Genomic DNA, 68534 nt, shown 5'->3' with positions numbered 1-68534 from the left:
AAAAAAAAAATACTTTCTTTGAGTTTCATCCTCTAAATTTCAAAGCTATTACGATTCCGACCCCACATCCTAAGACAATTACATTTTACGCCTTTATATTATCATTTCTTCTAAATTTAGCTCCTCCACTGAGAAAACTGGTCGGAGGGAAGCCTACGAGTTAGACTCTTCACTGGAACGGATCATTCTCTTCAGCCATAACACTCTCTCTAATTCTCTGAATCATCTTAATCACTTGCCTCATCGTTGGCCTTTACTCTGGCGATGTCACGCGGCAAAGACAAGCTGTTCCAGTCATCATACCAAGCCTACTATCCTCATGCACCTTCCTCTTCTTCTCTCATTGCTCTAACCCATGCAAGCATATCCTTCGGCGCCATAAACGGATGCATAGATTCGCTCTTACCAGTCAAAAGCTCAAAGATCAAGAACACCAAAGGAGTAGACATCGCATTTGGAAGTGGGTCTACGAGATGATTTTCTGATCTCAGGGGCTTTGTAAGAGGAAGTGTCAGCATCATCAGGTGAAACTGAAGAAGAAGAAGAGTCTATCAGGACGCTGAGGCAGTAACCTGTTAAACAAGCTTCGAAGTCATGTCCGAGGAGGATGTTCGTTGATTTAAGGTTTCCATGGACTAATGCTGATGATGTTTGGTGAATGTAGTACAAGCCTTGAGCTACATCTTCTGCAATCTTCAAACATGATGTCCAATGTAAAGGCTTTGCTCTTGAGGATCTTGAACCTGAAAAACACTGAGATTAGTTAGTCTCATTTGGTGATAATGATATACATGGGTCCAACTATATTGGACCAAGAAGCATATAAAACATAAATGGGTTATCAACAGGAATAACTCATTATGAAGCACTAGCGCAAGGTAATGGCTATGGCAAAAGACGAGATTTCACGTGCAAACACAGCACATAGTTCCAATTCTGTCTTATTCCACTAGTGGCAAGTAATTCAATGAAAATTCCAGAAAATAAGGAGCAAAAAGACAAAAAAAAACAATTTTTTAAGGGTTTAACCTGAACTATTTTTAAATGGGAAGAAAAATCCCCAACTAAAATTTTATGTTTTTAAACCCTCAACTAAGATTCCGTTAGTGTAATGCATGAGTTCGAGCAAAACAACGCCAAACTCAGAGGATGATCTTCAAAAAAAAAAAAATCAACATTTTAATGTCTTCCAAACTATTTATGTATTTTGAACTGATGTTGGTATTTCGACAAACTTACAAAACACAATTTTATGGCAGTTTAGAAAGAAGCCAAAATAAAGTTGCATGCAAAATTTAAACAACCAAAATTCGAGCATGTCATCCCTCTTCTTGTACTATATATTTGACATTAAAGAGTTTGAAAAATTTAAAGATCAATTATCCATGCGTAGCGCGAAAAACGATCTATTATATTTAAAAAAAAAGTTAGGAGTATACGTGAGACCAATATAAATTCTCATATGTCAACTTTTCTTACGATTTTTCGTGGAAATTTCAGTTTTGCAATATATGTTGGAACTAGTCGTATATATTCTGAAATGTCGTATTTAATCCCAAAGTTTGACAATTAAAAGTTTCCCAAAAAAAAGTTTGACAATTAGAAAAATGTTGTGTCAAATCAAATACGTCTCAACTTTTGGCTCAGATTTTTGATTATTTAAAACATAAAACAAAAAGTTTAGGGGATCAAATTAACACAAATCTCAAAGAAGAAACTCTGTCCCCGTTCTCAGCACAACTCAAACAACCCAAGCAGAACAATAACATTAAGCAATTATTTGACTGTTACAGTGCAATTTTTCATCAGAAAAGCTATTGTAACTACATTTTTCCTTTTTAAAATAAAAAAAACCATGATATTTTTGTGTTGACATGCGTGTGCGTGGAAGTGATTCAACCCCATGAGTAATTTTCTCTTCTTCCACAAGCTCATCATATTCTTGAAATTATGTATAGCAGGGCCTAAAAGTTAGATATTGAATCATAAGCTTATAATCTAGTAACCTCTAACAAGTGCCAAAAATCGATCTGGAATCATCAGCTTCGTTCTTGGTCCTAATCTGTTGAGCAGATTCAGATGCATCAAACTAGGCATGGCTTCTTCTTCTATCCACAATGAATCTAATCTTACTCTGAACAATGCAAGCTTCCTCAGCCGAGCAAAACCTTGTGCACTGATAGGAGGAGATAGACCTTAAAGTCTGGAAGTTAACCACATCTCCTATTAGTAATTCTCCAATGAATCTTCCCATGAGGTGCCTTGGTGATGTGAGCTTACGTAGATCAGTCATTCCCTCAAACCGGTTGCCTGATGCATCTAGTGTCTGTAGAAACTGTAAGTTGGAGATCAGAGATGGTAAATGTCTAAGACCAGTATCAGCTACACCAAGATACCTCAAGTGTATTAACTCGCATATCACATCTGGTAAACTCATAAAGGGGATGTATCCTTCACAGTCAAACAGAAGCCCTCTGAGATTAAGCACTCTAAGTAGCTTCAGTTTCAAGTTTGTGGTCTTAACATAACTTCCCAGCATTACCTTGTGCTCTCCGAAGAACAAGAAGGACCACATCCGTTTGTTCACACGTCTGTCACACAAGTAGTTGTTGTCCATAAGATGGTGGACGCTCCCATCCCTCAAGTTGTAGAGCTTCCTAGCAAGAGCAGTCTTCCCGAGACCTCCCATGCCAAATATCGAGATGATATATCGCTCACCCTCATCATCAAGAAGCTTTGCCAAAAGAAACTTAACATCATCTTCAAAACCAACTACTAGCTCTTCATGATCAACAGGTCGAGCACATCGAAGCTGCCTCACCCTCCAACTTGTTACCTCTTTGAATCTTCTTCCTATGCCGTAAGCATGACGCTTGCGAGTGATATCAAGAAGTCTTCTCTTGAGGGATCTGATATCGTCATCAAACCTTTCCTCTGTGATCTTTCTTTGAATTTTAGAAAATAAGTGTCCAAAACATCTTCTACATCATAAGCTATATCTAAAACCATTTTAGTCCACTCTTTTGAGACCTCATCTTCTCTTTCTCGTGCTTTCAACATCCCTGAGATAACAGTGGATGCAAGTCAACTCCGTCTTCAGCTCTTCAAGATCATCCCTGACTGTCATCAGCATCGACGCTTGTTTGATGAGATAGTCACCCATCTTTCCGACAACGTACCCCGTGATCGCATCAACCATCTCAAATCGAATTGAAAGATCTCAAAATAAGATATGTTTTGTTTCCTTGGTCGTGTCAACCTTACTAGCTATGAAGACGACTTTGTGGATGTTTGCAGCCATTGGCACTTGATCAAATTTTATTGCCTCCTAATATTCTATGACCCACTATCTCCTGCTGGTAATTTTATAAGATAGCGCACCAAGCCGACATGATATAGTACCAATATTATAGATTCTCATTTGTCAACTACTAGAAAGGTAAAGCGCGGATTATACTTTAATCAAATATTATAAAATTTTCTTCTCAAAAATTAATACCACTAAGTATTAAGAAGCTCAACGTTGTCCCTCACTTGCACTTAAAACTTTAAACAATGGAGTTAAAAGGATGAAGAAAATTATCAGCATAACTCAACAACACAATCAAAACATTTAACATTAAACAATTATTTGAAAGAACAAATCCTTGAAGATAAAAATGGCAAAGCCTAAAGTGAGTTGCACGAACTTACTTCTCATTAACCTTAATACTCAGCTCTTACCAAAACCTAACTTCACTCCTACACCGTATGATGAACCTTGTCCCATTCTCCTATACACTGCGGTTGGGTTCCCTTTCACGTCCTTGGAGCTTCTCAATTCGTTCCCATGCTCAGCAAATGCATACACATGCGTGTTCTTCACAGGTACTCTAATCTCAGCACCAAGCTGCAATCCATGTAACAAAAAAAAAAAGGAAATCAGACTTATGTAAGCTTGCCAAAATATACCTGAGGATTCAAGAAGTTGCTAGTGGTGACTGAACCCATGAGAGACCTGTTAAGACCCACCTGGCTGGAATGAAGCCTGATGCATATATAAACAACAGCAAAGCAAAATCAATTACAATTGTTATTAAAACCAATCAAATTCGTAATTATTCCAGTAAGGAACCAGAGTGGGAGCTCCTCCAGGTCCAGGAACTACACTCCATGACTTGTGTTCGAGCTCTTTCAGTTTGATCTCAACAATAATGGCCCCTTCGTTTTTCTCATTTTAGCGTGGATTCACCTCAATGATGGAGAACAACCCTCCTGAGTTGATATTCCTCAGAGCTTTTTCTCCCAGCTTCAATCAATTAAATTTCACCCAAAAAACATATGTACTTGGAGGTACTTTTCACTTAAAAACCACTAAAACATAGTTTTTTTTTAAACAACTATTCTTTTAATGAACTTAGCAAATGATAAATCATACAAAATATCTTTATAACTTAAAAGTAGTGACAGTTTTACTTCAAAAAGTATTTAGACATATTGATACAACATAAAAATCCCAATAAATCAATAACGTATAAATTAAACTCTCTAAACCCTTTATGGAGACTGTGGAGTATCTATCTTCCTTTTCTTGTAGAGTGGAACTCGTCCCCCAAGCTCTTTAAGCTGATCCACAAGACCGTACAGAAACTCAAACGTCAATATGTTTTGAGCATTAAACTCCTCCCTAACCTGTGGGTGCACCCTAAACCAATCTCCCAGCATCTTATGCACGTGAGACCGAATCATCCTCCATGGAACCGGATGCTTCTCACATAACTTCAAATACTCAACAACTAAATCTCCCTGATCTAATCCTCCATCCACGTATCCCTCTTCTTTAGCCCACTCAGCTGTTCTAAACCCAGCAAAGGCCGCAGGGTTCTCAAGAAGCGTCTCAGCGGAAAGAACGCCTTCAACACCCGTCTCTCTGATGCACTCATCCACATCTTCAACGCATCTCACATTCCCATTCGCTAAAACAGGGATCCTCAGAGCTTCTCTCACCTCCTTGATGGCTCCCCAATCAGCTCTAAACTTCTTCCCGTCTTTCTCATCTCTCGTCCGGCCGTGAACCGCTAGTAATGAGCAGCCGGCTTCTTCTAGCATCTTGGCGTAGTTGAGTGTATCTTGAAGGTTAGGGAAAATACGGATCTTGCAGGAGACGGGAACAGTTAGGTTCTGAGCTAACTTCTTAACGAGTGACTTCACCAAAGGAAGGTTATCCATCAGGAATGCACCATAGTTCCCTCGCTTCGCAATCCGTTGAGGACACCTAAAATCAAAAAGGTCTTACTCAGTAGCCCAAAGTTCAAACTACTCAAATGAACATTCACTTCATTATCAAAGTACTAACAAAACTTAATAAAAATCCCATCTTTATTGAACATTGTGGCACCCAAATCACTGAACTAAAGTACTAACACCTCACTAAACTCTTTATCTTTTACAGAATCTCCAAACCCAAATCATTGAATATAACTTAATTATCAGAACTAAGTACTAACAGTAGTGATGCTATCAGAACTAACAAAACTTAATAAAAATCCCATCTTTATTGAACATTGTGGCACCCAAATCACTGAACTAAACTACTAACACTCACTCAACTCTTTATCTTTTCCAGAATCTCCGAACCCAAATCATTGAATATAACTTAATTATCAGAACTAAGTCACTAATGCATAAAAATCGTATCTTTATTGAAGAATTAGAGACTTGTGGTTACCCTAAGTTGATATCAACATAATCGCAGTAAGGTTGGACTCTCTTTGCAGCTTCCAAGAGCGTATCAGGATCATTAGCACAGAACTGAACAAACAATGGCCTGTCCTCCTACACACAACAACGAATTAAAAAAAAACTGATATATTTTTTAAAAAAATTGAATCATTATTATACCTTGCAAGTGGTGAACTCTTGGTTACGATACTTCTCAGTCTCGGTGAAGACTCTGGAATGAAGCATCGGTGTGTAAGCAGCTTGAGCTCCGTATTTCTGGCAGAGCAATCGGAACGGAAGCTCCGAGTTATCCACCATTGGAGCAACGATGTACTTGGGTTTACCTAGCTTCTTCCAGTGTGCCCATGCTTGCTCCACCCTCGTATCGATGCTCAAGCTCTCCGGCTGCTGCTGCTGCTGCTCCGAGGAGAGGAGATCGTCTTGCGATGGATCAGGGTTCGGATCCGGATTCTGGGTCATTGTTCGATTTTAGGGTGCGAAAAGAAAGGAGAGAGTAGAGATTGGATAGATTAGGGTTTCGTGAGCTGACGAGTCACGACGGGAGACGAAAACATCGCCGCCGCCATATACTAGGTGTCGAAGCGAATCGCTTAAAACTTGTGGTTTTATTTTATTTTACTAAAAAACGTATTTTTTTTTTCTGCCACTTTTTGGGCCGTATTGGGCTTTTATTGGCATTTGGATTTATAATTAATCCATCTATATTCATGACATGTCCTACGAATGATAAATGTTTTATTATTACATGGCCATGGTGTCATGGTTGTAAGAAGACAGTAAACTCGAAATAATCAATTTGTAAGGCCATGATTAACCTGGTTCTTAGGATGCAGTTTTTAGTTTCGACTAAGAACCGTTTTGTAGTTTGAACTATCTCTTAGATAAAAAATATAAGAGTCAGTGTTAAAAAAAATCAAATTAAAAGTCTGGATTAATACTGCTCTAAAAAGAAACCCCAATAGCGGTCTTATTTGGATTTGTTTTTCAGCTTAGTCCGACTGTCTTTTCCGGTAGTGGATTTTGTTATCTTTCGTCTTTACTCGTTAATTAAGTGATTCGATCTTAGTGAAGTGCCAATTCCTGAATGTGTTTTGGGTTGATCTTTTTCTTTGTTCAGTTATCCATATTAATTCTTTGATGTCCTACGCTGAGCAAAGCTTATTGGTTATGATTGGAAATTAAAAAGAGAATATTTTGACTATTCTGATTTTAGGGTAAGTAGAATTGTAATTTCTATCTATGAAATGTTCTGATGAATGTCTTGGTTAATAATGAGTTGGCGTTAATCTTAACGCTGCAATTATCTGGTGGAGGAAAGTCCATTTCTCAAACTATCCGAAGACCTAGCAACGGCGACTAATAGTGATACCCAACATGTCTTGATGGAGTTTCAGTGTTGTAGTAACACGTATTGCTACGTGTAACTCTTTTTATGTTCTTTATACATGTGTTAGACTATAATATCATGCAAAAACTGTATCACTGTCGACAAAAAAAAAACAATCTAAAAGAAGAAACAGTAAATTAAATAACTTTTTATTATTATATAGTCGTCTTCCTCATCTTCTCCACTTCCATCACCAATCTATACACCACCAAAGGCGCAAACCAGCTTCTCCAGCTGAAGCCTAGCTCTGTAAAACAACTAACACCATTGGCAACGAAAAACTCCCGATAGATGAGTTATCATCAGTTTTGATGATGAATCAACAAGTGAGGCAAAAAGGCGAAGCTTTGACTTCAATGCCTATCTAAGGTCCTAGTTTTATGCCAAGAAGATTGACTGCACCGCAATGAAAAGCCAAAGTAACTGCTTTTTAAGAGTTTTTTTATTATTTTTCAACAGCTCTACTTTCATGTCACTAGCTGAAGAATTACTGATAGTATACCATAATAATTTTGATATAGGAGTACGTTCAGTTAGGTAAGTTAGTTTGAGCTTGATTCCTCTGAATCCAAGTAAGTTATTCGGATAAAAGGTACCAAACTTATTTGAATGTCACTTGGTACCCGATAAACCATGGAAGACATACTAGTGTAGGAGGCTAATAGAAATAAGCTCGGTACTATCCTAAAAGGCTAAGAAGAATAACGTCGGTATCTTTTATCCGAATAGTTTACTTGGAATCAGTGAATCTATCTCAAATTTACTGAATTTGCTCTTACATCAAAGTCATACTGTTACTACCGGTGTAGAATTCTCTGCAACTAGTGACATGAAAGCCGAGCTGCAGGAAAAAAATAACTATATTCATAAAAAGTTAGTTTTTGCTTTTCATTGTGGTCCTGAACTTAAGTTTCGACATAAAAATATGTGGATGGTAAACCAACATGGGGGTTAAACAGAGCATCAAATTGTTGGATGAGAATGATAGTCCATTGTCTCTGGTCAAGGTTCCTTCTATGGTGGAACCACTTAGAACCTGTGGCCACCGTGTCTTTGCTTTGGTGCCTCCAGGTTGAAGCCAGAGCTTAGCAAGTTCTCACCTGGGTAAGTTCGACTTGCAATTTTATTTTACTTGTATGCAAGCTGGATAATAATTAATAAATTCGCCCTTGGAAATCATAGTGACATCAAAGAGGACACCGTGGCCAGACTTCCTCAGAGCTCCGAGTGGTGAACAAAGAAGCCAAAAGGCTCTCTGGTTAGCCTAGAGGATCACACAGCTTTTGATGGTACAGCACCTCGTTGAAGAAAGATACAAAACGATCACTAAAAGCAAACAATTAATTGTAATCAGTGTACAAATGTATTGTTTCTCCCTTCTTGTGAGGGAGAAGAACTGAAAGTAATTACCATTTTAAGTAACCTCTTAAATAGTAGATCATTTTAATCTGTTCGTTGCAATCTTATAAATACAAACGTCACATAATATGCCCACAAATCAATAGTTAATAAAAGAAAGAAACAAATAAATGTTCTTACATGGAATGACTTTTCTAATCGACAAGGCTTCTTCTTACACACAGTGTGAAACACATCATGAAAGGAGGATTACAAAAGAAGAAGAAAGAAAGCATTTTGACAGTTATCATTATCAAATATCAAGTAGAACTAGTACCATTATCATTATGAGACCATCTCCCGAATGTGCAAGTTATCAAGTTCCTTCCACCAAGAAACCCAAACTTTGATCTAATCATCGCTAATCTACTTCCTCCACCATTACCTGATCCAACCTCCGCCGCACCACCAGCTTGACCCACTCTTGGCTCCCCCACAACAGTCTCAACCTCGCCCTCCGGCGCAACCGTTGCTTCACTCCCATCACCATCCATACACACCACAAGCGTCCTCCTTCGCTCTCTTAGCCATTCTCCAATCTCTCCAGTCACCACTTTACACTTCTTCACCTTCAACTTCACCAGGTTAGGACAACCAACAGCGAGCGCCTCGATCCCAAGATCCGACACCGCACATCCTTTAATACAGAACTTCCTCAACGCACCGCACTTCTTAGCAATACAAGCGATCTCCGTATCCCCTATAGTTCCACTTCCACAAAGCGCTAATCTTTCCAGCTTCTCACAGTTTGAAGCAATGGCTGCTAAACTCATATGCGTCGCATTAACGCCAATCAGCACAAGCTCCTGTAAGTTCAAGCAGTTTTTCGCTACCGCCATCAGACCTTCATCACCGATCCTATTAGTCCTCCAACCATCAATGTGAAGCTTCCTCAGCAGCTTACATCTCTCCGCAACATCAATCAACCCATAGTTAGAGCACTCCGGCGTCTTCACTATATGCAAAGTCTCCACCTTTGAGCATTTAGATACCGCGGAAAGCCCAAAGTCACTAACTTGCAGCCTCTCCAGATGAATCTCACTCAACGAGCTGTCTCCTTCTCCGATCGTTTTAAGAACTTTATCCCAATCGCCAAGACAACGAATAATCTTCAAAGTTTTCAACGTTCTAGTATTAGCAACCAACGGTTCGAACACCTGACCATTCACAAGCTCCTTCAAGCAGACGGATCTAAGAGAAGACGATGAACCAACCAACTCAGGAGCTTCGTGAATCCCTCTGAGTCTCTTCACCGACAACTCCTCAAGAGCCTTGCAATTCTCAAGCATCGCGTTAACTCCTTCCGCTCCAAAGTTACAAGATCCAACGGAGAGCTTCTTCAGATTCCCACAGTTCTTCGCGAACTCCACCATCCCCAGATCCGTGATCTCGCGGCAGCCGCGAAGCTTCACGCGAGTCAGATTCGAGCAACGCACCGAGATCATCACCAGAGCCTCGTCGCTCAAGCTTAAAGACTTCCGATCGCACCGGAGAGCGAGCTTCGTAACCGAATCGAACCGGTCGAACATAGACGGGAGGAACGAGAGGATCTCGTCTCTAGCGTCGAGAGATAACCGGTGGCGGTTCTGACCGTCGACGAATAGCCACCGTTTGCAGACGAGAGAGCATCGCTTGCGATCTCCGGCTCCGAGGTACTGGAACACGTGAGCTAAACATTCACCCGGTAGATCTTCGGTGTAATCACGATCTGTAACCGCACCGCTGTTTTCTAAATCCATCGATTCTCCTCTACCGGAAACAATCACCGGAGAGGTTAGCCTAAGATCTATCTCTCTGGCGGTTGATTCCGCCGTAGACGACGGCGCTTGTCCCATTTTTTTATTTTTTTAATTTTGGGTTGGGTCTTCGGTTTTTGAGGAGTTATATAAAGTAACGGTCCATCGCGTCAAGTAAGGGACCACGTGTCATCATCGCAATCGTCATGCTCCAGCCCAAATCTCACTCTAGTTGATGTCAACCGTTCGATTTAAAGAAGGGGGGGTAATCCTGGTCGTTGATTACTTGGACCTCTTTTTTTTTTTAACTTTTTGTTATTGCTTTTTCTGACTTCTCTTCACGCTCTTCGTTGCAATAATCATGACTTCTCGCGTTCAACGGTCAAACTTCATGTGTTTTCTAGACAGTAGACTTTGTAGGCTGTGAATATTCGTTATTTATAATTTGTCATTCTATTTTGAAAATTTCGAAATGTTGAACAAAATCAGGATTCTCTTACTTTTAACTGTGTTGAAAGAATGTCAAATACGTTGAGCCAGTTTTATACACCGCAGATGAAAGAACTTGAGCATAATGCATATGCCTTATTTCTCAGACTTTTCTATTGATGCATAATGTGCCATGTGTAGTGCATGCTGTACGTCAAAGTAGTCTATTCGCATTAATGGTTTTTTTCAATCTAAAATGGCAGAAATTTAAACTATTAATTTTGTATAAAGTGGAAATAAATGCTAGAGGTCTGATAAGAGCTCAATTGTATAAAGTGGAAATAAATAAAGTGGTTTCTTTAGTTTTGTCTTTGTAATTTTTGCCAAAGATTGATTAGCTAACATGAGTCTTCGGAAACCTTAACAATCAATAAAATATGTCAAAACAGATTATTATTATACCACAACGATTACAAAACATCATATGAATGATGCTTTCTTTTTAAGCACATAGTAATAATAGGTTTATAGTAATAATAGGCTTATATAAAGTAATATAGAATTTTCGAACATAACAGTAACGTTCATAAGAAACAGAGTAGTCGGAAGGAGATTCAGCAGGTCAAAAGAGGAGATGAGCCACTGCATTTGACATCAGAAGAATCAGAGAGGCGCTGTCTTGGGGAGAGTGATGTAATCGCTGCAGCATCCACGTCTTGATTCACTATGAGTTTCCTTTTCTGCGACTCTATTGCACTGTTCCTTCTCTCTTCCGATCCTTCAGCAATAGGGCTTAAGGTCTGTGTCTCTGCTGCTGCTGCTCCAAGGTCTTCTCCATCTGCTGCGTAGAGGATTCTTTTTATGGAACCAACGAGCTGCAGAACACAAACAAAAAGAGTGATGATTAGTAAACATTCTGAAACTTCTTTAGAACGAGGAGGGATTGAGAAGGCTTTTGCTTACAGGCAAGTGTTCTGTGTCTGGATTCTGACAGAGAATCTCTACATCTCGTAGTTTAGAGAAGTAGAAGTCTCTCTCTTTCTCCAAACTGTCTATGTAGAGTTTCAGTTCTGTGATCTGTGTGATAAGGAAAGCGAGTTAGTGAGCTTCTTAAATAAAGACTTTGGTGTAATTCAAGAAATGAGAGACAACTACCTTTTCATCGTAAGCAGCCGCCGCAGCAGCAGGCGCTGGTTTAGTTTGTTTAGACGAGGGAGCTCTTGACGAGTGGTGATTCCCAGCGTTGGAGGATGCTGGTTCGTGCTTACGGGTACCATTCGAAGAGGAAGGTCTAGGTGCAGCTGAAGAAGAAGAACTCTTGCCAGATGCAGCTCTCCTTGTTGCTTCTTTTCCTCCTTTGCAGGCTTCCCTTCTCTCCAGTGCGTGATAGCTAGCGATAAAAATCAAAATACAAGACAGCAGTATCAGAAATGGGTATATGAACTTGTATCAACTATAATGCTAGTAAGTGGAATCCACTAGACTTGGTGGATTCATCTATTCAGGAGAGCCAGCACAAACAATAAGCGAACTTATCTAACCAATGATTCATATAGTTCATTTTGGATTTTGTCAATGAAATGGATTCAGTGTGACGCAATAATCAGAATCATGAAGCTTCCATGGTATTAATACATAAACATGGACAAGGTTAAGGCTCTGATAAGCTGTGGAACTTACTTGTGAAGCTGGCCACCATTAACAGAATCGCAGTACTTCTTCATCCACTGCATGAACTCCAAGTTATCAAGTGGTCTACCTTTAACGAGTTTGCTCACTTCAATATGCTACACACATCCAAAATTCAACAGACAATTCAGTTTGATTGCAAGCTCTATTATACCCTTAAATAAAGGAGATTAAAGAGGACCTTAGTGAGCTTGAGTTTGTTAAACACATCCTGAAGCACCTTGTAGTTCTGAATCATCTCGTACTCACTCTTGGCGTCGAAATTAACCTTGTGCATCGGCACAGTACCAGGGTGAACCGAATCCATGAGCTGGCAGTGAACCGCGCCTGAACAAGCCTGTTAATCAATAGATCCGTATTCAGATCCACAACACAGAGAAGGATTCGAAATCCAAATTCAATTCCAGAACAATAACGCTAACAATAACAAATTCGACGAAGTCCACGGTGGTTGCTACGTAAGATCCGAATTTAAAACTAGGTTTATAGAAGAGAAGAGAAAATTAACTCAACCTCTTCGACTTTGGAGAGATTTAGATGCAGAGCGGAGTTGATCCACGCGAGAATCTCCGTTCTCCCTACGAAATATGCTGAGTCCATTATCCCTATGTTCGCTGCCATCTCCGATTCACTCAGATCCAACTCCTTCCTCTCTCTCTCTCTCTCTCTCTCTCTCTCTCTCTCTCTCTCTCTCTCTCTCTCTCTCTCTCTCTCTCTCTCTCTCTCTCTCTCTCTCTCTCTCTCTCTCTCTCTCTAACGGCTCGTTTCGAGAAGAAAACAAAAGATACAATGAGAAAAGTAAAGAGAGCGGAGATTTAAATTCAAATTGCAAAACCCGAATCGTCGTTACCCGCTCTAGAATATTTCGGATCCGGGTTCTTTTAATGAGTCTTATAACGAAAGCTACATAGGAAAGCCCAATAGCCCAATATGGACCCTTTATTAGATGAAAATAACAATTATCTTGAAAGACATTACAATTTTGCTATCATTGGTTCATGCATTACATTATGGGTTGGTTTAATAAATATTCATATTAAAATAATATATATCTATGTTAATATTATTTAAATTTACTTTTACTTGTATATGATATACGATAGATAAGATTAATTGTTTTGATTTATTTACTTTAAAATAATTGCGAATAAACAAGAGCGATGATTTATATGCGCACGGCAATTTATTACATAATAGTAATTGATTTATTAGTTATTTAATATATAATAATTATTTATTATTTTATAAAAACATAAAATAAGTAATAAATATAAAATATTTATTCTGCTCAAAGCGCGAATCTTAACCTATGTATGTATCTCTTTAATAATTTTAAATCTTAAACATTTTTTAAATCTCAAACCAAAACAAAATAACGAAATGAGAATAAACTCAAAAATCAATATTTATATCGAAGAATAACAAAAATGAAATAACGACACAAAAACGATAAAAATATTGAAGATATTTAGGATTGACACGTGAACGTAAACTTCTCATAACCATAATTAAATTTTAAATTGTTAAATCATGATATAAAACCGAGCTCTCATATTTTTATTGTAACCAAATAGTAGGTCTGAGATTCTTCGGCCTAAACGTTAGGTTTTTATCGATAAATGATTTTTTGATCTAAAATATTTTTAAAATGGGATCAGCTCATCAGTAAACAAATTATATAATTAACAAAAGAAATTAAAAAAAAATATTTAAGGACCAAAAATATTTATTCGATCACTAATATAAATTTTATTTTTCCATACGATATGTTTTAAATAATTTTCATATAAATTTGTCATGCATTTAGACGCAGATCTTAGCTTATAGCAAAGCTTAATTGTTGTAAAATTAGTGGGCTTGGCCCAAAATGTTAAAGTTACAGGATAATGTGAAGCCCATTAGGACCATATACCTTAAGGTTTAGATATTGTCGGAGACGGAAAAATATTATCATCATATGAGGAAAGAGCTTAAAATCTCGAGAAAATTTTCAAGCTCCCTCTTCTTCTGGGTTGCTCCGAACTCTTTCTTCGATTTGTTCAAAAAAAAAAAACTCTGTGAATTGAATTGAAGGGAGAAGAATTAGGGTTTCGGAGATGTCTTCACTCACCTCCGTCGAGATGAATTTTCTGGTTTTCCGTTATCTTCAGGAATCAGGTAACGGTAGATATAAAGCTTTCTCTGTTTTCTCTCCTTTGTTCTTATTTATTTAATTGAAATTTGTATCTGTTCCGCTAGCTAGGGTTTCGGAATTGATCTGGAAATACGAATGTCGATGTCTTAGGGTTTCCACGGATTCGTCTTAGGGTTTCACGAATTGTGCGAAAAGTTGTTGTTTTTAAGATCGTTGGTTGTTCATGATACTTTTAGATCTGATTGTTACTCGCGAGCTTGAGTAGATTGATAGTTGTTTTAAAGATGGTTCTTTATGATGTAAAATAGAACTAGAGATCCGTTGATTCTGATAATACCCTGATAATACCCGGAGTCCAAATACTTATCTGCATCAGTTTAATCCTAATCATGGTTTTTGCAGGGTTTACACATGCTGCATTCACTCTAGGATACGAGGCAGGGATTAATAAATCAAACATTGATGGGAACATGGTTCCACCTGGTGCTCTTGTCAAGTTTGTTCAAAAAGGACTCCAGTACATGGAGATGGAAGCTAATCTGACCAATGTATTGTTTCTTAATGCTTTTTTTGTTTGTTTGATGTTTTGATGTCTGAGCAATGTGTAACCTCAGCGGTCTTTGTTGTTTTTACTCGCAGGGAGAAGTGGAAACTGAGGAGGATTTCTCATTCTTTCAACCCTTGGATCTGATTTCAAAGGACGTGAAGGAGTTGCAGGATATGCTGAGGGAGAGAAAGAGGAAAGAGAGGGATAAGGAGAAGGAAAAGGACAAATCTAAAGAAAACGATAGAGAGGTTGAAGGAGAGCGCAGCCGACTCAGGGAGAAGGATAGGCATGAGAAACTCAAGGAGCGAGAGAAAGAGAGGGAAAGGGAGAAGATGGAACGAGATAAGGAGAGGGAAAGAGAGAAGATGGAACGAGACAAGGAACGCGAGAGGGAGAAGATGGAACGAGAGACGTTCGAGAGGGAGAGGGAAAGAATGAAGCTAGAGAGGGAGCGAGAGACGGAAAGGGAGAGGGAGAGAGAGAAGATGGAGAGGGAAAAGGCTCAAGAAAAGCAGGTTGGAGATGGTGACAGGGACATGGTTATTGACCAAAGTGACAAAGCTAATGCTGGGGATGAAGACCATGCCCGTTCTTCTGGTCAGTCTTCATATGTTTAATTGTTGAAACTTTGCTAATAGTTTAGCTATTTTCTAAATAATGTTTTCTTATGTGAACAGCTGCAGAACCTATGGATATCACCATGACTCCTGCTTCTATGCCATCTCACATTCCTAGTTCTGATGTGAGGATTTTGGAAGGGCATACATCTGAGGTACCTTTTCGTTGATTTTATCTCTATACTGGGCAAGCGGTATAGTTGATTTCCAATCTTCACTGGAATCTATTACATTAATCCTTGTTTTTCTTATGTTAAGATTAAGGTTCTGTCTGTATTGCTGATTTAGGTTTGTGCGTGTGCATGGAGTCCGTCGGCTTCATTGCTTGCGTCAGGGTAAGTAGTTCTGTTTAATGCACATGCGAATAATTAATTGGTTATTCCATTTAAATGTGCCTTTGCAAAAATTTCAGGTCTGGTGATACGACAGCACGTATCTGGAATATCCCGGAAGGACCATTAAAATCTGGTCGTACCATCAACGCTTTGATCCTGAAACATGCAAAAGGAAAGTCAAACGAGAAGAGCAAGGATGTGACCACTCTTGACTGGAATGTGAGCGCTGCTACTTTGTTTTCACTGCTTATAAAATATCTACCTGTTCTTGGATACTGCTAATTTTTGCCTGTTCTTTATTCTTCTGGATTAGTGCCTTAGTTTCTGCTAAAAAAATTGTTATCTGATTTTCTGAATTTTTCAGGGGGAAGGGACTTTACTTGCCACTGGTTCATGTGATGGCCAAGCAAGAATCTGGACTACAAACGGTATGTCCACGTTCCTTTCTAGTGTTACTCCTTGTGGGAGTTATCCCTTGTATTACTCGTATCTCTGTCATTTATGTCTAAATTAATATCTATATGTTTCCTCTCAGCATGAGCTGCAAATTTCTGAGGTTAATTGTCTGGGCTTTGGTAGTAACACGAGTTTCGCGATTGAAACATGAAAGCTATCAGCTAGTAAAAAAAAATATTATCATTCTGCATGGTGGCTAAAAAACGTACTCACCGTTTTAGTATGTTTATGAGATATAGCTTTTAAATTCACAAATCATTCTTTCTTTTTTTTTACATTCTTTCAGGTGACTTGATAAGTACTCTGAGCAAACACAAGGGACCTATATTTTCCCTAAAGTGGAACAAGAAGGGTGATTATCTTCTAACCGGAAGTGTCGACAGAACTGCTGTTGTTTGGGATGTTAAGGCAGAGGAATGGAAACAACAATTTGAATTCCACACAGGTAACAATTCTTTTTAATGAAACATCAATTTGAATGAAGTTCTCTCATATGTATATAACAATTGATCAAAATTGTGGATATAGGCCCAACACTTGACGTTGATTGGCGCAACAATGTGTCTTTTGCAACGAGTTCCACCGACACCTTTATCTACTTGTGTAAGATTGGAGAAACTCGGCCTGTAAAAGTCTTTGCTGGTCATCAGGTTTTGTCCCTCGTCCAAGCATCTCTCATATGTTATCATTATGTTTATTCCTATATCTCAGCACCAATTATACGTGTGCTTCCATAATTGCAGGGTGAGGTTAATTGCGTGAAATGGGATCCTACTGGTACCTTACTGGCCTCATGCTCAGATGATAGTACTGCTAAGGTTTTCTAAATTAACCTCTTAAGTGAATTTACGTTGACTTATTTAAGACATTTGTGCTCAGTTTTTCTCTCTTTTTTCTTCAGATATGGAATATAAAACAACACAACTTTGTTCATGACCTCCGAGACCATACTAAGGTAAACATAACTCCCATTAAATCTTGGAATATTGGTTTGGTTTGGTTTGATTTTTAATTGAGTCATGGATATTTTATTTTATTTTCAGGAGATTTATACAATCAGATGGAGCCCTACCGGACCAGGAACCAACAATCCCAACAAACAGCTAACTCTTGCGAGGTGATAAAGTTCTTTAAAATATAGACTACCAGTTGCATTGTATGTACCTTTATATGATTCATTAAGTCTCACTTTGTTGTTTCTTTGAGTGGAGCAGTGCATCATTTGACTCGACAGTAAAGCTATGGGATGCAGAACTCGGCAAGATGATATGTAGTCTCAACGGCCACAGGTAAAACACTCCTCGATATGTTATGATGATGATTTGTGGTTTAACCCCATTGGTACTAACAAAATCTGAATTGATGAATTGAAGGGATGCGGTTTACTCATTGGCGTTTAGTCCAAACGGGGAGTACATAGCGAGTGGGTCAGTGGACAAATCGATACACATCTGGTCACTAAAAGAAGGCAAGGTCGTGAAGACATACACAGGAGAAGGAGGAATTTTCGAAGTGTGTTGGAACAAGGAGGGTAACAAACTCGCAGCTTGCTTTGCTGATAACTCGGTCTGTGTTCTTGATTTCAGAATGTAGTTTTAAAAGTGTAGTAGTAGTAGTCCCTCCTAACACTCTCAGTCCAAACCTTTACTTTGTTGCTGCACATATTTATTAAAACATATTTATTATTTTAATTATTTGCTTTATTACAAATAGAGCTATTTGAGAACAGAAACTATTGATCTAGCTAACTGGAACAAACAATAGAGACTGGTTTCGTCGGGAGTAGTATTTGTTACAATGTTATGTTGTATTTGTAATATAGTGTTTATAGTATACTTCTGGAAGAATATAGTTGGGAGTTTCTTTCTTTTTTTCAGAATCTGAAATGGTCCTTCGTAAAAAATTAAGATGTTTCTTGGAATTTTTGTTGTTATTCGACTCGTTTTCTAATGAATTAATAAATATGGAATATTATTCGAGCGTTTTTTCTTCATATTTTCAGACCCAAATGAAATGATATATCAATTTTTTCAGCTGAAATATGTTTTTCTATGAGGTGAAGAGGGAAGAATTGGTCAATTTGTAATGGAAGCAGCCTAATGGAAACGCGCTCGCATTTAATTGATATAATGACTATTCTTAGTCGTTTAGTGAAAAAAAGTCGTGCACAAGTTCTTTGATTCAGACGATTAGTTAATTAGAATTTAGAAAGCTAGTAGTAGTACTCAATAGGGTCTTGATTATGCAATGTTCGCGCTAAACGACTAGAGCACGTAACGATTCGTTAATGCTAATAAAAAAAAATCAAAGATAAAGACCGAAAGAGGAGCAGCTTTAACCAACCCAAAAAAGAAAACAAATAATTTGAAAACGAAAATAGTAAATCGTACTCGTAAATGATTGACATAAACCACCTAACAAGGTTTGACGCAAGACTCGTTAATTGATTTAAAGTAATGAGTCTAATGACTAAGAAGACCACTAACAATATAATTAAACATTTTCAAGAGGAAAATAAATCTTATTGACGAAGAAAGAAGGAACTGGTCTTACCGCGCTTCCACGGTTCTCATTTACGTCCTCTCCCATAGAGAAAGCTGAAACTGCCATTTCTGCTAGGTATCTTCATCAACTGTCTATTCATCTTCTTCGTTTTCAAAATCTTTAATTGTTAAGTTTCGTTCTCGTTCGAGATGATCTCTGTCTTCTTCTTCTTCTTTTTCTCGGGTTAGAATTTGTTTTTCTCTGTAGTTTCGTAGATTGTCTAGAGCTCGTTCGTTTGATTTCATGGGTAATTGTTTGAATTTGAACCAAGTAAACTGAAACTCAAACTGATGTTCGATTCCGAGTTTCAATATGTTTTTTATTATTATTATAATTGACTCCAGCGTTGACTAAGCATAATCTCTTTGGTCCTCACGTTAGCTTATGATTTAGTTCTTACTATTTCTAGAACATGGAGTTTTTAATTTACTTGGTCTGTTCTTGTTTCAGGGGCTTTGATTACTACTAATTGATTGATTATATTCTGCTTCAAATATTTTGGAGTTTTATTTCATTACATGATGGTAAGTGTCTGAATGTCTAACTAAGCTTATTAACTTTATTTGATTTGTTACTAATTATAAACTCTCCTGTTCATGTGATTTTTTTTTGTTTGTTAACTAAAGGAGGTAAACATGGAGGTGTCTTGGTTAAGAGTTCTCTTAGATAACATCTCATCATATCTAAGCATATCATCCATGGACACCTTATATTCCAACCCAGCTCATAAATACTACACAAAATAAACCCGCGAATTTTGAAAACTGAATATACGGGTTTTGGTTTTTAAATTCCAACCGGGTTTAGGGTACCCTATGGGTAAAAACCCATTGTTAACATCCCTAGACATAGCCAAGCTTCTTCAGCCTGTTCTTGAGAACCTTGTTGGCTCTGATGCCTCTCCTAGCGAGCTGCTTAACAACGGGTTTGAAGAGTTATCCCAGTACATTGATGAACTAAGAGAGCAGTTTCAAAGCTGGGAACCTCTTTCTAGCAGAATCTTTTATGTAAGTAAAGAAACAGCCACCACTTCTCTGATCTAACACTCCTTTTCTCTTATTAGCTAGCTACCTACCGTGTGTATTACCAGGTTCTTCAAATTGAATCATTAGCAACAAAGTTGCGAGAATCCAGTTTGGAAGTCTTTCAGCTGCTCAAACACTGCGAACAACACTTACCTGCCGATCTTGTTTCACCTTCGTTTGAGGTATAGTCTCAATGTTAGTATTCTATAAGAAACTAGTTATTGCTTGGGGTGGACATTTTGGTTTAATTTCACATTCAATTTGGTTTGCTTGGTTCTAAGGAAATTTTAACCAAACCATTTGGATTGATAAAAACTATAACTGCTCACGATATATTTATTAGTTTGGTTTGGGTTCGGATCGGTTCGTTTTTTTTTGTCCACCCCTAGTTATTGCTAAGGCTCTTCCTCCATGTTATGACATTGGTTCAATCATGCAGGACTGCATAGAACTGGTGAAGTTAGTGGGAAGAGATGAAGTTTCATGTACTATTGATCTAGCTCTGATAGATCAAAGGGAAGGTAATGGACCTACTTCAGAGGTTCTAGTCAAAATTGCTGAGAGTGTTGGTCTACGATCAAACCAAGAGATTCTGATTGAAGGTGTAGTGCTTGCAAGTTTAAAGGAGAATGCAGAGCTTACAGAGAATAACACCGAAGCTGAGTTTATAGAAGGATTGATCTCTCTTATAACACGCATGCATGATCACCTTACCAACATAAAGCAGTCTCAGTTAGGTTGTTCTGTCCCTGTACCTCCAGACTTCCGCTGCCCTCTATCCCTTGAGCTTATGACTGATCCAGTCATTGTGACATCTGGTCAAACATACGAACGGGCTTTCATCGAAAAATGGTTCGATATGGGACTCATGGTTTGTCCAAAGACAAGACAGCCTTTGTCTCAGACGAGTTTGACACCTAACTTCATCGTCAAGGCTTTCATTTCCAACTGGTGTGAATCAAACAATGTCAATTTGCCTGATCCTTTGGAGTTGGTTCAGTCAAGTCAGCCTTTCCCTCTTCTTGTTGAACCAGCTTCAGATGATGATGATGAGTGTGACTCTCAGCCTCTTTCTTTGGTGGATGAGTCAGAGAGAGGCTCATCATCATCCCCTATGAAGATTGGTGGAAATGGCCGTACCGAATCTTTAGATGCTACCAAATGCAAGAAGCTGCGTCAGGTCCTAAGCAGGTCTGTTTCCGCACCAGAGATCGTCTTTGAACTGGATTCCAAAACCGAAAGAAACACTCCTCCTCCAGCTCCTGCTGTTACATCAGTCTCACAGGCAAGGGTTGAAACCGTGCGGCGGCTTCCATCTGCCAGGCATTTTCACCACCCAGGGATCATCCCAGCGACCATAAGAGAAACCGGAAGCAGTTCAAGCATCGAATCCGAGGTGAAGAAACTGATCGAAGATCTCAAGAGCTCTTCTCTGGAAGCACAGGGAGAGGCAACAGCTAGGATCAGGATACTGTCAAGAAACAGCACAGACAACCGCATAGTCATCGCCAGGTGCGGCGCAATAGACTCATTAGTCAACCTTCTTTACTCCACGGACGAGAGGATCCAAGCCGACGCAGTGACTTGCTTACTAAACCTATCAATCAACGACAACAACAAATCAGTTATAGCAGACAGTGGAGCTATAGAGCCGCTCATCCACGTCCTCAGAACAGGCAACCTAGAAGCCAAAGAGAACTCAGCGGCTACGCTCTTCAGCTTATCTGTGATAGAAGAGAACAAGACTAAGATAGGAGAAGCTGGAGCGATAGAGCCGCTCGTGGAGCTTTTAGGAAACGGGAGTCTAAGAGGGAAGAAAGACGCGGCCACTGCTTTGTTTAACCTCTCGATACACCACGAGAACAAGGCGAAAGTGATTGAAGCAGGCGCGGTTAGGTACTTGGTCGAGCTGATGGATCCAGCGGCTGGGATGGTGGAGAAAGCTGTGGTCGTGCTGGCGAACCTCGCGACGGTTAAGGAAGGGAAGGTTGCGATTGGGGAGGAAGGTGGTATACCGGTTTTGGTTGAAGTGGTGGAGTTGGGTTCGGCGAGAGGGAAGGAGAATGCAACTGCAGCGCTTTTGCAGCTTTCTATGCATAGTCAGAGGTTTTGTAACAGTATTATTAGAGAAGGAGCTATTCCTCCTCTTGTGGCTCTTACTAAATCAGGAACAGCTCGAGCCAAAGAGAAGGTTTCTTTTTATTTTTTTTTGCTCTTCTTTTTTGGTATGTCTCATTACATTAATAACTGTTTATATGCTTTTGTTGTTTCAGGCACATAATCTTCTGAAGTACTTCAAATCCCAAAAGCAAGGACAGAGGAGAGGCTGATCTTGGTTGTAGTTCTAACCTATACATGTACGATACATAGACGTATATATGTTGTTGTATTTAATAGTGATTCTTATGGAAAACGTATGTGTATAATGTGAATCTCTAAGCTTAGAGAATTGTATACAATTTTCTTATTATTATTTCATTGAAGCAAATATTTTTAATTGGACATTGAAACTGATGGGGCGGCTCATTTGATAGTTTCCACTTTCCAGCGAGTTTTGGGTAAAATTTTAAGCATCCTATGCACAACTCACAAGTGATTACGGTATTATATAGTGAGAAAACATTTTTTTTTTTTGAACGACGTGAGAAAACATTTTATTATACGATTTTATGGTGGGAAAATTTAACGTCTTAGATTGCTTTAATCATGCTAAGCACCCTTCTTATAAGAATCTACTATGCAAACAAATAGATAAAGTAAGCACACCAATATGATATCTAACGTTCACATCATTATATCATTCTCGTTTCTTAATGATGTCTCGCTTTCATGCCATCATATTGATGATATACGTGTATGCCTATCTCATGTCTTATTGAGGTGTTTAGAGAGAGAGATGTGATCTAAAATATTAGATAAAGTATGACATTGCGGAAAACATGTTTACTATTAGTTACATATAATGATTTTTTAAAGAAAAACATAAATCATTTGGAAAACTAAAGTATAATTGGCAATCAACACTAACATACAAAAATTAATCACCTACAAATTGATTAAATAGAGAAAAAACATAAGTCGTCCAAAAAAAAACATTAAAATATTTAAGGAAAAAAAAGACAAGAAAGTGAAACAGAGAAACAGGAAGTTTCTTTGATTGCGTGATCATCAAGCCAAGCTTTGTCTTCCATGATCAACAACAAACCCTACCTGTGATAACTCTTTTAACCACTCAAACGTTCTCTTGCGCGCAACCGCCGTTTTCTCCTCTTTCTTCGCCGTCTTCTTCTTCTCCGTCTCGCCGGAGACATTGATCTTCACAGGTACGATCGTCTCCGTCGCCGCCGAGCACCTACAATCCCCGAACAGAAAGCTTCTTCTCCGGTTACTCGATCTCGATTCTGTTTTCTTCGAATTCGAGCTCGTGCTTGTACTACTGCAGCTACTGTTTCGACTCACTGATACTTTCGCCGTTCGAAGTTCGATCTCCGGCGTACGGACGAGTCCAAGCCGGAGAAAATCCCAAATCGAAGATGATTTGTGGTTTCTGATTGAACTCACTCTCGCCGTCATGCTTGACGATCTTCTGATCTGTGGCTGTGGACTCGGTTGACTGTAATCGATGAAATTATTTTTGATTTTCCGGTCCGAACCGGCTCCGGTTCTTCGGAAATCGACAGATTTGGTTCTGGATATCAACCGGTTCGAACCGGGAAGGCCCGCGTCTAAGCTGACGGAGTGACGAAACGGGAGGATTAGGCCTTCGGAGAATAATTCGTCAGCCGTACTCATCTCCAGAGCCGGTTCACACGAATCCGACCCGAGACGAAACGATGACCCGGTTTCGAATTCGAAATCCTCTTCTGCCTTTGATAGTTTCGGAAGCTCAACTTTCTCGTTAGATAAATTCACCGGCAAATCACACAGAGACAACGCTTCTTCGTCTTCTTGATGTTGATTGTGATGAGAGATCAAAAGGACTTTCTCCTCTTCCGTACATGTCCTCATTTTCGAAGCTTCTGAGTTTTCCGACAAGAGACAAAGAGAGGTAAGGTTTTGAATTAAAAACATAACGAAAAGAGTGGGCGACAAATTTGAATATTTAAAGAAGACAAAAGAGAGGCTTCTGTTGAAAAAGTCAAAATGAGTTGGACCTTTATTCTTTATTTTTTTTTCACTTAACCTATGTATGGTCTCTGATACATAATTACATCTATATATTATACACATAACATATGGAACCAGAGACATAAGCCATAAAAAAGGTAAAAATATACACCGAAAGTCTTTTTTAACAATAACAAAGATCATGAGAAGTATGAGTCCTAGTTTACTAGACATGGTGTTTCCTTTTCCTTTTCATTCAGTACCGTGACATTTATCTACTACTGCATTAGGTGAGCATGGTCACTATAATTACTTATTTGCTTCAAAGAAAATTTTATTATTTTCTGAGGTTTGTTTGCCTGAATTTCATATTTCTTAAAAAATGCTTTAATGTGTATACTTTTAATGGTCAACCAAGCTTCCATATTTCAAATCTGTCCGTTTTGTAAATTAAAATGTTTAGGTTTAACAAAATAAATAAAAACTTGTTTAATTTTTATATTGCTTTGGCAGGTAAACATCTCAATAATAAAAATGTTTTCGTGAACTTCCTTTTTTAGTAAGAACACACATGATAAAAGCTGAGAGAGGTTGTAAGATATGGCAGGCTTTTGTTTTATTATCTCTACTTACTTTTTCTGGTAGATTGAAAGCATAGATATGTAAAAGAAAAAGAAGAACCATTTGGATCTGTGGAGAAGTGGACCTAGGCCACTATTCTTGGCACGCGATAGCTACGCTTTACCCAGCACCATCACAATCCATCTTCCACATGAATATACATTTGTCATGATGATTTTTATCATTTCTTTTGCTGTTTTGTTGTTAATTAACGTTTAATATGTCTTCTATATGTGTATATAGAGTAAAGTCAATAAATTATGCATCCTTTTCCTATTTATTTTAATCATATAAACCTCTAACTTCTAGCTACAATACAATTAGAATGATCTAACGTCTATATTCCTGCACAAACTTTTTTTTGTCTCTTCTCCTTTTCAAACGCGTAATACTGATCTACAGTTGTTTCGTTAATCATATAATAACATTGGAATTTGACTACATTTATGATTACATATTATAAATACAATATGAAATGACTCTTTGCATGATAAAAAAAAATATTTTATTTTATTTTGATGTCATATTCTAGAAGGACGGCTAATAACATTCATGAAAAAGAAACTTTCCCATTGTTAAGACAATTTTTGTCATCTACGAAATAAAAGGTATAATGAATTTGAAATCATATGATAAGTCTCGGTCGAACTGTATAATTATAAAAGCTGTTCTTGACACAAGGCGATATAAGAAGATAAAGTGGTACCACAAACGGTTGAAACTTGCGTCTCCTTGATTGTTGCTGATTATTAAAAGAAAACACTGTTAGTAAGTGTCTAAGTGATCCGTTTTTGTTTTTACCATTTGTCAGTGTCTGTTTAGAGGAGGGTTTGATTATGGTGTTATACTGAATCTGTTTTAAATAACTTGATGATTATAGATGTCATTTTTTATGACTCATCTAAAAAGTGTGTGTTTGTTTTGCAGTGTATTTTCATGTTGTTTATGGTTATTTTTTAATAGAGTAAAATATATACTTTAGATGGAGTATAGTACCTGGTGAAGATCTTCTTATTCATAGAAGAATACTTCTTTGATCTCGTATTTTGGGGTTGGATTCAATTGAGGACGGTGGCCTGTGGCCTGTGTAGACTGTAGAGTATATAAATAAATAAGATTATGTAAATATCTTTTATATACTCTACAGTCTGTAGCAGAGGAGGAGCTACCTGGTCACTAGGGGGTCAGCTGACCCCACTCAAATATTAAAAAAAAAAGATTAAGCCTAAATATGTGTAACAGTTGCTCAGTTGGTCTAAATCCCTTATCTTGACCCCCTTACCCAAAAACGATTCTCCTTTCTGCACCCTCATATCTTCTTTTAAAAGTTATTTTGGGCCTAAAAACCTGATTTTAAAACGAACAAATGAGTCAAACCAGTTTTTATGTTTGCTTTCACATGTCTTCTTATACAGTATACTAGGTGTCTTGCCTGCATATGCGGGCTTAATCATTTTACAAATATTTATTAGTTTATTTTTTATTAATTCAAAAACCAACATAATAATTTATTATTTATGTTTTCAAAAAAATGAAATCAACATATATATATATATAACAAAAATCTAATTATATATATATATATATATATGTTTAATTAAAATTTATTAAAGATAACATTGACTTTAACCACTGAATTTATTATAATTGTTTTATAGTTTATTTTTAAATTTTATAATTGAAAAATATGTTTTAAGATAACAACACAATATATAAGAATTATCTTATTTTTTTAAAAGTTAATATTATTAATAAAAATTCGTTTTTTACTATATAAGTAATTATATATAAAATTCATTAAGGGTATTATAGATATTAACCACTCTAACTTTTAACGTGAGAGCTCGATTCCAAAAATTTATTTCGTAAATAATAGTATAGATTTCCTTTTGTTTACGTTTTTCATCGTTTTAGAATTATCAGAAATTTTTTTTATAGATATTATCTCTATTGAGAAAAAAAAAGAAAGATATTATCTCTATTATCTTTCTTTGGTCACATAAAACTTTATATAACCTTTAGTATTGTACTTTTTTTTGTTTCATTGAATATGATTTCTCCTAGAAATTCAAACAGATTTTTAATCTTTTGTAGTTTATATTATATTTTAAATATAGTTAATAAATTATATTTTAAAATAAATTTTAATTTAGTTAATTTAATTTATGACCCTGGTATAAATATTTCCTGGCTCCGCCACTGGTCTGTAGGTTAATTTGACTACAATTGATAGAGTTTCAGAGCCGTATAAAACCCTGCACAGGTGAAAAATCATAGATATGAGCTGAAAAATATTGTATTAATGGGCTTGAACTTGTAGAATCAGAAGCCCAAAACCATTAATGCAACTTAAAAAATATTAAACTTATTTTTATTTTATTAAAATTTTCAAATCTCATGATTACATACAAAACAGACTGCATGCTGTTTTGCTAAACAGAACCCTTATGAAAAACGACATTACAATATCCGTGACTTTCTTCTTACTCAAGTTGAACATAATTTACCACTATGGCCAGCTAATCGCCACGGGACTGGCCACCACGTGTTTCCCATCTGACCATTCAATGCTCCCGAAGCTGTTAGACCTTGGCGCCATGGATGAGACAACGGTAAACGTAACCGAATACGATTTCTTCTCGTTCACTTCTTTGAAATTCAAAACCGCCGGTTCAACCGAAATCTTGACTGCCGTTGTCTCAGAGATTACTTTAACCGAGTACGAACCAGCTCCTCCCACGTTTGTGACAGTGCGTGTGTACTTGTACGTATCAGACCCGTCGACGTTAACGGCAAACGACGGATAGTTTAGATCAGCAACGGAGTAAGTTTTGTTTGAATCGCAAGGGTAATTGCCTCTCGACACGCTTATGATCTGAGACGAAGTGTACTTCAACGCACAAAGGAAATCTAAATAATCCACAGTCGTTAGATCGTAAATGAGTCCTGGATTGACGGCTGTCGTTGGCGACACGTGTCCTGCACCGTGCTGGAACGGTGTTGAAGGTTTTCCCGTCGCGATGTCGAGGATCGGTTTGCCGTCTCTGTAGGTATTGTAAGCGGTGGTCATGAGAGCCGATCTAATCGCCGCCGGGCTCCATTCTGGATGCACAGACTTGAGGATAGCCGCTAAACCACTCACGTGAGGGCAAGACATGGACGTTCCCGAGTTGATGAAGAATTCAGTGGGACTCGTCCAAGCGGCGAGTATATTGGCTCCAGGAGCGATCAAATCCGGTTTGAGAATGTTCGGCGTCATCGTATTAGGTCCCCGCGAGCTAAAAGCCGCCACCACCGGAGACGGTTGGACGTTGACGACCGTTCCTTGTATCAAAATCGAAGCGGTGGGATTCGGATCGGTCAAGACGTAGCTGCGGATGATGTCACCGGCTTTCTGTCCGACAGCGGTCGTCGGTAAGATGTGAGGTTCCGCGAGAACCTCTTCTCCGTCCTCATTCGCAAGAATCATACCGAGTCCACCGGCAGCTCTCACCACCCACCCTTTAAGAACCGTAATACTCTCTGGTTCTTTGTCGCACATCACGATCTTCCCCTTTACCTTCTCAGGATTTAGTGTTCCGGGGCTACAATAATTTCCATAAACAAACGGCAACAATTTAGCCGGAAGTGCATCTCCTTTAAACACTGAAACTCCAGTGTAGTTCTTCCCTTTGCCGAGAATCGCAAGCGCGGGAAAATCACGATCTAATGTACCAGCACCAACCGTAGTAACCCACGGTGCTTCGTTCCTTAAACTGGATGGGCTGGGACCATTATTACCAGCAGCGCAGGAAACAAAGATCCCTCTTTCCGTGGCCGAAAATGCTCCAATGGTAGTATGGTCTGCAGAATAATCAGTTACTTTATCTCTACCGCCGAGTGAGATGGATAGAACGTTGACATTATCGGCGATGGCTTTATCGATTCCAGCTAAAATATCTGAGCTCACGCAACCATTTTGCCAACAAACTTTGTAAACAGCCACTCTAGCGCGATGAGCAATCCCACGAGCCGTTCCGTTAGCGAAGCCTCTAAAATTAGCTCCTTCCACGACTGATCCAGCCGCAGTTGACGCCGTGTGTGTTCCGTGACCGTCATCGTCTCTAGGCGATCTCGACTCTTTGGATTCGTCCACTGATCCATTATTTGCTTCGTAACCGGATGCAAAGAATCTAGCTCCGATTAGTTTGCGGTTACAGAGCGAAGCGGTGAAGTTAGTCCCAGCCTCGCATTCGCCCTTCCATGTAGACGGAATAGGACCGTATCCTTCGTCGGAGAAGCTTTTGCTCTCTGGCCAAACACCTGAGTCGAGAACTCCGATGACGACGTCACTGGCTGCGCCGGTTTCAGGGAATAAGCCTGCGTTGTGTACGTCGAGGCCGAGGAACAGTGGAGTACGAGTGGTGTGTAACTCGTACCGCTGCTCTGGTTGAACCGAGATGACACCGGGTTGGACCATGAGTGAGTCGGCTTCTTCGGGAGTAAGCCGAGTGGCGAATCCATGAATTGCGTTGTTGTAAGTGTAGAGCATTTCAGCAGATTCTGATACGGACCGGAGTGAGGAATCGTACCAGAGAGAGTGGTGGCCGAAGCTCGAGGGCATCTGAGATTTAGCCATGTGAACGATGTAAGTAGCTTGTTGAGCTCCATCGGAGACGTGGAAGGAACTCAGATAGAGTAAAAAGATGAAGAAAGAAGCAGTAGATGAGAGAAACGAAGAAGACATGTTTTGTGAGTTATGTGGAAAATGTGAAGATGTGCGAGAGTTTATATAGAGTCGAGAAAGAGAGTGAGGAGAAATTACTATTACACTCTTGTGTCCAATATTCCGCTTTGAAAGTGATCACTTTTGTTTTTCTTTTTGATTTGTCTCTAAAATTTATTTTGTTTTTTAGGTAAATTTTAATTTTTTTGTAGACTTCTGTTCATCAAGACAAAATAAAGACTTTTGTTCACATGATTTTATCTCTGGCCAACATGAAATAATAATATATCCAGTTTCACTAATTACTATAATTGACCACATTGGATATGGTCGAATGGTACGACAGACTCGGAAAAATGCTAACCACTCCGGATTCAAAAACTACCACTTAAATTTATCCATTTGCATATTAGGTGACTTGGATATCTAACTCCGTATAGAGGAACTGCGCTTGTCTATTGCCGGTGGATCGACCTCCATAAAATTAGCCGGGATTTCGGTACAGGGTATCCGGATTAACAAGAACAAATTACTATACTTTGGTATTATCTCGAGACGATTACTGATTTATTTTCTTGAGATTATATGTTTTTGTTAAGTATTAACCTCTTTAATTCTGATATTTACTGTGACTTATCTGAGTTGATAAAGATCGGTTATAGTTTTGATAAAATCATCATGCCATGAGGGATTCAGAAAACCTTTATGATGTTCAAAAAACATTAACACTAATAAGTGAATATAGCCTTTTAATATATAACTCTAGAAGATTGTTTGGTGGTGCAGTTGTGTAAAATCCAGTTTCCTTTTAAGCATATTTTTTGTATGTTAGTTTATAGTTGTGATAAAATCATCATGCCATGAGGGATTCAGAAAACCTTTATGATGTTCAAAAAACATTAACACTAATAAGTGAATATAGCCTTTTAATATATAACTCTAGAAGATTATTTGGTGGTGTAGTTGTGTAAAATCCAGTTTCCTTTTAAGCTTATTTTTTGTATGTTAGTTTATAGTTTTGATAAAATCATTATGCTATGACGGATTCAGAAAACCTTTATGATGTTCAAAAAACATTAACACTAATAAGTGAATATAGCCTTTTAATATGTAACTCTAAAAGATTATTTGGTGGTGTAGTTGTGTAAAATCCAGTTTCCTTTTAAGCATATTTTTTGTATGTTAGATTGGTTTTCCACACACACATTTTGATTTTTTCTCTAATTTTTTGGTTTTTCCCGTAAATTATAAGGTTTTCAAGACTTTCTCTTCAAAGAGGACAAAACTTAAAGACTTATGTTCACATTTTTTGTATGTTAGATTGGTTTTCCACACACACATTTTGATTTTTTTCTCTAATTTTTTGGCATATCCCGTAAATTTTAAGGTTTTCAAGACTTTCTCTTCAAAGAGGACAAAACTTAAAGACTTATGTTCACATGAGTTGACCTATGTTCAACATGAAATAATATATCCAATTACACTGATTACTATATTTTAGTATTAGCTCAAGATTATTATCCCTTATATATTAATTGAGAAACATTACAACAATGTTTTGTAACCACGTGTCACCATAATAATGAAATTAGAATTTTTAGAGAAATATGTTGGTCCATCTTAACTTATATTATACTTTTTATTAAACTAACTATTAAATTGATAAATAGTGTACAAAATAATATTATCGCACTTTCCTTAAATAAAAGCTACGGAATTGCCTAATATGATTAATGTATATATGACAATTAATGATTATGAATAATAACTATTTGATAATAATTTTTCCATCTTAGCTCTTTTTTGTTTAATTTTATTTTATTAAAATATATTAAACAACCACATTAATCATATAATAAAAAATTAGTTTTTTTCTATATGTTATATTTTGAATTTTTAAAATGACTATAAATTACTAAAAACGTTAAATATCTCACACTAAAATTTTGTGATCAAATAGTTTAACTTTTTTTGGTAATAAAAAAATACAAATGATCATAAATCGTATGGATATGAATTCTCATTTACTAGACATTCATATTATAAATTAATATAGTTTAAAATTAAACTATATAACATAGAAAAAATACTTAAATATGATAATTTATAAATTTATATTGAAAAAGTATTGAGACCTTAATTTTGAAATTTGCATTCAGAAAATCACACATTGGAAATTTTGTTTTTATCATATAATATACTATATATCTATGTCCATGTCACTGAAATTTAGGTATATACCATGTAAAATAAATAAAATGATTGTTTTGATTTATTTACCAAAAAAATATCGTAAATAAACAAAATATATTGTTTCGATTTATGTCTTCACTCTAATTTAATTATATACATAATACGTAAATGAATACAAATAAATAATAATTGAAAAAATTATTTTTATATATAACATTCATTCTGCGCAATTGCGCGGGTCTTAAGCTAGTTGTTTTATTATTTTGAGATTCTCTGTTTCTATTTAGTATTGACATCTTTTAACTAAGATACTGACTGTAACTTGTTTTATACTATAAAAATGGTTTATATGTTCGATAAAAACAACTAAGGCTAAGTGAATATAGCCTTTTAATTCATATCTCTAGCTAGATGATTATTTGGTGTACTTATGTTATGTAATGCACTGGAGTTGCTCTTAGACTCTTCTGTTTACTATTCTGCTTTGAAAGTGATCACTATTGCTTTTCGTTTTGATTTTTCTCTAAATTTATTTTTGTTTTTTTCGTAAATTTTAATGTTAGTAGACTTCTGTTCAAAGACAAAAAAATGAAGACTTCTGTTCAGAGAAGTTCACCTATGTTCAACATCAAATAATATGTCCAGTTACACTGATTATTATACTGGATATATTGGCTGCGACTTGTTTAAGACCATAAAGATAGTTTAAAGGTGACTGTAAACATAAGTTTACGTACTTGTGTTCATTTTGATATTGACTGTGACTTGTTTGAGACTATAAAAATGGTTTAATAGGTTTGATAAAAACCATTATCTTCAACCCTCCCCTATTTTTACCTCAATAATAGAGATTACTATATTTTGAGATCTCTATTTTGAACAAAAAAAAAGAAGACAAAATCACTCCAATCCACCTCTATTTCTACCTCTAAAATAGAAATTACTATTTTCTCCTCTATTTATAGAGAAATAAATAGCATTCTTCTATATTTTGCTCTATATTTTGATATCTCTATTTTAGAGAAATATATTGGAGCAAAACACATCTCTATTATAGAATTCCTCTATTTTAGAGATAAAAATATGATAATACATTGAAGATGGTCTAAGACACAGTTAATATTAGACGATTTTCTCCTTTGAACGAAAATACTAGTTGGAATCTAGCCAGAACAAATAAAAATAATAATAATAATAATAAAAAATCTAGCCAGAACAGTTTTACATTATAACAATAAGCTTTACTCATCGCTTTGTTTCCCCGAATTTTTCTTTTGATAAGAGAAGCAAATTAGTGTGAGCCATGCATTGGTTCATCGGTGGAAGATCCTCGTCCAGTCGCTGCAACTTATCACAAGACAGAAGCAAAGTTGCGAGTCTATTAATATCTTTAAGGCTCATCACAAGACAGAAGCAAAGAAACGAACTACTTGGCAAAGATCTCAATGAGTTTCGTTGAAGACACCATTGCTTTTGACGGTTGGGATCCAAATAATGTGGGTGGCAAATAGAGACTTTGGTTTGAATGGTACAACACGAATTAACATGTCTTCACATCAGATCAGACTAACTAAGGATTTGATTGGTGGCATGAGTTACATTTGATTAGTTTTGAGTTAGAAGTTTAATTCAAAAATGTTATCAGTCATGAAGTAATTTTTTTTAATTACTTAATGTTTGAAATATAGTGTGTTATACATGATTTACAATTTTGAGTTATCTTTTTAGTAAAATTGATAAATCAAGTATTAACACAATCACATCAATAGTTAACAATACATGAATACATTTTCAGATTTTCATTTTACATTATTTTATTCTTTTATATAAACCAGAAAAAATAAAAATATAGCAACATCAGAAGCTGGCAGGTTGGTCCATTGTATTAGTCTCTGAGTGATAATGCCACGATGGGTTTTTGACTCTTATTCACGTCCTTGTTTTTATAGTCAGTTTTTTTAAATAAAACTAGATTTTGACCCGTGCAACCGCACGGGTGTTTGTTTTCACTTTTCTATACATAAATTATTGTTTTAGAACATAAGTGGTATATATTTTTAATGTTAATCATATACTTAAATATTTATATAACTATTTCAAATACAATAATTTTATAATTTACATGTTATAATTAATTAATTATTTAAACCTTATGTATTTACCAGTTTTTATTATATACTTATCTTATTGTATTTACATTTAGTTATTAAGCAAATTAATATATTCATGAGAAAATATATTTAAAAATTATTTTGTATTTAATTTATGCTAAATTCTGACCCATCTTTCAAAACTGGATTTCTTTTTACCAATATTTTTATGCTATTCATTTTAGATAATTTCTTATTGTACATATAAAAGTCTAAGATATGTTAATTTTTAGACATGTATTACATAGTTTGTTAATTTTAAGCTGTTCTATCATCATATTATATTTTAAATAAATAGTTTATATTTATGAAAATAAAATTTATAAATTTATCAATTGAATATAATTTATCATATTTATTTTAGTATAATAATTATATTTTAACATGATCATGACTATAAATTAGATAAAATAGGATATAATTTATTTATTTTCATTTTTAAACGATAACTTAAGTTATTGTTTAAGTATTTTTACACAGATTTATTAGAATTTTTAAAATATAATATATAAATATATATTATATTTAAAATGAAAATATATTATGATGAAAGTAGTTACAAAGATTTTATATTATTAACTTTAAAGAAATACATGTTAATTTTTATACATGTATTATATAGTTTGATAATGTAAACTCATCTTACCAACATATTAGATTTTATTTTTGAACATAAATATTTTATAATTACGAAAATAGAATATATAAATAGGTAAATTTAATACAATTTTATTATATTTAGTCTAATATAATAATTTTATTTTAATATGATTGATTATGGGGAAATTACCACAAATACCACATTCATAGTACCACTGTTCATGTTTATACTAACCACTTTTACCCTCACTTTTAATAAAGGGTAAAATACAATTATACCCTTAGGGTTAACTAATCTAGACTTAGGGTTTAGAGTTGAGGGGGGGGGGGTGGAGTATGGTTTTTGGAATGTGAAATTTATGATTCTAATAAATATATAAATACTTAAAAAATATATAAAATTTTTAAAAAAATAGTTTCGAACACAATTTTCGTTTTTCAAAAAGAAATTTAAAAAAAAATAATAAAAAAAAATTGAAAAAAAAATTCAAAATTTTTTTTTATAAAAAAGTTCGAATTTGAAAAAGTATAATTCGAAAATATAAAAAAAAATTATTTTTTATTTATTTATTTTTTTTTATTTATTTATTTTTTTTTATTTTTTATTTAAATAATAATTTATTATATATATAAATAACAAGGATATAAGAGTCTTTTGCCACTTAATGAAGAATGTATTTTTAAAAATGTCTCACTAGTGGTGGTAAAAATGAAAAATGGTACCATGAAAGTGGTAAACATGTAATTTTCCATTCATTATGATTATATAATAAATAAAATATTATATAATTTTTATTTTTTATTTTATATAACTGAATATATTAATGTATAATAATATTTTAAACTAATTTTGAAATTAGTAAAAATATTTAAATATAATTTCGAAAATAAAGATCTTGTAAAAATCTTTTTAAACAGATTTGTTAGAATTTTAAAATAAATATATTTATATTTAAAATGAAAAGATATCAAAAGATATTATGATTAAAATGTTTAAAAAATTCTATTTATTTTTAGTCTGAATTAAAATGTAATATGAATTTCTATGAATATGTTCATTAGGTTCATTTTAAAAAAAATCACACATGAATCAAGGTTGTGACTTCTGTTTTAATATATAAGATTATATATGAGGGTTTTAATTGGACGTTTATTAAATTGAGTTACTATTCATGATTTTTTTAGTCTTTTACTTTTCTTTTGGATTTTTCTCTGCAAAATTGTGCACTGGAAAGAGGTGAGTTTCCTTTTAACAAAAGCGATACAATCTAATAGTTTGTTTGAAGATATTTTTTTTAATATTATATATTATAAAATATTGATAAACGGGCATACACAAATTGATTACAAGCCTGATTTCGACCAACATTTATCTAGAATCAAATATCACAAGTCTAGTTTCCTAAGTTGAGTGGTTCACATTCATGCAACGTGAATCAAGATTAGCCATTAATCAATCATGAACTACTAATGCATGCCTAGTATATTTCATATCTCATAAACTAATTTATATAATTGTCAGTATCTACAATGTCCACAGCTTACACCATCTCCAATGGTTTCCCTCTTTTTTTCTCTAAATAAAATAAAATTTAAAATGAGTTTGTAATTTATTTTAATAGTTTTCCTCATTTTCTCTCTCAATTCTTATTAAATGTTGTATTAAGTTTGTTGTGTTTTTTCTTAACTTTGTATTAGTTATGTATTTCAATGGTATTGTTTTCTATTTTATTTCCTTTTAATTATATATTATAATTAATAAAATTATAAATTATAAAGTATATTTTAATAATTAATTATTGGTAATTATATTTTAAGAAGTTTAATCAGTATATACATAATTGATATAAAGTTATAAAAGTTATGTTTAGTGTTAATATTTTGTTTATGCATAAAATAAAAATTGTCAAAAAGCAAATAACCATTAAATAAATAAAAAAGCCTTAACATCAAACTGAGATTGTGAATAGTATTTTCTCAAATTTTGAAAGAAGAGTGTTTGTATACTTTTTTTTTCTCAAAATAATGTACCGTTAGAAATAAATTTTCGTTATTTTTTAATGGTCTCTCTTATTTTGATGCACCATTGGAGATGACCTTCCTGAATAAAAATAGTCATAAGACACTAGCCAGCTAAAATAGTCGTTACCAATTTTTACTTTTCATTAAATATTAAAGTCTCATGAGAAATTGCTTATAAAACAGACTGCATGCAGTTTTCACTAAACAGAGCTCTTATGAAAAACGGCACTACAATATCTGTGACTTTCTTCTTTCTCAAGTTAGTCATAATTGACTACTATGTCCAGCTAATTGCCACTGGACTGGCCACCACATGTTTCTCATCTGACCACTCGATGCTCCCAAAGCTGTTAGACCCAGACGGCTTAGACGAGTCAACTGTAAACGTTACCTCAAAAGATTTCTTCTCGTTCACTTCTTTAAAATTCAAAACCGCCGGTTCAACCGAAATCTTAGCGGCTGTTGTCTCCGACGTTACTTTAACCGAGTATGACCCAGCTCCTCCAACGTTTGTGACCGTGCGTGTGTACTTGTACGTGTCAGACCCGTCGACGTTAACGGCAAACGACGGATAGTTTAGATCAGCAACTGAGTAAGTTTTGCTCGAGTCGCAAGTGTAATTGCCTCTCGACACGACTCTGATCTGCGACGAATTGTATTTTAATGCGCAGAGGAAATCTAAATAATCCACCGTAGTTAGATCGTAGATTAGTCCTGGATTGACGGCGGTCGTTGGCGATACATGTCCTGCACCGTGCTCGAACGGCGTTGAAGGTTTCCCCGTCGCGATGTCAATGATCGGTTGTCCGTCTTTGTAGGTACTGTAAGCAGTGGTCATGAGAGCCGATCGAATCGCCGCGGGGCTCCATTCGGGATGCACAGACTTGAGAAGAGCAGCTAAACCGCTCACGTGAGGGCAAGACATGGACGTTCCTGAGATGATGTTGAATTCCACGCGGCGTGTATCAGAAGCTAGTCCGGACGGTCCCACAGCTCCGGTCCACGCGGCGAGGATATTGACTCCAGGAGCGATCAAGTCCGGTTTGAGAATGTTTGGCGTTATGGGATTAGGTCCTCGCGAGCTAAAAGCTGCAAGCACAGGAGATGGCTTGACGTTGACGACAGTGCCTTGGATCACAATTGAAGCCGTTGGATTCGGATCGGTCAAGACGTAGCGGCGGATAATGTCACCGGCTTTCTCTCCCACAGCGGTCGCCGGTAAAAAGTGAGCCTCCGCCTGAACTTCTTCTCCTTCCTCTGCCAAATTCGCAAGAATCATTCCGAGTCCACCAGCAGCTTTCACCACCTCACCTTTCTTAGCTTGATTTCCTCCTGTATCGCACATTACGATCTTCCCCTTTACCTTCTCTGGAATTAGTGTTCCGGAGATACACCGATATCCATTAGCATCGTTACTAGCATTCCCCGCGTAAATAAATGGCAACAATTTAGCCGGAAGTGCATCTCCTTTAAATAACGAAACTCCAGTGTAGTTCTTCCCGTTGCCGAGAATCGCAAGGGCGGGAAAATCACGATCAATAGTACCAGCACCAACCGTAGTAATCCAGGGAGCTACATTCGTTACACTGAAAGGGCTGGGACCAAGATTACCAGCTGAGCAAGAAACAAAGATCCCTTTTTCCATGGCCGCGAATGCTCCAACGGCAATATCGTCTGTATAATCAGTCCTTGGACCGCTGAGAGATATAGACAAAACGTTGACATTATCTTCGATGGCTTTATCGATTCCAGCTAAAATATCTGAGCTGAAGCAACCAGGTTGCCAACAAACTTTGTAAACAGCCACTCGAGCGCGATAAGCAATCCCACGAGCCGTTCCATTAGCAAACCCTAAAAGATTAGCTCCTTCCACCACTGATCCCGCTGCGGTTGACGCCGTGTGTGTTCCGTGACCGTCGTCGTCTCTAGGCGATCTTGATTCCATGGATTCGTTGACTGGTCCCACTCTTGCTTCGTAACCCCCAGCGAAGAATCTAGCTCCTACTAGTTTGCGGTTACAGAGCGAAGCGGTGAAGTTAGTCCCAGCCTCGCATTCGCCTTTCCATGTCGACGGAATAGGACCGTATCCTTCGTCGGAGAAGCTTTTGCTCTCTGGCCAAATACCGGTGTCAAGAACTCCAACGACAAGGTTGCTAGATGTGCTTGTTTCGGGGAATAGGCCTCCGTTGTGTACATCTAGACCTAGGAATAGTGGAGTCCGAGTGGTGTGTAACTCGTACCGCTGCTCTTGTCGAACCGAGATGACACCAGGTTGGGTCATCAGCGAGTCGGCTTCTTCGGGAGTAAGCCGAGTGGCGAATCCATGTATTGCACTGTTGTAGGTGTAGATCATTTCAGCGGATTCTGAGACTGAGCGGAGTGAGGAATCGTACCAGAGAGAGTGTTGATCAAAGCTCGAGGGCATCTGAGATTTAGCCATGTGAACAATGTAAGTAGCTTGTTGAGCTCCATTGGAGACGTGGCAGGAACCGAGATACAGAAAAACGATAAAGAAGGGAGCAGTGGAGGAAAGAAACGAATATGTCATCTTCTTAAATTGTGTGGAAATGTGAAGGTGTTAGAGAGTTTAAATGGAGTCGAGGAATTGAGCGATAAGATATTATTATCAGACTCTCCTGTCCACTATTCTGATTTGAATGTGAGATTCTGCTTCGAAAGTGATCACTTTAGTTTTTTCTGTTTGATTTATCTCTGAATTCGACAGACAGAGATTTGTCTCTGAATTCATTTTTGTTTTTTTCGTAAATTTTAATGCTTGTAGACTTTTTTTGTTCCCCAAGACAAAAAATCAAGACTTTTGTTCCCATAATTTTTCCTATGTTCAATATGAAATAATATATCCAATTATACGAATTATTAGTATTATCTCCGAGATTATTATTGTTTTATTATCTTGAGAATCTATGTTTCTGTCTAGTATTAACGTCATTAACTATGATATTTACTGCAACTTGTTTCAGACTATAATGACGGCTTGTGGTTTGATAGAATTCTCATGCCTTGAGGGATTAGAAAACCAATATGATATAAATTGAAAACTTTTGTTCACTTAAGTTTACCTATGCCAGGGGTGGACGTACAGCCAAAGGTATGGGGTCACGTGTCCTCATCTCATTTTAAAATTTTCTTCAGTAATTCTTATGCTTTCTATGAAATGCCCCCAACTGAAAAATATTTTATACTAGTGGTATTCCGGCGCTACGCGCCGGGTTCGTATGTTTTATACTCTAATAAGTTTAATTTTTTTTTTGACCCATTGAATAGTGACTAATGATGACAAGAGTGTATTACTTTGTTTTGAAGTTGCTTAGGTCAAAGAGGAACATGATAAATGGTTTTCGATGATCGGTTCAATAAAAAGGAATAAATAGCTGATAGTTTCACCGAAGTAAATATAGTTGAATTTAAAACATAAAATAAAATTGATGTTCCAAAAGAAAACATGTAAATGCATGAGTTTGTTTTGGGATAATCTTGTTGAGTAGTAATAATCCTTATATGTTTTGTCCATGTCATGGATGAGACAATATGTTAGGAGCTTCATTATGGACGTATTGGTTAAATACTTTGTTTTCAAAATGTTTTGAATCCAGTAAGTGAATTTTTAATCATGGTCCATCATTAATCGGACCAAAATTGACTATTTTCTGAAGATAGCTTATCCAGATATTATTTTCCCTTTTCAAAATTATCTCGGCACAATATTAATATACCATAAAAATATATACCGTTATCATAGTTTTCATATACAGATTAATTAAGATGGTTGAGTTCTTTGATAGATTTGCGGTGATAGAACTGCTACGCAGGGTATTTGATATTGTGTTAATGAATCTGAAAATGTACTATTTAATTTACTCTCAGTTAACAATTATATTCATTGTTATTATTTAAAAATTTTAATCTTTTTAATTTTTTATTTTTTATTTTCGCCTTTGAACGTTTGTTTCTTGAATTCCTTACTACTGTTTTTTTTTTACATTTATCTTTTTCTTATTTTTCAATAATATTATGTTTGATGATCAACCATGTCATAAAAATAACAGAATAGAGATTTTGAATATATACTATCGAATAATTTTCAGTGTTTGTTTCTTTTTAGCACATGTTAGTATTACTTATCAATAAGGTCACATATATAATTAGTTACCAATTAGAGGAATGAAAGATAATTTAGATGCGGAATACTTAACGCTTCCATAAACATAGTTGTGGGAGGTTGTTCATGTAACAAAAAGTTTCCTCGTCTTATCTTTTTGGACCCTTTGAACAGCGATGAAACACTTCCTTTTAACTTTGCTTATTCATTTCTTAGACCATCTTTTTAAGTGCTCAACAAAAAAATATTATCTTTGTAAATTAGAAGATAATATAGAAACATCTTACATTGAATGAGCATTTGAAAATGTTAATCTGATTTTAGTTATTAATGTAACTTTCACTATTTGTTTGTTGGTTTTATTAGAGATAAATTTCTTTTAATTTATGATATTAAATAAAATAATAATATTTAGGATGACAATTGGTTAGATTTTATATGCCAAACATAGATATTTCTTATTTTGTATGTTTATTCATGAATTTTTGGTACTTTAATTTTTTTTCTTCTAAGAATATGAATTCAAATATGGACTGTGTACAATGCATTAGAAAACAAAAGAACTAACGCATTAGAAGTAACATCTTCCATCTTTCTTTTTGTTTCAGATGACATGGACTATTTTGACTTTGGAGCCTTACATGAAATTTGTTATTCTCAGTAAGCTACGCTTGGATAATAACAGTAACCAAATCACCGTGTGTTCATGTTCTTTAGAAACTTTGTTCCTAACATAAAGTAATGATTACCGTAATAAGGTTCTCGAGGGAAGACATAGAGGCTGCAACATCCTTGGGTTGGGATCGTTCGCATAATAATAAGAGTGTTGGAAGAAGAAAAGAACGGGAAAATTATGACATCAGTCAAAAGCCAGCAAAATGAGATCAGATCATCAGATTATTTAGCGAAGATGCTCACTAAGAACTCTTTTCAGCTGCACCATCCTCACTTCTGCCTCTACACCAAAACTGTGTCCACATTGATATACTCATCATGCACCACATATTAGGCTGGTAGTCCACAAGAGAATGACGGAAAGAAGACCTGTGAAAATGGCAACAGAAATCGATCTTAGACTTCGATGTGTTTTATGCAAATAACATAACAATCAAAACAAAACTGAGATAGAGAGAAAACCTCTGTCAGTACACATCCCAATGCTTCTAAGTTGGCAAATCTCACTCCAAAATTAACACCATCTTCAAGCGTCTCGCGGATGGACCAACTTTCACTCCCTTCAAACTGGTTTGGATTCAAAAGAATTAGTATAGAGAAACTGGGACTGGAACTCAGGCACATCATGTACAAAGAAAAGATATATTTGGTTTCAAAGATCTTTCTTTATGTCTATATTACGATGCACAACACCTAACACAAGCCGGCCTTACCTGTTTGCTACTCGTGGATTCAAACCTCTCATACCCGGAGAGAGCATGAAGAAGCATCCCAACATCAGCAAACGTAGAGCCAAAGCAACCAATGAAGATGCATAGGCCATTAGTCCAAACTTAGAGACACGACCGTAAGTTGGCTTAAGACCACAACACCACAAAGCGAAGCTAGCTGTCTCACACTCCCACCAGTATCACTACCATGAGACACTATACATTATATTTCTGCAACAGCTGCTGCTGATCCTCCTGATGAAACTTCCCGCTACACGTGTCAAGTCCCTAGAATTTGCAGTTGCCTTTAAACCAAAGTTGAAACTCAAGCATCACAAATTACCGATCAATAAAGACTTAAGATTTCTTCATCACAAGACAAACCTGAAAGGACGAAAGCTTCAGTTGGGCTTCCCATACCAAACTCATCCATATCCGTCTTCCCAACTATTAACCTTCTTCACCGCCGTGGCATTGAACGGCCGACGATAATGGTCTATGATGCGGGGAGAAGCGGTGGAAGGCGATAAAAACTCGGGAGAGAGGACTTAGCTCCTCGCCTCTAGCGATCCTCTGCTGATTGATGATGAAAAAACTATAGTAAAACCAATATTAAGGAACTACATAAGAATGGAATCGTGTGCTAATCAACAGTAGATGGTTCAATGATGTGATACCTCTTTGAGGGTTTCCTGATGATTAGCTAAAAGCTCATTGTATTTTATTTGAAGATCAAACGTCTAAGCTTGAAGCTTCTCGTAGTCAGAGACTGAAGCACCTCCTAGCTTATGCTGAATTAGTCTGAAGCAAACCCAAAGAAGGATCATAGAAAAACCACTCAAGAGCTGGGATTGGCAAAAACCAAAGCATCATAGAGTATGAGTCCAAAATTTTACAGAGGCAACATTTTAAATCTGCATTCGTGATCATGAAAAACAAACATAAACTAAGAGCCAATTTTAAGAAGGAAAGCTGATTCAAAATCTAAACCCAAATTTCCATCAATTTTGTAGAGGACATGATTTACTCTTAAACCTAATTTTATATTAGGATTTATTTAGTTCATAAATTTTGGCACCTTGATCACAAAAACGGGGAAACCTGGATTAAAGATTATGGTAGGCTCTTAGAAACTAATATATAAAAGTTAGAAACCAAGTACATGTCCAGTAACTTACTCTAAAGAAGATGAAGGCATTCGTCCCATTCAAAGAAACCATAACTACTATTCGATAGCAAAAATAAAACTATCTGCAATAGGTAAGGGTGGACTATATTAAAAAAAAAACAGAAACTATACCTCTGGTGAGAGAATCAACAACTCCATCGGATTCTATATACTTCCTGATACAGATAGACCCAGAAACAATTCAAAATCTTTTTATAAAGTTGCAGATAATGGTTCATCCCCAGATCTAGCGAGGAAGCAAAAATGAAATCAGTCAAAGAGAAAAAGGAAAACAAAACATGATCAAAAACTACATACCTGATTTAACTCCTTGTTTCAAAGTATACAAAAACTTCGATTTCTGCACCAACTGATTGTGTTAAACACAATATTAAAAAAACGAAGTACAATTTGTTACAACACAACATAAGGTTCAGCTCAATTTAGCGATTTCTGCACCAACTGATTGTGTTAAACACAATATTAAAAAAACGAAGTACAATTTGTTACAACATAACATAAGGTTCAGCTCAATTTAGAGATAACATACAACTTTCATACCTGTCTACGCGATTAGAAGCAGCAAACCCTGGTTAATTCATTGGCCGGAGGATTTTGTAGTTCTGAAAGCCATTGATCGCTGCGTGAAGCAGGGAAAGTTCGATCTACCTGCATCCCTATTTATAGCAGTCAAAATTAGGGATTTCGGGAGAACGCTTCAAGGAGAGAGGTAATGGCCAGACTTCGTGAGCAGGTTTCAATGACACAAAAAACGTTATAATTCGGTAAGGTTGTTGCCGGCTGGACATAGGGATATGAACAGACAGACGAAGACTTTCGAAGAAGATGGATGTGAACAATTGGGCTTGATTATCAAATTTTGGAATTAGGCCTCAGCATCTTAACTAAACAAATTTGTCCACATTTCTTTTAACTTGCTCGAAGAAGAAGTAAAGTGATAACACGTGTCCTCATTTGCCCTTCCTTCCATGCTGAAGTGGCAGCAGGAGGTGAGAGAAAACTCCCCTTTATATATATAGATATATGTGCCCCACCTATTTACATTCTTCCATCCGCAATGCGTAACATCCAATTACAGTAATTACTAGACTTAAGTATTATCTTGAGATTATTATTGCGCTATTAATTTTATATTGAGATTCTCTGTTTCTGTTTGTACTTTAACTCGGTATATACTGTGACTTGTTTGAAACTTAAAAGATTGTATACGGTCGAGACTTGTTACAACACAAGAAAATTTAATTGGATCTCATTTCTCACTCTGAACGAAACTACTAGTTGAAAACTTTTAACCTTATAAGAAGTTCAGATTAGATCTGAAGTATGAGAAGATTCGAAAGGGGGAAGTATCAATATTATTTAATAAGAGAAGGAAATGAGTGTGAGTCATGCATCGGTTCATCCCGTGGAAGATCCTCCTCCAGCTGCTGCAGCTACACAAGTAGATAATCAGCCACATGTGAGGAGGCCTGCAACTTTACTTGGGCGCACACTTCGTTTCTTCCAGTTCTTCTTTGCAGCTGATGCACTTTGCATCATTACTACTACTGTCTACTGATTCCCTTCAGTTACGGCTTCTGGCAATGAAGTAAATATATACTTTGTGTAGTAACTCGTGATGAAGATCGTCTATTTATTCATAGTAAAATATATACTTTTTTTTATCTCTTATCTTAGAGAGAAATTAACAAAATAGTACTCAAGTTTCAAATTTAAATCAAAATAACTTCAACGCATATACGCATCATTTTATTCATTAATTTCGTTTAAACACGAATATAACTCATTAAGCAAACAATTTTTATACAACAAAAAGTCAACAATGTTAGTTATATTTAACTGTTGACTTTCGATGGAATAGAAATAATTTGACAATTAACACAAAATGAATTTATTTTTGTTTCAAATTATAAGTCGAGAACTTAAGTGACTTACTTATTATAGATTTTTCAGTTTGATTAAAATCGTTTATTTAAATATACATATATATGTTTTAAATAAGCTTAAATAATATTAAAACTAGGTTAAGATCCGCGCATTACGCGGGATGAATATTATATATAAATTATTTTTAAGTATTATATTTTTTTTTACATATTATAAAATAATATATATATATTGAATAATTAAAAATTTAGTAACTATTATGTATATAACTAAATTGGTACAAATACATAAATAATTTTTTTTATCCAGACAAATATTTTTTTCTATTTTATATGTTATAAAATTAAGTTTAAATGATATTAACATAGATATATAGTACATTTTTAATATTTACATCCGTTAAAAAATATTTTATACTCATATTATTTTTGATCGTTTGTATTTTTCTTATAACAAAAATTTTAAATCAATGATAACAATAAAAAATTTATGGGATGTTTAATACTTTTAGTAATTTATAATTTTAAAAACATTCAATGCAAAGTTTAAAATCTAAATATTAAGTTGTCAATAATTGTTCAAAATGTTTATCAAAAAATTTCAAATAAAATTCGAAATTAAAATACTTATGTATTTTATATGGTATATAATTTATTTTTAAAAAATATTAATATGCATATATCTGATATTTATTAAATGAGACTTCCTACTTATGTAATTTCGTAATCATTTGTATCTTGTTATAACATAAATTTTAAACCATGGATCACAAAAATTTCAGTGTGAGATTTTTAACAACTTTAGTCATTTATATTCGTTTTTTAAAATTCAAAATATAACATATACGGCAAAATCTAAATTTTTATTATATAGTTAATGTGGTTATTTAATTTATTTTAAAATGAATTAAAAATGATAGAGAATAGACTGATTTTTATCAAATCTTTATTATTCAAAATCATTAATTATCATATATACTTTAGCCACATTAGATAATTCCGTGATTTTTATTTAAGGAAACAATGAAAAACATTTATGATTAATTTATGGTTAGTTTAATAAAAAAACTTATTATATATTTATATGGACCAACATATTTTTCTAAGGATTTTTAGAATGATTGTGGTGATGACATGTGGCTACAAAAATATGTTGTAGTGTTTCTCTTTTAATATATAGGGGATATGAATTTTTATGTTTTCTTTTCTTCTGGATTTTTTTATCTGCAAATTTGTGTAATTTATGGAAAGAGGTGAGTTTACTATTAACAAAAGCCATACATTTTAACAGTTTTTTTTTTTTTTTTTTTTAACATACTTTTATTTGAAAAGACGGTTACATAGTAGGCTATGACTGAAGTCATACAGTTTCAAGAGAAGATTGTAACATGCAATAAACATAGTTAAACAAGAGACTACCAAAGCATTACTTTGGTTGACTTTAGAGAGGGGTAAAAGTCGCTTCTACCGTAGTTTCCCACGATTTCCACGTCCTCTATTTCCTCGCCCGCGAGATGAGGATTGCAATTGCCATTCCATACCTTTTGCCGAGGGTTTAACAGGTCTTTCACGAAGGAGTCTTTTCCCCAAAGGTGTCAAAATATCTATTGGACCAGAACTTTCATCCAAATCCAATTGATATTCTTCTTCTCCTTCTAAGGAAGTTAAAGAGGCAAACTGATTTGAGCCCAAATCAATCTCCTGCATTCTGATACTTTCCTTGCTAACCTCGGTTGAGGTTTGAGTGATGGAAGACTCTATATGTTGCTTTGTTGGGGCAGACTCCGTAGGGGAAGACTCAATTGTTTCATTGACACAAATAACTGTTGGTGACTCGTACAAGTTCTCTAGCACTGAAACAGTAGCTAAAGAAACTAGATCATCCACATCAGTAGAATTAATCTTGTCGATCACCTCATCACAAATGCAAGATGTATCTTCTTTTGGTGTAGCTGGCTTATCTGAAACAGGAGCATGCAAGATATATTGCTGAGAGTTAGATGCTTGTACCGTTGCCATTGACATAGCTTCTTTAATTTGAGAAGGGATTGGAATATCTGAAAGTGTTGCATCTCTTTTAGCCACAGCAGCTTCCTGTGATGTTTCTGAAGAGACCTCAATGACCTTCTGAATATTCATTTCGGGTGGTGAAGCATCAGCAGATGCAAAGACATGGGCGACTACTGAATCCTTTCTCTTAGTAGCTGGTGTAGCTGCCTTAAGACCAGAAATAGACAAACATCTCCTTGATTTATGACCAATCTGACCACATATCTCACAGGATGTAGGAAGCCAAGAGTATTCCACATCAACCAAAGAAAAGTTCCCTTGCTTATCCCAAGCAGCAACTTTCTGTGGGAAAGGTTTATCTAACTCAACTTCCACCATAATCTTAGCTTCTCCTATCATAGTTGGATCTAACCACGGTTTGTAAGATAACATTGGTTCTCCTACTCCTGAAGCAATCCATTCGATTCCTAGGATGGAATATAGAGTGCTGGGGATGTTTTTGAGCGTGACCCAAATCGGAATTGATGAAATTTCAGGAAGGGTTAAAGTTTCCGAAGAAGTCCAAGGAGCAACAAACATGAGGCAATCATCCACATGCCATAAGCTACGCTGGAGAACAAATTTTCTAGTAGATTCATCTGGGATGTGGAAGATATAAGAGAATTCACTAATCTTCCTGACGAAAATCTCACATTTTCTACCCCAAATCCTATTCAGAACAGCATACACTAACCCACCAGATGGTACCAGACAGCGGTAAAACTGTCCTATCACATATTCCCTATGGTTTTGTAAACCATGGAGTAGTACATGATCCGGAATAGTTACCTTAGGAGTGCCATCCTCCATATATTCGGGTACTGTCACGCGATGGAGATTCCTTGTTTGTGGGTTCATTTGAGCAGCCCAAGGAAACCGGGTCTTATCAGTAGGAAGCTTTACTCTTTGAGTCGAGGAAGAATCAACTCGTTTCGTTTGTTGCACAGCCTTTGTTCTGTCTACGGAAGACTGATTCTTCTTCCTACCTATATCCCTGGTTGAAAGAGCCGGCCATTCAGAGTTTTCCGCTGCAGGGCTATCAGAAAACAAAGTTAAACTTTCTGTAGCTCCAGTTATTAACAGCGGTTTAGTCCAAGCTCCTTGGAGCTGAGGCTGAGGCAAAGCCAGACCCGCGAGCACAGAAGAAGTAGCTTTTGAAATCGTGTGGCCCACCTCCGTTGATGCTTCTCCAAAAGCACAAGAAGTTGGTAAAGAAGAGTCAGGCGTGACCGTCAAAGGGACTTGAAGCTTGTCGGAGTTCAGGGTGTTAATCTTCTCCTTGCAAGAGATCCTAGTTCCTGAGTCAGAGATGATGTTGGTCTGAACCTCCACTTGATCCTCTTCACCATTAACACCTTCGATTCCGGAACGTAGAGTCTCAAGAAGCTCCATGATGAGAGATCGCCGGAGATGTGAGAGGAGTTGATCGAGAGAGTTCCCCGCCGGTAATAGCTTGGTGATTCACCGGAAGGAGGAGGCGTCAACGGCTGAGCCGTCGAGAGACGAGATCGAATTAAGGTTTTAGGTTTCGCTTTCTAGGTCGCACGAAGAGGGGCGCGTGGGCGCGTTATTACTCGAGACAGTATAGTTTTTACATTTTAACAGTTTGTTTGAAGATAAGTATTTCAATGGATCTCCTTATTACCTCATATTGATAAACTTCTTGTCGTTGGTTCTTCAAATAGAAACCTCGTGTTGGTTATCATTAGATCTTAATTAGAGTCTTTTCAACCTTATTAGATTCATATTTTTATACTTATCGTAATCACATTGTTATGATACACTGGAGGTAGTTGATTGCTGAGAGTTTCCTACGTAGAGTGGTTCACATTCATGCAACGTGAATCAAGATTGACCATTAATTTCAGCAAAAAAAAAGAGAAGATTGGCCATTAATTAATCATGAACTAGTATTGCATGCCTAGTATATTTCGTATCTCATAAACTAATTTAATAAATGTCAGTATAAATGTCCACAGCCTAGTAAATAGAAATAGTCATAACACACTAGCCAGCTAAAATAGTCTTAACCCTTTTTTATAGTTTTCATTAAATATTCAAGTCGCATGATAAATTACCAACAAAGCAGACTGCATGCCGTTTAACCGAAACAGAATTCTTATGAAAGTAGCATTACAATATCTGCTAGTCACAATCGACCACCTATGGCCAGCTAATCGCCACGGGACTGGCCACCACATGTTTCCCATCTGACCACTCAATGCTCCCAAAGCTGTTAGACCCAGACGGCTTAGACGAGTCAACGGTAAACGTTACCTCATAAGATTTCTTCTCGTTCACTTCTTTAAAATTCAAAATCGCCGGTTCAACCGAAATCTTGACTGCTGTTGTCTCCGACGTTACTTTAACCGAGTATGACCCAGCTCCTCCAACGTTTGTGACCGTGCGTGTGTACTTGTACGTGCTGGACCCGTCGACGTTAACGGCAAACGACGGATAGTTTAGATCAGCGACGGAGTACGTTTTGCTTGGGTCGCAAGCGTAATTGCCTCTCGATATGATTCTGATCAGCGACGAATTGTATTTCAGTGCACAGAGGAATCCTAAATAATCCACCGTCGTTAGATCGTAGATGAGTCCTGGATTGACGGCAGTCGTCGGTGACACGTGTCCTGCACCATGCCCGAACGGCGTTGAAGGTTTAACCGTCGCGATGTCAATGATCGGTTGTCCGTCTTTGTAGGTACTGTAAGCAGTGGTCATGAGAGCCGATCTAATCGCCGCGGGGCTCCATTCGGGATGCACGGACTTGAGGAGAGCAGCTAAACCGCTGACGTGAGGGCAAGACATGGACGTTCCTGAGATGATGTTGAATTCCACGCGGCGAGTATCCGAAGCTAGTCCGGACGGTCCCACAGCTCCGGTCCAGGCGGCGAGGATATTGACTCCAGGAGCGATCAAGTCCGGTTTGAGAATGTTTGGCGTTATGGGATTAGGTCCTCGCGAGCTAAAAGATGCAAGCACAGGAGACGGCTTGACGTTGACGACCGTTCCTTGGATCACAATAGAAGCGGTGGGATTCGGATCCGTAAAGGCGTAGTTGCGGATAGTATTACTGGCTTTCTCTCCCACAGTAGTAGCCGGTAACAAAAAAGCATTCGCCGTAAGCTCTTCTCCCTCATAGTCCGTATTTGCAAGAATCATTCCGAGTCCACCCGCAGCTTTCACTACCTCCCCTTTCTCAACCCTATCCCCTCCTTTCTCGCACATAACGATCTTCCCCTTTACCTTCTCTGGAATTAGTGTTCCGGGGAAACAATAATTTCCATAAGTAGCATTGTTACTAGCATTCCCAGCGTAAACAAACGGCAACAATTTAGAGGGAAGAGCATCTCCTTTAAACAAGGAAACTCCAGTATATTTTTTCCCGTTGCCGAGAGTCACGAGCGCGGGGAAATCACGATCTAATGTACCAGCACCAACCGTAGTAATCCACGGAGCTACGTTCGCTACACTGAACGAGAAGGGGCCATTATTACCAGCCGAGCAGGAAACAAAGATCCCGCTTTCCATGGCCGCGAATGCTCCAATGGCAGTAGCATCTGTATAGCCTCTCCTTGGACCGCTGAGAGATATCGACAGAACGTTGACATTATCTTCGATGGCTTTATCCATTCCAGCTAAAATATCCGAGCTGAAGCAACCAGTTTTCCAACAAACTTTGTAAGCAGCCACTCGAGCGCGATAAGCAATCCCACGAGCTGTTCCATTAGCGAAGCCTAAAAGATTAGCTCCTTCCACGACTGATCCCGCTGCTGTTGACGCCGTGTGTGTTCCGTGACCGTCGTCATCTCTAGGCGATTTTGACTCTTTGGATTCGTCCACTGGCCCATTAATTGCTTCGTAACCCCGAACGAAGAATCTAGCTCCGATTAGTTTGCGGTTACAGAGCGACGTGGTGAATCTAGTCCCAGCGTCGCAGCCGCCTTTCCATGTAGGCGGAATGGGGCCGTATCCTTCGTCGGAGAAGCTTTTGCTCTCTGGCCAAACACCGGAGTCGAGAACTCCAACTACGACGTCGCTAGATGGACCGGTTTCGGGGAACAGGCCGGAATTGTGTACGTCGAGACCGAGGAATAGTGGAGTACGAGTGGTGTGTAACTCGTACCGCTGCTCTGGTTGAACCGAGATGACACCAGGTTGGGTTATCAGCGAGTCGGCTTCTTCGGGAGTAAGCCGAGTGGCGAATCCATGAATTGCGTTGTTGTAAGTGTAGAGCATTTCAGCAGATTCTGATACGGACCGGAGTGAGGAATCGTACCAGAGAGAGTGGTGGTCGAAGCTCGAGGGCATCTGAGATTTAGCCATGTGAACGATGTAAGTAGATTGTTGAGCTCCATCGGAGACGTGGAAGGAACTCAGATAGAGTAAAACGATGAAGAAGGAAGCAGTGGAGGAGAGAAACGAAGAAGACATGTTTTGTAAGTTGTGTGGGAAATGTGAAGACGCGAGAGAGTTTATATAGAGTCGTGATAGAGAGTGAGGAGATTCTATTACTCTCTTGTGTTCACTGTTCTGCTTTGAAAGTGGTCACATTGTCTTTCTTTTTGAATTGTCTCCAAACTTTATTATTTGTTTTTTACGTAAATTTTAATCTTCGTAGACTTCTGTTCATCAAGACAAAAATTAAAGACTTATGCTCAACATGAATATATAGACTCTATACCAACGTATAATAATCCAGTTACACTAATTACTATACGTTGGTATTATCTCGAGACTATTATTGGTTTATAATCTTGAGATTCTATGTTTTGTTTAGTATTAACCTCATTAATTCTGATATTTACTGTGAGTCTGTGGCTCGTTTGAGATTATAAAGATCGGTTTTAGGTTTGATAAAATCATCATGCCATGAGGGATTCAGAAAACCATTATGATGTTCAAAAAACATACACTAAGTGAATATAGCATTTTAATATATTACTCTAGAAGATTATTTGGTGGTGTACTTGTGTAAAATCCAATTTTCTTTTAAGTATATTTTGTTTGTTTGTTAGACTGCTTTCCACACACACATTTTGATTTTTCTCTATATTTATTCTTTTTTTTTGGGTAAATTTTAAGGTTTTCAAGACTTGTCTTCGCCCGAAGACAAAACTTAAACACTTTTTGTTCACATAAGTCTACCTATGTTCAACATGAAATAATTTATCCAATTACTCTGATTACTATATTTCAGTAATATCTCGAGATTATTATTCTCAGTTTCTATTATGAGTATTGACATTTTTTAACTATAACTTGTTTGAACCTATAAACATGGTTTATAGGTTTAATAAAAGACACTAAGACTATAAGTGAATGTAGCCTTTTAGTTCATAGCTCAACTACAAGATTATTTGGTGGTGTACTGTTGTAATTCAGTGGAGGTGCTCTTAGACTCTTCTGTCCACTATCCTGCTTTGAAAAGTGATCATTTTTGTTTTTCGTTTTGATTTTTCTCTAATTTCTTTTTTTTTTTGTAAATTTAATGTTTTGTAGACTTCTGTTCAAAGACAAAAAAATAAAGACTTTTGTTCACATAAGTTTACCAATGTTCAACATGAAATAATATATCAAGTCACACTGATTATTATGCTGGACATATTAATGGATGTGACTTGTTTGAGACTATAAAGATGTTTTGTAGGTGACTGTGAACATAAGTTTACCTCTGGTCGTTTTGATATTGACTGCGACTTGTTTGAGACCATAAAAATGGTTTATAGGTTTGATTAAAAAAAACCATTAAGACTAAGTGAATATAAGAATTGGATCTCATTTTCTCCCTCTGAACGGAAACTACTAGTTGAAATCTAGCCAGAAAAGTTTTACCTTATAAGAATTTGAAATTAGATTTGAAGTGTGAGAGTATTCAAAAGGGAAACTCATCAATAAGCTCTACTCATCGCTTAGTTTGTTTCCCCAAAAATTTTATTTGAAAAGAGAAGCAAATGAGTGTGAGCCATGCATCTGTTCATCCGGTGAAAGATTTATTTGGATCCTAATCTAGGGTTTAGTGTTGAATTTGAACTGTATAATTTAGTGTTTTAATTTTTTTTGAATAACTCAGTATATTTTGGTTTCTATCAAAATAGATTCAGACTAGCGATGAGTGTCCATAGTACGTCTCGGGTCACCGAACGCTGGAGAAACCCAGATGTTAAATTTTACCTCCAGTGGTCAGCGGGATTGGAATTTGGGTCCGTATTAGGGCCAAAGCTTTCGAGCCCTCAAGACTGGCAGTGCGGTTCGTTTTATTGGATGAAATAATGCCACGAGTAGGTTTTGGCTCATCGATTGAATAATCATGTATTCGTGTAACAGTATCTAGGGATGATTTAGGCTTAAATAAGCCATTTTTAATCAAAACTGAGAAAATGATGGTGTCCTCATTCAATATTTTGACAACTATTTAACAAGATCTTCCCATTTGCAGTATTGACCACCGGCTAATGCACGGTAGTAACGGTCTCTGCAATATACCGGTCTTCCATCAGCAGCCTCAGCCGCCGCGGCTGCCAAGTCATCATTGGTCACAACATCTACTGGCAACCGAAGCAATTGTTCTTTCCTGAATATGTATGTAATGAAATGAGGTGAGTTTGCTTGCAACAAAAGCTAGAAAATCTAATAGTTTGTTTGAAGATATATGTTAGTACCTCATATTGAACCTGTTGTTGTTGATTCTTGAAATAGAAACCTCATCGTTGGATCCTAGAGTGGTTTTAAAGAAATCCTCGACTGGTGTTGCAAAGACGAATAGCACGAATGCTGAAACGAGTAAAGCTCCTGTTCCAACTAATGTTTGTTTCAGCATCTTGATTACTGGCTTCACCTGAAAGTCACAAGTGTAGGCTGGGTCTCTTTTCAGCATTGATTGAATAAGAAATATTGCCATATAACAATATTTACCTTGTAAGAACCTAACAACCTGTCCCGAGCCAATACCTAAGAAACACAAATGTAAAGTCACAGTACTTATCTAATCAGTATCTTGGTTTTTTGTCTTGTCTAGATTAGCAAAGGAAAGGGATTTGAAATACAAACCTCAGGTGGCTTAACCCACATTTGGCCATCATACCATCCGCTCTCTTCGTATGGAATAACCGCAGAAAGTAATCTATCTCCAACATAGCTCCATCCCTAACAACAAATCAGTCAAAACTTCCTTGGAATCCATCAGAAATTATGTAAGCTGGGGAGAAGCAAGGGAAGTCTATTAAATACCAGGTAAATTCTCAAGACAATCAATGAAACCAGGAACAAGGTTCCTGTCCCTGCAGCTATAGCAAACCTCAAAGGTTCCTGCAACATTTTTCAAGGAAATTATATTCTAATATGTAAAAAAGAGTGTATAAACACACATCTTCATATGGCAGAGAGAGGCTAAAAGGATTGGAAGCTCACTCTGGAAGGATTAAAGCTAGCAGCTGCGATGGGAACACCAAGAACAGTGAAAGTCACAAGCCAAAGACCACCAAGACGAAGAAAAAACTGGCTTGGAGCCAATTCTCCCCATGAATACAACATCCCTTCCTTCAAAGACGAATACTCATTCACCTAAGCACCCAGCAAAAAAAAAAGGTATTATTATTAAAAACCTTAAATCTTTAATTAGAAGGGAAAAAAAAGACAAAAAAGAAATATAATCCTTACAGGTCTCTGTTCTGAAGGAACTTGTATCTCAGAACTTGGATCCCAGCTTTGTCCAGAGAAACTCATGCTTCCACTTCCGTTACCTTCTTCCTTCATTGCTTTCACAGAAACTCTTAGAAACAGCTTCTTCTTATCGCCATCATCGCCAACTCCGCCATGTTTAAACATCGACGAAGAATCATAGTAAGTCCCGAGCTTTCTATTACAAACTCGGTGGGGTTTGTTGGGAAAGAAAGGGTAATTAGCGTTTAATCTGAGCATTGAGCTATCTGGATGGTTTGAGTTCCCTTGTGAGTAAAGAATAGCGTTGATTGAAGAAGATTTAAGGTAAGTGGCGCAGAGCACCTGAAAGACGTCAAGCACTGCAGAGCCAGAAAAAAAAAACTTATATAATAATCAAATATGTTTTTTTAATTCTGGTTTTTTCTGACATGTGGAGTGTCTATCCCGCCACGTGGCAGATGCTCCTTTGCACGCAGTTCTCGCGGGAACCTCACTCTGTTGCCACGAGCATCTCCTCTTATCTTGTTAATTATAGTTCGGCTTCCACTGGAAAGGCCCATTTCTATCTTTTTAAATAATATATAATTTCTGATTCAAACATACGTGTAATTAACTTTTTTAACATATTAGACGTGGAATTAAAAAGAAAACATGGCTCTTGTTTAAAACACTTGAAGAAAAGATAAAAACACTACAATTCATCATAGCCAGAAAGCTTTTCAGACAGATATCTCCGAGTTTCATTGACTTCTCATTTCTGCTTCCCTAACTTGCGCCAAGTAAGCGTGCCCCTGTTTCATCAAATGATCAAATCATATATCTGTTTACCTTAAAATTAAATGTGATTGAATAAAGATGATCATACCGGAGCACCTTGTCCCATGAAACCAATCGCCTATATGATTTAAACTTTAAAGATACAACCTGTTATAACCCCAACTAAAACCGTTTTCTGAACAAAGAACAAATAGTAAACCTCAGGTGAGACTAGGTGCTGATTATCTGTGTTGATGAATTTGGACCAAGGTTTCCTACTGTGTCTGTGTTTGTGTTCCATTGAACCAGAATGATTCAGCATACTATTGTCTTAGCTTTTAGCTCATTATTACAAGGAAACACACACAGAAAGCTCATAGGTCTATACAAAAATATTTGCATACCGTCCAACGAGTGCTTCAAGTTGTTGTTCAAGTTCTAACGGGTACTTGTTTAGATACGCAACTAAATCATATCTGTCCCAAGTACCTAGTAGTAAGAAGCCAAGAGAGATATTTTCATGACAACAACAGCAACAGCAACAAGAGATCTAATAACTAGTGAGTTTTACAAAAACCTAAAGACCGTAGACACTCCATCTCTTGAAAACATATAATATATAAAGTATAAACATATGAATATATTTTAATTTTTGTTGGACATCTAAGTTTTGCTTCAAGGGATCTTTTATTTTGTCTTCAACTTATAGACATTTGATTTCTTTTGTTTGTACATAAAGCTGGTAATGTCTTCTTGAATGAAAGTAATTTCATCTTCTTCTTTTTTTTTTGTAACAAGTAATTTCAGCTTGTTCAATTCATCAAAATATTACAATTACACCATTTACAGCCATATATGTACAGTTGAGATATGTAAGATAAACTTTACCTATGGAGCTTCTGAGGATATATCATACATAGTTAGATACCGAGAACTTGGGATTCTAAAGCTGACAATGATCTCACACAAGATTGTGGGTCATGTATATAATATAATTATTTCCTTTATTTTGGAAATTATAATATAATTATCCGAACTAAATCAGAGGAAGTAGGCGATGCTTGAAGTCTGAAGGGAACATGCCAGTACGAAGTGCATGTTCTTGTCCCACAACCACTTCATCATTGGCCCCTTTTGTATCTTCTTCTCTATTGTTCATTTATTACTAATTATAATAAAAATAATACAATTTCTTTTTCCATTTTGTGTGTATAATGTAAAGATCGAACCTTATGTAGATATATATATAACTATAATCTGAATATGACAATGTCTGGCAATGCACATTTCTGTTGAACTCAGAAATAATTAATATCTTCCTAACCAAAGTAAGACATTAGTTTCAAAAAAAAAGCAAAGTTAGACATACAAGAAACCTAGAAAATAACTACTAAAAAGAAGAAAATCCTTGTAAACCTTAAAAAGAGCACCTGATAAGAGGCGTGTTAAAAAAAAAAAAACCCTACTAAATTGGAAAAAGAAAAAAAAATGCAAATCTATTTCAGAATATACTAGTTAATATGAATATTATATACTATTAAATAATATTCAAGGTCAATGCTCGAAGCCATGGCTGCTTCTGATTCTGATGTTTCATCAACTTCTCTTGGATTACTTGTTCTTCAAGATTGTTGTGATTATTATTGCTTGACCCTGTCGAAGACGACCAGAAACTCCAGCCATCGGAATTTAAATTTTCGTCAATCATCTCCGGCAAAGAGTTCTTATTCTTCTTGTTCATTCTCATCAACTCACCACTGTAGCATGAAGGTCCAAGCGTTAGCTCGATCTCACTCTCGTCCATAATATCTGTATTATTACCACCGGAATCTCTTCTCGCCAACCGGTCAGTCTCATGGTCAACTGTTCTGTTGAAAGTCTCTAGTCCTGAGCTTACATTATTTCCCTTGTTGATCTGCATGTTTTCCATCAAGATCTTCTGGACTTGATATAGCCTATGAAGTTCATTTACCTGAAAATGCATTTGAAACATATATTTATTTTCATTTTCATATATATGATGACGTAGGCTGAAATAGATTAGAATCTACTAATGATGATCAGTAATTATATTACCTGTTGCTTGAAAGTTTCTTCATGTTTGAGCATAGCCATTTTCATGTATTGCTTTTCGTAAGGATTAAGAAGCTTCTCCATGTTCCAAGGAATGTCAAGATCTCAAGAAGATTAACGAACTTGGAACTTCGCTTTGTAATAACCTGTGACAAAAAAAGAATATATATACTGACTTTTGTCAGCTAGTACTTGATTTAGATTCTGCAATTTTTAGCCACTTATGTTATAGATCTGAGCACACATGCACAAAAATATCTTCATGTATCTAGAAAATCTCACACATATTTATCGTACTTTCAAAAATCAATTTGGTGGTTCATGTTCTCTCTTACACGCATGTTAATCTTGTCTTTTCATTAATATGATTCGCTTACATTCTTATGGACTTTTCTGGTTTTTACAGTAAGAATTGATGTCAAGTTTGGTGCGATTAATAATAGAGGTGTTCAATCGAAGTGAATTTAACTATTGATTTATATACAACAAACTGATGAAGAAATGAAAACAAATATTATCAAACTAATAAAAGATAATTAGAAGGATTATTATTACTAACCTGAACCAATTATAGCTTTAGAAGCTGATTCTATGATGGAAAAATATGATGAAGAACATTAGAAGGCGTCTGTTTATGAAGAGAATAATGAGCTTGAGATCAAGCAGAAGAGATTTGAATTGGTGACTCACATTCTTCGTAGTTGTATATACTGGTTTTTAAAGAATGTGCTCTAATTTAATGATTATAAAAAGGGTTTAAGTAATCATTTGTTTTTGAAAGCGTTGATTAATCTTTTTCTCCCATATCACAAAAATTAAAGTGATTGTTTACATATTTATATATGTATGTCTACATAATTGTAGACATACATGCTTGACAGATGAGACAATATTAGATTCAATTTCAGATCCATCACATATCCACATTATCAAAATTCATCCATAAAGTTTAGAATAACAATAATATTCATGACTTAAGGTTTATATATGTCTATATATGAATCATGTTTTTTTTTTATTGTTGGTCCGAAATTATATACTATGTAACCATCTTGATATATATCATGAATAGCTAATAATCGGAACTTGGTAGAGTTTCTTTTTGTTTTGTAAAATCCTTGCAAGTGTGTTTGTATTCATTGTCAAATAAATGTGAATTAAATAAGTGGTGAATTTAGTGGTTGTTGGAGACTTTACATCTAATAAATTACAATACTTTATAAAAATATGATTCGATAATAATGCTGATTAAGAAGTAACGCGGAATGTCTTAAATCTTGCTGAGTTTGAAGCACATGCAAGCCAGACTAACAAATCAACAAACCCAGTTGTCTTAATATATTTATAATTAATTCACTATACAAAGAAAGAAGTATGATTACTAATATGTATAATCCCTACGTAGGTATGCTAGAATAGTATGGGAAGAGAGATCTTAGCCGTAGGATTTTGGTCGAGGATGTCCTTTCGAACTGTTCAAAGGACTTAAAACTGTCCCAACAGAATCTGATCTCTACCGTATCTACGAACACACATAAAAGTGACCAAATAATTCTTCTATATGTAATAATTACAATAATTATTAGTATTATGTTATAAAACGTTTTCTGGTTAAATGTTCCTGGTCCGACTTTTATTCTTCTAAAATCTAAAACTATTATCCCGTTGAGTTTACATGTTATGTCAAATTTAAATTTAATATGCCACATGGCTTTAGAGTTGGCCGTTTTGTGTTAATTTATCTTCTATATAAAGTCAAATTCTTAGTGTTTGTAACGAGAACGGTGTCAAATCGTTTACAACTCACTAATCATAATTAAATATTACGATGAGAGATCATTAAGAAATCATCAATGTACATAAAAATAAGATATTGGGAATTCTTCTGTATTGTGTTTTTGATGATGAATCACCCCTTTTAGCGTAATCGGTATAGTTTTTTGCGACAAATTCAATATATATGGTTTGTATGATAGATCGTCCGGATGGATGTTTTGGCTTTCATTTGCTTCACTATTAGATGAATTTAGATAGAGCTTTAAGGACTTGTTACTGGAGTTCAAACCACTTGCATAGTCTCCAAGCGAGTTTCCTATTTCGTAGGGTTTTACTCGCAACGTTATGTACTTATGTTCATGAGTACATACATGCAGGGGCGGATCCAGCAACTTAATGAGTATGGGGCACACATTATAAAGAATATATACATTAAGGTCGTTTAGATAAATTATAAGCTAATTACTGAAGAAAATACAAAATTTTGTGTGGGGCAAGGGCCACACCCAACTCCTCTCTGCGTCCGCCCCTGCATACATGTTTGATGATATGTATAAGCACTAACAGTTGAACAGTTGAACAGTTGATGAGAAAAAGGAGAAGTATTTAGATAAATATATTATGTTAAAATCAGATTACAAACCTAGCCACTAACCCTCTTTCTTCTAATTTTGTTAACCAAATTAACCAGTCTCCATATAATAAGTATATATATTGGTATTTACAAATGTAACGACCTGTTATATATGTTACATGTAACATGTGACAATTAGCTAGTAATTTGCAAAGTTTATGCAAGAAAAAAACTAGCTAATAATTTTATTTCTATAACCACAATAAAGAAACAAACGTGCTCACTAATGTGGGTTTCAACAACGCAATTGGAGAGAGGGAGAGAGAGAGAGCGCAAGAGGCACGCGTTGCCGGAGGGAGGAGGGGCAATGACATGGAGCCATGCGTCTATTGATGCCCACGTTCGTGGATTGTTCTCATGACTTCCTCGAAAGTTGTTGTTTACAATTATTAAAAAACAAATGTTTAATGTTCAAAAAGATAAAAAAAAATCAAATGTTTATATGTTTTATAAAAAAATGTGGATCGACCCAACAAAACTAAAGATATATGTTTATATGTTTTATAAACTTGTAGTCTTATGAAAAGAACGATCGAGAGTTGTAAGAAGAGGAAGAGTGTCTTTCTTCGTAGTTGCTCGCAGCAAACGAGACACTGACTCCTGCAGTCATGTCTTGTCCTCCCAGTCCCCTTCCCTATATATGCTACGATCATGCACTTTCGATGACTAACTTTAATTTGTTCATCAACTTTGTTTTTCTAAAATAAGTCCCTGCAAATTTCTCATTTCATATTATTAAATCAGAGCGCGACTTAGAAGACTTTATATAGTACAAACTAAAATAATATAATTTTTAATGCTGTGTTGGAGATATTTTGTGCAAAAAAATCTCATTAAAATAGAATTTTAGAGTTGTATTAGAGATTTAAAAAAGATTTGTTTGGAAACCACACTAAAATAGTATGATTTTAACATTAAAGTGGTGTTATGGGTTGGAAATCTCCTAAGTGAGTTTCAAAAAAAAAAAAAAAATCTCCTAAGTGTTTTTGTGTGCTTTGAGATTATCATTTATCAACACCCTATAAATATGCAAACACCATGCATACATGTAAAATATTTCTCTATTGCAAATTTGTAACGCAAGTTCGTTAATATATATATAATTTGAAATTAACAAAGTTTAGCTGAATAAATTTCTTACTATTTTGTTAGTTTATTTTTACGTATAATAAATAGCACACATTCCTAAATTTTAGTGGTAGTAAAACGTGTGCATAGTATTTTGTTAGTACGTATACGTACATGACAAAATTCGATTTAAACACTTAATGACTAAAACTGTACTCATGAAACATAGAGACTATTCTCAAAGATTGGGATTTGATCAATAAATTGTTTCTGCAGTGAGAAAGCTAAATTTCCTCTTCGCATTTTCTTAGTTTATTAACGTAAAATACTTGGTTCCAATTTTATCGGATGTCCCCGAAGGGACAACGACGTAAAATACTTACAATTAGTTGTTTATTACTTTATCAAGGAAATGAATTCATTCTGAGATATGCTAAGAAAATCAAGGATCTGGCCTTCTGAATTTCTGAACCTCGCGTTTCACATTCCATAATCACGAGCTTGTTTGTTTTTACTAAAATAAACAATTCAAACTTTCAGTTAAAACTATTAAAATAAAATTAGTTTAACCAATAAGAAAAAATACAATATTTTATAATTGGTCACAACTTTTTAATGACATTAAATTTTATCTAGAATAACGAGAACATCACATAATATGAAACAAAATTAAAATCTCTAAACACCACTTAAAGTGATACGGAGAGAGTATCTATCTATGGAAAATCTTATATTTTTACACTAGTAACACCAAAATTAATATTTTTTTCAAAACATACTATATATTGTTAATCAATAACCACTCTTTCTACAATGGACAATCATTCTATTTTAAATAAAATTTGCAGTTATTTTTATTAAGGTATTGAGTACTGATAAAAATTATTACAATAAACTCATATGATCCCAACTACATGTATGCCACTTTCACAAACTCTTGCAAGAAAACGTAAATATTGATTTGATCTTGGCCATGAATTTTACTTTATTATTTGTAAACTAACAAAACTTGTCCAGTTACATTAGGGGTACACATAGATTTTGAAAAAAATTCAAAAAATTTGACAATACTGTTTTAATACATATATGAATCAAGTAATAAAATATGATGAAGTTCAAAGAGGTTTGGAACCTTTGTTGTCTCCGTTTCTCTAGGGAATAGCAATTTTATAGTGGTTAGTCTAATGATTTAGGGAGTATTTACAGTTTTGCTAAATTAATTGATAAAAAAATTAGAACGATTTACATGTACCATGAAAAGGAGTTTATCATAAATTAATACAAATGTATAATGTGGTTATAAATTTTAAAACAAATTAAAAGATTATAGGCTTCATATATAGATCATTTACCGAAAACTCACTATTTTCATAGGGGGGTACACATAGATTTTGAGAAAAATTCAAAACAATTTGACAATATTGTTTTAATGCATAGTTGAATCATGTAATAACATATGATGAATTTCAAAGAGGTTTGGAACTTTTGTTGTCTCCGTTTCTCTAGGGAATAGAAATTTTATAGTGGTTATCCCAATGATTTAGGGAGTATTTGCAGTTTTTCTAAATTAATGGATAAAAAATTAGAACGATGTCCATGTACCATGAAAAAAGTTTATCATACATTAATACAAAGGTATAGTGTGGTTTTAAATTTTAAAACAAATTTAAAGATTATAGGTTTCATATATAGAGCATTTACCGAAAACTCACTATTTTCGTAGGGGGGGGGGGGTACACATAGATTTTGAGAAAAATTCAAAAAATTTGACAATACTGTTTTAATACATATATGAATCATGTAATAAAATATGATGAAGTTCAAAGAGGTTTGGAACCTTTGTTGTCTCCGTTTCTCTAGGAAATAGCAATTTTATAGTGGTTAGTCCAATGATTTAGGGAGTATTTGCAGTTTTGCTAAATTAATTGATAAAAAATTAGAACGATTTACATGTACCATGAAAAGGAGTTTATCATAAATTAATACAAATGTATAATGTGGTTATAAATTTTAAAACAAACTAAAAGATTATAGGCTTCATATATAGATCATTTATCGAAAACTCACTATTTTCGTAGGGGGGTACACATATATTTTGAGAAAAATTCAAAAAATTTGACAATACTGTTTTAATGCATAGTTGAATCATGTAATAACATATGATGAATTTCAAAGAGGTTTGGAACCTTTGTTGTCTCCGTTTCTCTAGGGAATAGCAATTTTATAGTGGTTATTCCAATGATTTATGGAGTATTTGCAGTTTTGCTAAATTAATGGATAAAAAATTAGAACGATGTCCATGTACCATGAAAAGGAGATTATCATACATTAATACAAATGTATAATGTGGTTTTAAATTTTAAAACAAATTTAAAGATTATAGGCTTCAATATATAGAGCATTTACCGAAAACTCACTCTTTTCGTAGGGGGGTACACATAGATTTTGAGAAAAATTCAAAAAAATTGAGAATACTGTTTTAATACATATATGAATCATGAAATAACATATGATGAAGTTCAAAGAGGTTTGTAACCTTTGTTGTCTCCGTTTCTCTAGGGAATAGCAATTTTATAGTGGTTAGTCCAATGATTTAGAGAGTATTTGCAGTTTTTTCTAAATTAATGGATAAAAAATTAGAACGATGTCCATATACCATGAAAAATAGTTTATCATAAATTAATACAAATGTATAATGTGGTTATAAATTTTAAAACGAAATAAAAGATTATAGGCTTCATATATAGAGCATTTACCGAAAACTCATTATTTTCGTAGGGGGGGTACTATAGATTATCATACATTAATACAAAATTATATTGTGGTTTTAAATTTTAAAACAAATTTAAAGATAATAGGCTTCAATATATAGAGCATATACCGAAAACTCAATATTTCCGTAGGGGTTAACACAAAGATTTTAAGAAAAATTCAAAAAATATGACAATTCTGTTTTAATACATAGTTGAATCATGTAATAACATAGGATGAAGTTCAAAGAGGTTTGAAACCTTTGTTGTCTCCGTTTCTCTAGGGAATAGCAATTTTATAGTGGTTAGTCTAATGATTTAGGAAGTATTTGCAGTTTTGCTAAATTAATGGATAAAACATTAGAACGATTTCCATTTACCATGAAAAGGAGATTATCACACATTAATACAAAGGTATAATGTGGTTTTAAATTTTAAAACAAATTTAAAGATTATAGGCTTCATATATAGATTATTTACCGAAAACTCACTATTTTGGTAGGGGGGTACACATAGATTTTGAAAAAAATTCAAAATATTTGAGAATACTGTTTTAATACATATATGAATCATGGAATAACATATGATGAAGTTCAAAGAGGTTTGAAACCTTTGTTGTCTCCGTTTCTCTAGGGAATAGCAATTTTATAGTGGTTAGTCTAATGATTTAGGGAGTATTTGCAGTTTTGCTAAATTAAAGGATAAAAAATTAGAACGATGTCCATGTACCATGAAAAGGAGATTATCATACATTAATACAAAGGTATAATGTGGTTTTAAATTTTAAAACAAATTTAAAGATTATAGGCTTCATATATAGATCATTTACCGAAAACTCACTATTTTCGTAGGGGGGTACACATAGATTTTGAGAAAAATTCAAAAAATTTGAGAATACTGTTTTAATACATATATGAATCATGGAATAACATATGATGAATTTCAAAGAGGTTTGGAACCTTTGTTGTCTCCGTTTCTCTAAGGAATAGCAATTTTATAGTGGTTAGTCCAATGATTTAGGGAGTATTTGCAGTTTTGCTAAATTAATGGATAAAAAATTAGAACGATGTCCATGTACCATGAAAAAGAGATTATCATACATTAATACAAAATTATATTGTGGTTTTAAATTTTAAAAAAATTTAAAGATTATAGGCTTCAATATATAGAGCATTTACCGAAAACTCAATATTTTCGTAGGGGTTGTTAACACATAGATTTTGAGAAAAATTCAAAAAATATGACAATTCTGTTTTAATACATAGTTGAATCATGTAATAACATAGGATGAAGTTCAAAGAGGTTTGGAACCTTTGTCGTCTCCGTTTCTCTAGGGAATAGCAATTTTATAGTGGTTAGTCTAATACATAATGTGGTTATAAATTTCAAAGAGGTTTGGAACCTTTATTGTCTCCGTTTCTCTAGGGAATAGCAATTTTATAGTGGCTAGTCCAATGATTTAGGGAGTATTTGCAGTTTTGCTAAATTAATGGATAAAAAATTAGAACGATGTCCATGTACCATGAAAAGAAGTTTATCATAAATTAATATAAATTTATAATGTGGTTAAAAATTTTAAAACGAATTAAAAGATTATAGGTTTCATATATAGAGCATTTGTTGAAAACTCACTATTTTCGTAGGGGGGGGGGTACACATAGATTTTGAGAAAAATTCAAAAAAATTGAGAATACTGTTGTAATACATATTTTAATCATGTAATAAAATATGATGAAGTTCAAAGAGGTTTGGAACCTTTGTTGTCTCCGTTTCTCTAAGGAATATCAATTTTATAGTGGTTAGTCTAATGATTTAGTGAGTATTTGCAGTTTTGCTAAATTAATGGATAAAAAATTAGAACGATGTCCATGTACCATGAAAATGAGTTTATTATAAATTAATACAAATGTATAATGTGGTTATAAATTTTAAAACGAATTAAAAGATTATAGGCTTCATATATAGATCATTTACCGAAACTCACTATTTTCGTAGGGTACACATAGATTTTGAGAAAAAATTCAAAAAATTTGACAATACTGTTTTAATGTATAGTTGAATCATGTAACAACATATGATGAATTTCAAAGAGGTTTGGAACCTTTGTTGTCTCCGTTTCTCTAGGGAATATAAATTTTATAGTGGTTAGTCCAAGGATTTAGGGAGTATTTGTAGTTTTGCTAAATTAATGGATAAAAAATTAGAACAATGTCCATGTACCATGAAAAGAAGTTTATCATACATTAATACAAAGGTATAATGTGGTTTTAAATTTTAAAACAAATTAAAAGATTATAGGCTTCATATATAGATCATTTACCAAAAACTCACTATTTTCATAGGGGTACACATAGATTTTGAGAAAAATTCATAAAATTTGACAATACTGTTTTAATGCATAGTTGAATCATGTAATAACATATGATGAATTTCAAAGAGGTTTGGAACCTTTGTTGTCTCCGTTTCTCTAGGGAATAGCAATTTTATAGTGGTTAGTCCAATGATTTAGGGAGTATTTGCAAGTTTGCTAAATTAAAGGATAAAACATTAGAACGATGTCCATGTACCATGAAAAGAAGTTTATCATACATTAATACAAAGGTATAATGTGGTTTTAAATTTTAAAACAAATTTAAAGATTATAGGCTTAATATATAGAGCATTTACCGAAAACTCACTATTTTTGTAGGGGGGTACACATAGATTTTGAGAAAAATTCAAAAAATATGAGGATACTGTTTTAATATATATATGAGTTATGGAATAACATATGATGAAGTTCAAAGAGGTTTGTAACCTTTGTTGTCTCCGTTTCTATAAGGAATAGCAATTTTATAGTGGTTAGTCCAATGATTTAGGGAGTATTTGCAGTTTTGCTAAATTAATGGATAAAACATTAGAACGATGTCCATGTACCTTAAAAAGAAGTTTATCATACATTAATACAAAGGTAAAATGTGGTTTCAAATTTTAAAACTAATTTAAATATTATTGGCTTCATATATAGAGCATTTACCGAAAATTCACTATTTTCGTAGGGGGGGGGGTACACATAGATTTTGAGAAAAAATCAAAAAATTTGAGAATACTGTTTTAATACATATTTGAAGCATGTAATAATATATGATGAATTTCAAATAGGTTTGGAACATTTGTTGTCTCCGTTTCTCTAGGGAATAGCAATTTTATAATGGTTATCCCAATGATTTAGGGAATATTTGCAGTTTTGCTAAATTAATGGATAAAAAATTAGAACGATGTCCACGTACCATGAAAAGAAGTTTATCATAAATTAATACAAATGTATAATGTGGTTATAAATTTTAAAACGAATTAAAACATTATAGGCTTCATATATAGATCATTTACCGAAAAATCACTATTTTCGTAGGGGGGTACACATAGATTTTGAGAAAAATTCATAAAATTTGACAATACTTAATGCATAGTTGAATCATGTAATAACATATGATGAATTTCAAAGAGGTTTGAAACCTTTGTTGTCTTGTTTCTCTAGGGAATAGCAATTTTATAGTGGTTAGTCCAATGATTTAGTGAGTATTTGCAGTTTTGCAAAATTAATGGATAAAAAGTTAGAACGATGTCCATGTACCATGAAAATAAGTTTATCATACATTAATACAAAGGTATAATGTGGTTTTAAATTTTAAAACAAATTTAAAGATTATAGGCTTCATATATAGAGCATTTACCGAAAACTCTCTGTTTAATTACATAGTTAAAGATTATAGGCTTCAATATATAGAGCATTTATCGAAAACTCAATATTTCCTTAGGGTTAACACATAGATTTTGAAAAAATTTCAAAAAAAATATGACAATTCTGTTTTAATACATAGTTGAATCATGTAATAACATAGGATGAAGTTCAAAGAGGTTTGGAATATTTGTTGTCTCCGTTTCTCTAGGGAATAGCAATTTTATGGTGGCTAGTCCAATGATTTAGGGAGTATTTTCAGTTTTGCTAAATTAATTGATAAAAAATTAGAACGATTTCCATGTACCATGAAAGGAGTTTATCATACATTAATACAAATGTATAATGTGGTTTTAAATTTTAAAACAAATTTAAAGATTATAGGCTTCAATATATAGAGCATTTACCGAAAACTCACTATTTTCGTAAGGGGGTACACACAGATTTTGAGAAAAATTCATAAAATTTGACAATACTGTTTAATTACATAGTTGAATCATTTAATAACATATGATGAAGTTCAAAGAGGTTTGGAACCTTTGTTGTCTCCGTTCTCTAGGAAAATAGCAATTTTATAGTGGTTAGTCCAATAATTTAGGGAGTATTTGCAGTTTTACTAAATTAATGGATAAAAAATTAGAACGATGTCCATGTACCATGAAAAGAAGTATATCATACATTAATACAAAGGTATAATGTGGTTTTAAATTTTAAATTTTTTTTAAAGATTATAGGCTTCATATATAGAGCATTTACCGAAAACTCACTATTTTCGTAGGGGTTAACACATAGATTTTGAAAAAAAAATAAAAAATTGAAAATACTGTTTTTATACATATTTGAATCATGTAATAACATATGATGAATTTCAAAGAGGTTTGGAACCTTTGTTGTCTCCGTTTCTCTAGGGAATAACAATTTTATAGTGGTTAGTCCAATGATTTAGAGAGTATTGGCAGTTTTGCTAAATTAATGGATAAAAAATTAGAACGATGTCCATGTAACATGAAAAGAAGTTTATCATACATTAATACAAAGGTATAATGTTG

General features: G+C 35.2%; 11 protein-coding genes, 2 long non-coding RNA genes and 1 pseudogene across 38 annotated transcripts; 3 read left to right on the top strand and 11 right to left on the bottom strand.

The window, feature by feature from the left end:
- Window positions 1-1747: 1747 nt before the first annotated feature.
- Window positions 1748-4219, bottom strand: LOC106364168 (annotated as a pseudogene).
- A 190-nt stretch (window positions 4220-4409) lies between these two features.
- LOC106366303 (tRNA-dihydrouridine(16/17) synthase [NAD(P)(+)]-like) lies at window positions 4410-6323 on the bottom strand. Its single transcript, XM_013805894.3, has 3 exons — window positions 5881-6323; window positions 5708-5814; window positions 4410-5254 (listed from the first exon to the last, which is right to left on the bottom strand). The coding sequence occupies exons 1-3, from the start codon at window positions 6178-6180 to the stop codon at window positions 4537-4539; spliced, it is 1125 nt and encodes a 374-aa protein (XP_013661348.1). The 5' UTR covers window positions 6181-6323; the 3' UTR covers window positions 4410-4536.
- Window positions 6324-6473: 150 nt separating this feature from the next.
- LOC106366305 lies at window positions 6474-8561 on the top strand. The gene is made up of 2 exons (XR_001273622.3): window positions 6474-8212; window positions 8291-8561. It is a non-coding gene; the product is annotated as an uncharacterized LOC106366305 (long non-coding RNA).
- A 35-nt stretch (window positions 8562-8596) lies between these two features.
- On the bottom strand, window positions 8597-10378 carry LOC106366304 (F-box protein SKIP2). The gene has a single exon (XM_048739531.1). The coding sequence runs from the start codon at window positions 10339-10341 to the stop codon at window positions 8767-8769; it is 1575 nt and encodes a 524-aa protein (XP_048595488.1). The 5' UTR covers window positions 10342-10378; the 3' UTR covers window positions 8597-8766.
- Window positions 10379-11107: 729 nt separating this feature from the next.
- On the bottom strand, window positions 11108-13310 carry LOC106366308 (microtubule-associated protein RP/EB family member 1C). Of its 2 annotated transcripts, XM_048739530.1 has the most exons (7): window positions 13116-13310; window positions 12874-13023; window positions 12542-12697; window positions 12352-12458; window positions 11827-12061; window positions 11635-11748; window positions 11108-11546 (listed from the first exon to the last, which is right to left on the bottom strand). In XM_048739530.1, exons 2-7 carry the CDS (start codon window positions 12979-12981, stop codon window positions 11286-11288), a joined length of 981 nt encoding a protein of 326 aa, XP_048595487.1. In that variant the 5' UTR covers window positions 12982-13023; window positions 13116-13310; the 3' UTR covers window positions 11108-11285. The 2 variants fall into 2 exon arrangements, with proteins under 2 accessions (XP_048595487.1, XP_013661352.1); XM_013805898.3 differs by lacking the exon at window positions 13116-13310 and having other exon boundaries at window positions 12874-13081.
- A 968-nt stretch (window positions 13311-14278) lies between these two features.
- Window positions 14279-18140, top strand: LOC125577767 (WD40 repeat-containing protein HOS15). Its single transcript, XM_048739529.1, has 14 exons — window positions 14279-14517; window positions 14897-15042; window positions 15134-15638; window positions 15719-15813; window positions 15947-15993; window positions 16071-16212; window positions 16358-16421; window positions 16736-16894; window positions 16978-17099; window positions 17193-17267; window positions 17351-17404; window positions 17493-17566; window positions 17664-17738; window positions 17823-18140. The coding sequence occupies exons 1-14, from the start codon at window positions 14457-14459 to the stop codon at window positions 18040-18042; spliced, it is 1839 nt and encodes a 612-aa protein (XP_048595486.1). The 5' UTR covers window positions 14279-14456; the 3' UTR covers window positions 18043-18140.
- A 749-nt stretch (window positions 18141-18889) lies between these two features.
- On the top strand, window positions 18890-22522 carry LOC106366309 (U-box domain-containing protein 2). 3 transcript variants are annotated; one of them, XM_048739528.1, is made up of 6 exons: window positions 18890-19068; window positions 19444-19517; window positions 19620-20000; window positions 20084-20200; window positions 20458-22124; window positions 22292-22522. In XM_048739528.1, the coding sequence occupies exons 3-6, from the start codon at window positions 19809-19811 to the stop codon at window positions 22305-22307; spliced, it is 1992 nt and encodes a 663-aa protein (XP_048595485.1). In that variant the 5' UTR covers window positions 18890-19068; window positions 19444-19517; window positions 19620-19808; the 3' UTR covers window positions 22308-22522. The 3 variants fall into 3 exon arrangements, with proteins under 3 accessions (XP_048595485.1, XP_048595483.1, XP_048595484.1); XM_048739526.1 differs by having other exon boundaries at window positions 18891-19068; window positions 20458-22209; XM_048739527.1 differs by lacking the exon at window positions 18890-19068 and adding an exon at window positions 19103-19176 and having other exon boundaries at window positions 20458-22209.
- Window positions 22523-22917: 395 nt separating this feature from the next.
- Window positions 22918-25077, bottom strand: LOC106364169. The gene has a single exon (XM_013803796.3). It carries the CDS (start codon window positions 24357-24359, stop codon window positions 23187-23189), a length of 1173 nt encoding a protein of 390 aa, XP_013659250.2. The 5' UTR covers window positions 24360-25077; the 3' UTR covers window positions 22918-23186.
- A 2026-nt stretch (window positions 25078-27103) lies between these two features.
- On the bottom strand, window positions 27104-29495 carry LOC106360718 (subtilisin-like protease SBT1.7). Its single transcript, XM_048739525.1, has one exon. The coding sequence runs from the start codon at window positions 29470-29472 to the stop codon at window positions 27256-27258; it is 2217 nt and encodes a 738-aa protein (XP_048595482.1). The 5' UTR covers window positions 29473-29495; the 3' UTR covers window positions 27104-27255.
- Window positions 29496-36533: 7038 nt separating this feature from the next.
- Window positions 36534-39238, bottom strand: LOC111200659 (subtilisin-like protease SBT1.7). Its single transcript, XM_022691891.2, has one exon. The coding sequence runs from the start codon at window positions 38962-38964 to the stop codon at window positions 36694-36696; it is 2271 nt and encodes a 756-aa protein (XP_022547612.2). The 5' UTR covers window positions 38965-39238; the 3' UTR covers window positions 36534-36693.
- Window positions 39239-41083: 1845 nt separating this feature from the next.
- LOC125577766 lies at window positions 41084-44140 on the bottom strand. Of its 23 annotated transcripts, none has more exons than XR_007316148.1 (8): window positions 43651-44131; window positions 43408-43459; window positions 43222-43336; window positions 42599-42835; window positions 42306-42516; window positions 41925-42209; window positions 41674-41778; window positions 41084-41580 (listed from the first exon to the last, which is right to left on the bottom strand). It is a non-coding gene; the product is annotated as an uncharacterized LOC125577766 (long non-coding RNA). The 23 variants fall into 23 exon arrangements; XR_007316151.1 differs by having other exon boundaries at window positions 43408-43450; XR_007316155.1 differs by having other exon boundaries at window positions 42599-42766; window positions 43651-44130.
- A 4926-nt stretch (window positions 44141-49066) lies between these two features.
- Window positions 49067-51905, bottom strand: LOC125577765 (subtilisin-like protease SBT1.7). The gene has a single exon (XM_048739524.1). It carries the CDS (start codon window positions 51480-51482, stop codon window positions 49209-49211), a length of 2274 nt encoding a protein of 757 aa, XP_048595481.1. The 5' UTR covers window positions 51483-51905; the 3' UTR covers window positions 49067-49208.
- Window positions 51906-53313: 1408 nt separating this feature from the next.
- On the bottom strand, window positions 53314-55104 carry LOC125577764 (protein CONSERVED IN THE GREEN LINEAGE AND DIATOMS 27, chloroplastic-like). The gene is made up of 7 exons (XM_048739522.1): window positions 54708-55104; window positions 54459-54611; window positions 54279-54356; window positions 54099-54194; window positions 53964-53999; window positions 53711-53886; window positions 53314-53622 (listed from the first exon to the last, which is right to left on the bottom strand). Exons 1-7 carry the CDS (start codon window positions 54966-54968, stop codon window positions 53460-53462), a joined length of 963 nt encoding a protein of 320 aa, XP_048595479.1. The 5' UTR covers window positions 54969-55104; the 3' UTR covers window positions 53314-53459.
- A 1624-nt stretch (window positions 55105-56728) lies between these two features.
- BNAC09G07310D lies at window positions 56729-62080 on the bottom strand. The gene is made up of 3 exons (XM_022710357.2): window positions 58099-62080; window positions 57543-57685; window positions 56729-57438 (listed from the first exon to the last, which is right to left on the bottom strand). Exons 2-3 carry the CDS (start codon window positions 57621-57623, stop codon window positions 57004-57006), a joined length of 516 nt encoding a protein of 171 aa, XP_022566078.2. The 5' UTR covers window positions 57624-57685; window positions 58099-62080; the 3' UTR covers window positions 56729-57003.
- Window positions 62081-68534: the final 6454 nt, after the last annotated feature.

Source organism: Brassica napus, chromosome A9 (genome assembly GCF_020379485.1).
Source record: "Brassica napus cultivar Da-Ae chromosome A9, Da-Ae, whole genome shotgun sequence".
Classification (NCBI taxonomy): domain Eukaryota; kingdom Viridiplantae; phylum Streptophyta; class Magnoliopsida; order Brassicales; family Brassicaceae; genus Brassica; species Brassica napus.
Note: the sequence above shows the minus strand (reverse complement) of the source record. Positions and strands in the feature narration are given on the sequence as shown.

Excerpts from the sequence above, each read along its gene's own strand:
- LOC106366303 (XM_013805894.3), bottom strand. The coding sequence starts at position 6,180 with ATGACCCAGAATCCGGATCCGAACCCTGATCCATCGCAAGACGATCTC. Across the intron at positions 5,815-5,880 it reads AAGAGTTCACCACTTGCAAG|GAGGACAGGCCATTGTTTGT; the intron begins GTATAATAATGA and ends TGTTGTGTGTAG. Across the intron at positions 5,255-5,707 it reads TATGTTGATATCAACTTAGG|GTGTCCTCAACGGATTGCGA; the intron begins GTAACCACAAGT and ends TTTTGATTTTAG.
- LOC106366304 (XM_048739531.1), bottom strand. The coding sequence starts at position 10,341 with ATGGGACAAGCGCCGTCGTCTACGGCGGAATCAACCGCCAGAGAGATA.
- LOC106366308 (XM_048739530.1), bottom strand. The coding sequence starts at position 12,981 with ATGGCAGCGAACATAGGGATAATGGACTCAGCATATTTCGTAGGGAGA. Across the intron at positions 12,698-12,873 it reads ATCTCTCCAAAGTCGAAGAG|GCTTGTTCAGGCGCGGTTCA; the intron begins GTTGAGTTAATT and ends ATTGATTAACAG. Across the intron at positions 11,547-11,634 it reads CAGACACAGAACACTTGCCT|CTCGTTGGTTCCATAAAAAG; the intron begins GTAAGCAAAAGC and ends TGTGTTCTGCAG.
- LOC125577767 (XM_048739529.1), top strand. The coding sequence starts at position 14,457 with ATGTCTTCACTCACCTCCGTCGAGATGAATTTTCTGGTTTTCCGTTAT. Across the intron at positions 15,639-15,718 it reads AGACCATGCCCGTTCTTCTG|CTGCAGAACCTATGGATATC; the intron begins GTCAGTCTTCAT and ends TTATGTGAACAG. Across the intron at positions 17,567-17,663 it reads AAACAGCTAACTCTTGCGAG|TGCATCATTTGACTCGACAG; the intron begins GTGATAAAGTTC and ends TGAGTGGAGCAG.
- LOC106366309 (XM_048739526.1), top strand. The coding sequence starts at position 19,809 with ATGGGTAAAAACCCATTGTTAACATCCCTAGACATAGCCAAGCTTCTT. Across the intron at positions 20,001-20,083 it reads TTTCTAGCAGAATCTTTTAT|GTTCTTCAAATTGAATCATT; the intron begins GTAAGTAAAGAA and ends GTGTATTACCAG. Across the intron at positions 22,210-22,291 it reads CAGCTCGAGCCAAAGAGAAG|GCACATAATCTTCTGAAGTA; the intron begins GTTTCTTTTTAT and ends TTGTTGTTTCAG.
- LOC106364169 (XM_013803796.3), bottom strand. The coding sequence starts at position 24,359 with ATGTCTAGTAAACTAGGACTCATACTTCTCATGATCTTTGTTATTGTT.
- LOC106360718 (XM_048739525.1), bottom strand. The coding sequence starts at position 29,472 with ATGTCTTCTTCGTTTCTCTCATCTACTGCTTCTTTCTTCATCTTTTTA.
- LOC111200659 (XM_022691891.2), bottom strand. The coding sequence starts at position 38,964 with ATGACATATTCGTTTCTTTCCTCCACTGCTCCCTTCTTTATCGTTTTT.
- LOC125577765 (XM_048739524.1), bottom strand. The coding sequence starts at position 51,482 with ATGTCTTCTTCGTTTCTCTCCTCCACTGCTTCCTTCTTCATCGTTTTA.
- LOC125577764 (XM_048739522.1), bottom strand. The coding sequence starts at position 54,968 with ATGCTCAGATTAAACGCTAATTACCCTTTCTTTCCCAACAAACCCCAC. Across the intron at positions 54,195-54,278 it reads TTGTCTTGAGAATTTACCTG|GGATGGAGCTATGTTGGAGA; the intron begins GTATTTAATAGA and ends ATTTGTTGTTAG. Across the intron at positions 54,000-54,098 it reads TGTGGGTTAAGCCACCTGAG|GTATTGGCTCGGGACAGGTT; the intron begins GTTTGTATTTCA and ends TGTGTTTCTTAG.
- BNAC09G07310D (XM_022710357.2), bottom strand. The coding sequence starts at position 57,623 with ATGGAGAAGCTTCTTAATCCTTACGAAAAGCAATACATGAAAATGGCT. Across the intron at positions 57,439-57,542 it reads AAGAAACTTTCAAGCAACAG|GTAAATGAACTTCATAGGCT; the intron begins GTAATATAATTA and ends ATGCATTTTCAG.